General features: G+C 37.8%; 3 protein-coding genes across 4 annotated transcripts; 1 reads left to right on the top strand and 2 right to left on the bottom strand.

Moving 5' to 3' along the window:
- Nucleotides 1-2,141: 2,141 nt before the first annotated feature.
- LOC137955868 (secreted RxLR effector protein 161-like) lies at nucleotides 2,142-2,801 on the bottom strand (the record flags this gene model as incomplete). Its single annotated transcript, XM_068803050.1, has 1 exon — nucleotides 2,142-2,801. A coding segment is annotated over one exon (660 nt), but the record flags the coding sequence as incomplete, so codon positions are not given.
- Nucleotides 2,802-13,718: 10,917 nt separating this feature from the next.
- On the top strand, nucleotides 13,719-15,477 carry LOC137956067 (transcription factor MYB1-like). Its single transcript, XM_068803378.1, has 3 exons — nucleotides 13,719-13,855; nucleotides 14,091-14,220; nucleotides 14,317-15,477. Exons 1-3 carry the CDS (start codon nucleotides 13,723-13,725, stop codon nucleotides 14,930-14,932), a joined length of 879 nt encoding a protein of 292 aa, XP_068659479.1. The 5' UTR covers nucleotides 13,719-13,722; the 3' UTR covers nucleotides 14,933-15,477.
- Nucleotides 15,478-35,808: 20,331 nt separating this feature from the next.
- LOC137955983 (mechanosensitive ion channel protein 10-like) lies at nucleotides 35,809-61,023 on the bottom strand. Of its 2 annotated transcripts, none has more exons than XM_068803248.1 (6): nucleotides 60,744-61,023; nucleotides 58,875-60,317; nucleotides 57,912-58,035; nucleotides 54,729-55,022; nucleotides 36,659-36,861; nucleotides 35,809-36,215 (listed from the first exon to the last, which is right to left on the bottom strand). In XM_068803248.1, exons 2-6 carry the CDS (start codon nucleotides 60,278-60,280, stop codon nucleotides 35,951-35,953), a joined length of 2,292 nt encoding a protein of 763 aa, XP_068659349.1. In that variant the 5' UTR covers nucleotides 60,281-60,317; nucleotides 60,744-61,023; the 3' UTR covers nucleotides 35,809-35,950. The 2 variants fall into 2 exon arrangements, with proteins under 2 accessions (XP_068659349.1, XP_068659347.1); XM_068803246.1 differs by having other exon boundaries at nucleotides 58,875-60,309.
- Between the last annotated feature and the right edge of the window lie 11,066 nt (nucleotides 61,024-72,089).

Here is a 72,089-nt window from a genome sequence, read left to right as displayed (position 1 = left end):
TTATCTTCATAACTTGTACTAGCTTGGGTGAGGACTTCTTGGCATCCCACGTCCTCATGGTGGGTCCCCCCAACTCGTGCACCATGGTGGGTCCCACATTGTAATAGAGATAATAGGAGAAAGATGGAAACTTTTGGATCTGGTTATCATGGAGTATGAGTTAAATGAAAGAATGGGTATAAAAAGTAAATGTATTTCCAAACATCCTTCTTGAGGAGGTCGTGGAATAAGAGGGATATGTGATGGAGATAAAGAAGGATGAGATGGTTCATACTTTTAGAGTAGGTTGGGGTGACAAGGAAGGAGTGTGAATAGATTCATAGGTTTTTGGAATGAAGATATCATTTGGTTCATGAAGAGGAGTTTGTGAAAGAGAGTTGGTAGAGAGAGGAGATGTGATGCAGGAGAAGCGTGAGGCGGATACGTAATCGGATCCGTAGTTGGATCCATTTTCTGAACCCGGTTTGGGTTTGTTTGTTTTGAGTTGTAGCCCGGGCTTGTCGGGGGCTTTGCATTTTGGTTAAAACTCATTCTATGTACAGGGGAGAGGGAATTATTAATTGTGAGTGATATTGAATAGAAACATGAGGGTTTTCTCTCTGTTTTAGGGTGACCTATTGCCATTTCCCCCACAAATTACCGGTGGAATTTCCAGCAGGATAATCAATATCCTGTGTCCGACGTCAGTTGGTATCAGAGCTTCTGGCTGGGGAAGAAGCTTGGGTCTTGCCAAATACGCTACGGTGACAAGCAGCTAGGGCAGAATCGACGTCGTCACCGTCGCCGTGGCAGGAACTACCGTTGCCGTCGCCGTAGAGAGGGTTCAAAACTTACCAAAAACAGGGGCGCCAAACCTGACGTTTTGTGGTGCCAAAACAGGGGTCGTCTGAGAGAGGAGACCTTGCGCGAGAAGGGAGAATCTAGGGCTGTTGGAGACAACGGCTAGAGAGGGCCGCTGAAGCAGCGCGATTTCGGGATAGGGGCTCTGAACTTCCGATTTTGGGAGATTTCAATAGCATCCAAATTGTTTTGTCTTGGGGGAAGCGCAGTCGGTTTCGGGAAATTTTGTGAGTTAAAAAAAAAAAGTATGGTTGGTGGTCATCACGAGCAGCATCCGAATGAGGAAGCTCCACACCGTGGCCGTAATCTTCAAAATGTGATGATTAAAGATTTACAGTGGCAAGTCGTGAAATTGACTCAACTTCTGGTAGCGTAGGATTTCAGTGATCATGAGATGGGAAGCCACGATTCCGATATCAACTTCAAAATCCATATCGCGATCATGCTCAATTCAGGAAGCACCGCGGTCAGGGAGATCGACCTATAGACCTCAGTTTCAGAGTGACTCTACCCGAGTTTTCTGGTATGTTACAGGTCGAGGGATTCATCGACTGGTTGCAAGAGATAGAGCGTCTCTTTGAGTATAAGGAAGTCCCAGATAGTGTCAAGGTGAAACTGGTTGCCATCAAACTCAAGGGCAAAACATCTGCGTGGTGGGATCAGTTGAGGCGATCAAGAGACCAACAAGGCAAGGCCAAGATCACTGATTGTGAGAAGATGAAGATGAAGATGAAGGGTCAATTCCTTCCTTTCTGTAGAATTTAGGATCTCATGAAAGGAACTTTAGATCAACAAGAAAGAAGAAGAAGAAGAAGAGAGAAGGAGAAGAGAAGAAGAAGAACGTGGAAGAAGAGAGTTTGGATTAAGGGAGAAGAGGGTTGCGTCAAAAAGAAATATGAGGGCTGGACAAATTTGTGGAAAGAGAAGAGAGTGCTTCAATGCCCTACCTCTTAGCCAATGCCTTTATTTATAGTTTTACAATACCCTTAGGGCTACAACTTGATAAAACAAAAGACATAAAAGGAACACATATTTACACTTCTATGCCATCTTTATGGAAAGTACCATATTTTACACATATGCCACTCCTTTGACGTGTGGGCTTCTTGTCTTGAGCTTGTGGGCTTGAGCCCATCTTCCAACACTCCCCCTCAAGCTGAAGGAGAAAAGACATCATAAATACCCAGCTTGCCACATATAAACAATAGGATTTTAGATGTAACGGGTTTAGTGAGAATATCAGCCACTTGCTCTTGAGATGACACATGTTTGAGAGAGATTATTCCTGCTTGAAACTTCTCCCGTATAAAATGACAATCCACCTCAATGTGTTTAGTTCTTTCATGAAAAACTGGATTTGAAGTGATATGAATGGCTGCTTGATTATCACAATGAAGATTCATGGACCCCTTTTTATAAAAACCTAGTTCGGTAAGAAGGGTCCTAATCCATAAAATTTCACTAACGGTATGGGCCATAGCTCTATATTCTGCTTCAGCACTAGATCTTGCAACCACATTTTGCTTCTTACTTTTCCATGTAACCAAGTTTCCCCCAACCAAAGTACAATATCCTGATGTAGATTTTCTATCATCAGGAGATCCAGCCCAATCTGCATCTGAGAAGCCTTCTATGTTGAAGTGCCCATGTTTTTTATACAGCAATCCTCTTCCTGGAGCTCCTTTTAGATAACGTAATATTCTCTCTAAAGACTGCCAGTGGGTAATTTGTGGTTTGTGCATGAATTGACTCACCACACTTACAGCATATGATATGTCTGGCCTAGTTACTGTGAGATAAATCAGTTTTCCCACGAGTCTTTGGTATTTGCCAATATCAATATCTTCTTCATTTGTGGCACATAATTTTACATTTGTATCCATAGGTGTGTCAACTGGTCTACAACCCTTCATTCCTGTTTCTTCAAGGAGATCCAAGACATATTTCCTTTGAGACAATATTATCCCATGTTTGGATTGAAGAACTTCTATACCCAAAAAATATTTAAGCATACCAAGGTCTTTAGTCTTGAATTCCTGACATATCATCTGTTTCACCTCTTGTATGCTCAAAGCATCATCACCGGTTAAGATAATATCATCCACATATACGGCCAATAATATTTTCCCTTTGACCGTATCTTTATAATATACGGAATGATCAACCGAGCACCGATGAAAACCAAACCGTAAGAGTGTTTGACTAAATTTATCAAACCATGCCCGAGGGGACTGCTTAAGCCCATATAAAGACTTTTTTAACCGGCATACTGACTCCCCCTCAACCACATAACCAGGTGGTTGAACCATATAAATTTCCTCACTGATATCACCATTTAAAAAAGCATTTTTAACATCCAACTGATAGACGGGCCATGAGGAGTTAGCAGCAATAGATAAGATGATGCGTACCGAATTCAATTTTGCAACAGGAGAGAAGGTCTCCTCATAATCTATCCCATAGCACTGCGTATAGCCCTTAGCAACCAATCGAGCTTTAAGACGAGCAACCGATCCATTCGGATTATGTTTCACTGAAAAAACCCATCGACAACCAACAGGTCTTTTACCTTTCGGGAGTGATGTTAAGTACCAGGTTTGGTTTTTGTATAAGGCGTGCATTTCTTCATCCATAGCCGCCTTCCATCCTGGATGTCTCAAGGCCTCTTGATACGACTGCGGAATGGAAGTAGAAGAAAGGGATGCAAGAAACTGAAAACACTCAGAAGACAAGCGATGGTGAGACATAAAATTTGAGATAGGATGCGAAGTAGTACAGGAGTGACGTTCTTTTCTTAAAGCAATAGGCCGAGTATCAAATTCAGGCCCATACATAGGAGGAGAAGGACTTACCTCGGGTGGATCCGACAACTCCACAGGTGAGGTACGGCCGGTGTATCAGGGGATGGATCCACTTCAAGATTGAACGGCACAAGCGGACAAGGAGTAGAAGAAGGACAAGTCCATCCTGGAGGAGCATCATGGGAGGAGTAGAAGGGAGTGTCCTCAAAGAAAGTCACATCCCTAGAGATAAACATCCTCCAAAGGGTAGGATTGTAACAGACATAACCTTTCTGGGTGCGAGAGTATCCCAAAAAAATGTACTTCATAGACCGAGGATCAAGTTTATTTTTATGTGGAGATGTAACATGAACAAAACATGTACATCCAAACACTTTCAAAGGAAGAGAAAAAGAATCTTCACCACTAAATAACACAGAGTAAGGAGTTTTATGATGAAGGACTGATGAAGGTAACCTATTAATGAGAAAGCATGTTGTAAGTATAGCATGAGGCCAATAGAAATAGGGTACCTACATGGAGTAGAGGAGGCCCCGAGCAACTTCAAGAAGATGACGATTCTTCCTTTCAGCAACACCATTTTGTTGAGGAGTATAGGCACATGATGTTTGATGAATAAGCCCATTACTCTCACAAAATGATTTGAAGTCATGAGACATGTATTCCTTAGCATTATCAGATCTAAGGGTTTGAATTTTCTTCCCAAATTGTGTCAAGACCATAGCATGAAAAATTTTAAACAAAGGAAGAATTTCGGAACGCTCTTTAAATAGATATAACCAAGTCAGTCGAGTAAAATCATCAACAAAAATGACAAAATATTTAACTTGGGAAATATTTGAGACACATAAAGGGCCCCATACATCAAAATGTATTAGCTCAAATGGAGCAGTACTTGTAGTTGTAAGACGAGGAGAATATGTACTCCTGACATGTTTACTTAATTGACAAACCTCACAACTGATATTAGAAAGTCCTTTTAAAGATGGAACCAATGAACGAAGTGAAGGGGTAGACGGATGACCAAGTCGGTTGTACCAAAGTTGGGCCTCGGATGTAGTGGAAGATAATGCAGCTAATGGTGGAAGAGTGAAGTAGTACAAACCCCCCTTTTCATGGCCGCCACCAATCACCCGATTCGTAGTGAGATCCTGAAAGACACAAGAAGACGGTGAGAAGGTGATAGAGCAATTTAATTGTTTGGTCAATTGGCTAACCGAGAGCAAATTTAAAGGAAACTGAGGAACAAACAAAACATCTTGAAGGGGAATAGATGAAGTAAGAGAGGAGGAACCTTTGCCAAGGACCTTGGTTTGGGTACCATCAGCAATAGTAACGAATTTATGAGGGTAACAAGGAGATAAGGACTGCAACAAGTGTTTGTTACCTGATAGATGTTCGGAGGCCCCGGAGTCGATGATCCAAGAGGAAGAGGAAGATGAGGAAGAAAGCATACCTGAGGCAATAGTAGTGGCAGCAGTAGATGATGAGGGAATAGATTATTCCATGAAGGACTTCATTTTCTGAAATGCAGCATAGTCCTCAGCCGTAAGAGTCACATTTCCGGATGATGATTCAGCCTTATCTTCATTTTTCTCAACGTTAATTGAGACTGGGTTAGCTGTGGCCTAATCAGGCTTGCCATGAAGTTTCCAGCATGATGCCACAAGGTGGTTCTGACGGCCACAATAAGTGCAAAGTTGAGGCTCAGTACGGAAAGAATTTTGACCCGTTCTACCACCTCTATTTTCAACCCCTCTCATAGTTCGACCCCCTCTCATATTTCTGCCCCGTCCTCGGAATGAGGAAGATGTTCCCCGATTGCCAGAGAACATCGCCGATGGAGAATCAATAGGAGAAGGAGGGGATGGATCTGGTATCCTAAGTAATGTAGCACTAATATCATCAAATGATAGAAGAGCAGAAGAACTTAGAAGTTGAGTTTTGGCCACCTCAAGGTATGGTTTAATATTCGATAAGCAAATGGCTGCTACCAAAGCTTCTCTTTGTCGTTCTTGGACAGCAATATAAGTGGAATATGGCTGAGCTAGTTTCCATTCTTGAAGAAGATCGCGAAACCGTGCCAAAAATTCATGAATATTATCTCCATGTTTCATATGCAGCATGTTTTGTAAGACATCATATATTTTTTGTAATGAAACAGTGCCTGAGTAAAGCTTGGCACAAGTGTCCCATATGTTCTTGGCGGTTTCCAAGTGGACCACATTGTTAGCCACCTGCTCTTCCATGCTATTAATGAGCCAACTTATCACCATGTTATCATCCTTAACCCACTTGTGGTAGGACACATCTCCTTCATCAATCGGAGAAAAGTTAACAATGTGGCTCAAGAGGTCACGAGTAATAAGAACCCTCCGAACCGATTGTGACCAGCTCATGTAATTGGAGATACCTCTAAGTGGAATTGTAGTCATACGGAGTATATCACTCTTATTACTATTGTATCCAATCTCCATAATGAGGCAAGTAAAATATGGAGGTCAAGTGAAAAAGGCCTTCTTCAAAGAACAATTACTCTATGTAATTTGAAGAACCTGTAGACCAAATCAATCACCAACAAAAGAGAACAAGAACCAATTTCTTTCACACGGGAAAGCACCAAATTATCAACAAATTTGTGCCTTTAGAAAGTGATAATAACATCCAACCATCACTCAACTTCTCTTGTATTCATAAGAACAAAGAGAAGAAAATAGATGCAACCGATTAGGCCTTAATCCAAACTCCAACACAAACGAGCAATAGAAAAAAATTTAGAAAAGATTTAACGACAAACCAAGACACTTGGAAGAGATTTATCTTCAGCTCATGGGAGACTTCAACGTAAGAAAAAATTCAATTGTTGAAGTTAAAAAAAAATGGAACTACAAAGGGTAAATGGCTGTTGGCATTTCATCAAACATATAATGGGCATCCAACAACATAACACAAACCCATGGGCAACCTTAAGTAGGAGAAGATACAGAAACATGTGCTAGAATTCTACCTCAAATGAGATGGATCCAAATTACATAAAGGTAATTGAATTTCACCCATCAATCTTAATAAGAAGCAAACAGCAAATGATCTTGATCACTCTTGTAATTGATTTACAAGGAGTCAAGATTATAACATCAATTTAGTCATAGAAATAAATCTTTACAATATATAAAGATTTATCTTGACTTGATGTGACTCAAAATTCAAGAAGTAAAGAAAAACAGTAAAAGGAGTATGTAAATAAGAAAAGGAAACAAAAAAAAACGTAAGTAAGAAGATGATGAACTTATCTCTTTATGACTGAACTCCTTTTACAACTTCTTGAACAGATTTCATAATAACTCCATGAAGAGATCCTAAACTCCTTGCTCTGATACCATGTAGAATTTAGGATCTCATGAAAGGAACTTTAGATCAACAAGAAAGAAGAAGAAGAAGAAGAGAGAAGGAGAAGAGAAGAAGAACGTGGAAGAAGAGAGTTTGGATTAAGGGAGAAGAGGGTTGCGTCAAAAAGAAATATGAGGGCTGGACGAATTTGTGGAAAGAGAGGAGAGTGCTTCAACGCCCTACCTCTTAGCCAATGCCTTTATTTATAGTTTTAAAATACCCTTAGGGCTACAACTTGATAAAACAAAAGACATAAAAGGAACACATATTTACACTTCTATGCCATCTTTATGGAAAGTACCATATTTTACACATATGCCACTCCTTTGACGTGTGGGCTTCTTGTCTTGAGCTTGTGGGCTTGAGCCCATCTTCCAACACTTTCAGCTACACACAAACCTTGTTTCAGCGACTTCATTTGTTGCAGCAAGACCCAAGATCAGTGGATGATTACACAGAGGAGTTCTATCAGTTGATCGCCCGAAATGACTTATCTGAGACAGAAGACCAGATGGTGGCACAGTATTTGGGGGGGTTACGACAGCCCCTACAGGATGTCCTCAATCTTCACTCACTGTGGACCATTTTGGAAGCAAACCAGCGTGCATTGGCTATGGAAAAATAGCAGAACAGAAGGCCAATGGTCAGAAGCGATCACAATAGCCGACCAGTTCACCCCCAAGAATTTCGTGCTGCCCAGCAGCCTCCCCTAGGTACTTCTAACTTAAATATTTGATGTTTTCATTGTGGTGAGTCGGGACATAAAGCTACTGAGTGTAGGAAACCTGCTAGTCAGAAGGGCAAAAATCTTCTGATTGAGGAAGATGTGGTAGATTAGCATGAGGAACTTGGTGAACCTGTGTATGATGATGATGAGGATGGAGAGGTATTGTACGGTGATGGCCATGAGACTCTAGTTGTTTGTAAGAGTCTATTGACTCTCAAGGGGGATTCAGGGGATGATTGGTTGCGAACCAATGTTTTTCACACCACCTGCACAGTAGCAGATAAATTCTGCAAGATGATCATTGACAGTGGCAGTTGTGAGAATGTAGTGTCTGAAGAGGCTGTCCAAAAATTACAGTTGTAGACAGATCTTCATCCCAAATCGTACAAATTGACGTGGCTAACTAAAGGCAGTGAGGTAGTAGTAAATAGGCGATGCCTCGTTTCTTTTTCCATCGGCATGAAATATTTTGATAATGCTTGGTGTGATGTGGTATCTATGGATGCTTGTCATGTATTGTTAGGCCGCCCTTGGCAGTATGATCGCAGTGTTATTCATGGCGGTCAGAAAAATACCTATTCCCTTAGCATCAAAGGGAAGAAGATTGTGTTAGCCCCTCATCGGGAAGGCCCCACTCCTACCCCAATAGACGATCCTCCTAACCTGCTTTCAATGTCTAGGTTTCTCATAGAGATAGAGTAGTAAGATTTAGTCTATGCTATACTGCCTTGCAGGAAGAGTGTCACAGATGTGACTCCTGATTTACCAGCAGAGGTGCATCAGCTCCTAGCAGAGTTTTTTGACCTAATGCCAGATGACCTTCCTCCTGGACTACCGCCTATGAGGGATATTCAGCATTAGATTGACCTTGTTCGAGGGTCCAGTTTGCCTAATCGGCCGGCGTATCTCCTCAACCCCAAGGAGTCTGAAGAGTTGCAGCGACAGGTGGTAGAGTTGTTGGATAGGGGTTACATCCGTGAGAGTATGAGCCCATGTGCAGTTTCTGCCTTACTGGTGCCGAAGAAAGATGGCTCGTGGCGTATGTGTGTTGATAGTCGAGCAATCAACAAGATTACAGTGAAGTACAGATTTTCCATTCCTCGCCTAGATGATATGTTAGACCAGTTGTCCAATTCTAAGGTCTTCTCCCAAATTGACCTTAAGAGTGGATACCACCAGATCAGAATAAGCTTGGAGATGAGTGGAAGACAGCGTTTAAGACACAACATGGGTTGTATGAGTGGATGGTCCTACTGTTTGGGTTGTCCAATGCACCCAACACCTTTATGAGGTTTATGCATCAGATTCTACGGCCATTTATGGGAAAATTCGTTGTTGTGTACTTTGACGATATCCTCATTTATGGTCCGACGTGGGCATCCCATTTTGATCACCTCCGTGTTGTTTTTGCGATGTTGCGGACGGAGCGCCTGGTCGTGACTCGACTGAAGTGTTCTTTCTTCACTACCTCAGTAACTTTTCTTGGTTTTGTTGTGTCTACTAATGGTGTTCATACAAATCAGTCGAAGATAGATGTGGGCTTGGAGTGGCCCACACCAAAGACCTTGCACGATGTCCACAGTTTTCATGGCTTGGCGTCCTTCTACCATCGGTTCATTCGACACTTCAGCACTCTAATTTGTCCTCTCACAGAGTGCCTCAAAGGATGTGAGTTCTGGTGGTCCGAGGAGGCTGAGGCCAGTCTTCAACTGGTCAAGCAACAGATGACAAAGACCCTAGTTTTGGCACTTCCTAATTTTGAGAAGGTTTTTAAGGCGAACTATGATGCATCCGGGGTTGGCATTGGTGGTGTTCTGAGTCAGAAAGGGTGGCCCATAGCTTTTTTCAGTGAGAAGCTATTTGGTTCCAAGAAGAATTATTCCACATATGATCTGGAGTTTTATGTCATAGTTTAGTCCCTGAAGCATTGGCATCACTACCTCGTACAGAAGGAGTTCATTCTATCCACAGATCATGAGGCCTTGAAGTACATCAATGGCCAACACAAACTAAGTCAACGGCATGCCAAGTGGGTGGCGTACTTGTAGGAGTTCACATTTGCACTGACACCAAGGAGGGAGTCTGAATCGTGTCGCAGATGCCTTGCGCCGTCGTACATTACTCCTCACCACCATGAGCGCCAGAGTTGCAGGATTTGAGGCTTTCTCTACTATGTATGTTGCAGATCCTTCATTCAGGAGGATACTTCGCGAGGTAACTGAGGGTCAACGCCATGATTTTCTTTTGCATCATGGTTATTTATTTCGTGGATTACAGTTGTGCATTCCAATTGTTCACTACGACAATTAATTATTAGTGAACTTCATAACGAGGGTCACTTTGGGCGAGATAAGACATTGGCTTTGATATCTTCTCGCTATTACTGGCCCAAACTGCCTAGTGACGTGGCTCATTACGTGGAGCATTGTTATGTGTGTCAACGGTCCTAGGGAGTTTTCACTAATGCAGGCCTGTACACCCCTTTACCAGTACCTGAAGCCCCATGGATTGATGTCAGTATGGACTTCGTGTTGGGCTTACCCCGTACCCAGAGGACCTTGGATTCTATTTTGGTTGTGGTTGACAGGTTTTCCAAAATGGCCCATTTTGTAGCTTGCAGGAAAACAATAGATGTTGCCTGGATCGCCCATCTTTACTTCCGAGAGATTGTGTGTTTACATGGTGTTCCTCGCTCCATTACTTCTGATCATGACACCAAGTTTATGAGTCATTTTTGGAGGAGTTTATGGGAGAAACTGGGGAAGAAGTTGAACTTTAGCAGCGCCTACCACCCCCAGACGAATGGTCAGACTCAGGTGGTGAACCGGAGTTTGGGCAACATTTTGAGAAGTTTGGCAAGAACTAAACCGAAGCAGTGGGATTTGGCATTACCTGAAGCAGAATTTGCCTATAACATGTCGAAACACAAAACCACCGGTATGAGCCCATTTGAGGTTGTCTATGGTCAGAATCCGTTCGGGGTGTATGACTTGGCCCCTATTCCACGTGTGGGTCGTCTGAGTCACCAGGCAGATGAGATGGCAGCATATCTTCTAGATGTCCATGAGCAAGTGAAGAAGGCCATTCACAAGAGTAATGCCAAGTACAAGGTTCAGGCAGACGGTCGTCGTCATCAGGTACTTTTTGACGTTGGTGATTTTGTTTCGGGAGTTTTAACTCGTGATCGTTTTCCTGTTGGAGAGTATACTAAGCTTAAGGAGCGAAAGATTGGCCCATGAGAGGTCTTGTAGAAGATCAATGATAATGCCTACAGATTGCGCCTCCCCAATTATTTGCGGACTTCTGATGTCTTTAATGTTAAACACCTAAGTCCTTGTTTTATGGATTCCGATGCTGCTATTGTGAACTCGAGGATGAGTTCTTTCAAACCCGAGGCGACTGATGCAGGAGAAGCGTGAGGCAGATAAGTAATCGGATCCATAGTCGGATCCGTCTTTTCTGAACCTGGTTTGGGTTTGTTTGTTTTGAGTTGTAGCCCGGGCTTGTCGAGGGCTTTGCATTTTTGGTTAAAACTCGTTCTGTGTACAGGGGGGAGGGCATTATTGATTGTGAGTGATATTTAATAGAAACATGAGGGTTTCTCTCTGTTTTAGGGCGACGTATTGCCATTTTCCCCCGCAGATTACCAGTGGAATTGTCGGCAGGATAATCACTATCTTGCGTCCAGCGTCAAGATGAAACATGTAAAAATTTATCATACATAGGGGGTGGAGTGCTAAGAATGTGTGGCATTGAAACAATAATCACCTCTTTAAAGGATAAATTCTTCTCATTGAACACAACATTCTTGATATAAAAACTTCTTGAGTGGAAGGTCATTAATAAAAAAATTCTTTGTGGATGTCACTATAACCAAGGAATGCACAAGGTAAAGAATTTGGACAAAACTTCTTGTGTTTGTAAGATGTAAGGCATAAAAAGCAAAGACATCCGAATGTATCAATTAGTTATCATGATGTTTAAAATGAATTAAAAAATAAGGAGTTTGCCATCAAGAACTTTAGTAGGTAACGTATTACTAAATAAATGACTACTAAAAACACTTTAATCCGTAAATTAAACAGAGCATGGCTTTGATAAATAAGTGTCAATCCTATTAAGTCGCATGCTTGTGCTTCCTCTCAAAAACATCTTTTTTGTTGCGATGTATGAGAACAATAGACTGATCTAGTGATGCCATGCTTGAGAAGAAAATTGTTGAAATTGATGGAAATGTATTTTTCGACACCCCATCACTTTGTAAATGCTGGAGTCATAATAAAACTCTATAATAGTATTGAAACGAATCTAATTCAGATTTAAAAGTAGGATAAAACCAACAGAACCTTGTAAAGTCATTAATAAACAATGCGTAATACCAAAATCTTGAAAGAGAATAGATGACTCATCCTTTGATGCCCAACTATACTAGAATCAACTTTCTTTGTAAGGAAAGCTAAATCATGCAGAGAAAATGAATAAAATCCTTTAACATTTTGTTGCCTTGCTCGGATCTTCCCATAAACCTGATCTTTCACAAAAAGAATAGTCAACAAAGAAACTCAATGGAACAATTGCTATAACAAGCAAATTTATACTCTGAAATCATTTTTTTTTTGTCATGGAGGGTACTAGTAGAGTGTCGTGGAGAGTATAGGTATAAGAGAACAATTTCCTACATGAGTTTACTAGAACCATATGGATAACAGGAAGTTAACTGACCTGGATTGCTTGTGACATGAGAGATAGCTCTAATATTTGGACCTACCATTCGTTTTGAGTCTCATCAAGTGTGAGAGCAATCAGCTCACTTCAAATATTATTGGATTGGTATGCATGATCAAAACGATACCAACATTGAAGAACTGCAAGTTTTGGGTCTTTGTATATCTAGGAGTTGCACTACAAGCATGGGAAATCGAAGAGGGTATATGCATACTATAGGAGTTTGGATTTGGGTCATTCTTATTGGATCTATTCTGAAATATTTTATTTATTTATTTTTGGATCCTCCTTTAAAAGAAGTATTTAGTGGTGGCATTTTTGCCACTAAACCAATGCCTAAAAAACCTTTATAATAATAAAAAAAAAGACACCGACAAATTCCGTTGATCCATCAACATTGGCCAAGCTTTTGCAATGAATTCAATATGCTACTGAGAAGTATTAAACCATTCTTAAAGAAAAAAGAATTGCACAAACATAAATTAAAGTTTTACCAGCAGATTTTTCCATCTGAAAATATTTATTTTTAAAAATTATTGGCGTATTTTTCATTGTATAAAATATAATGTTTTACAAAATTGTTCTTGGTGTTTTCTCCCCCAGGTTTATGCCTTAGGAATCCAACATCGAACATTACGAAGGATCGACTATTATTTACCTTCTCAATTTTTAGCTATAAATAAAGTATATGACATTGTAGTGTAGTCGTATCCTCTCTAAGTACAGATGATAAAAACTGCTGCATATATATATATATGTAGGGTGTGCTTGAGCTTTGGTTGCTGTGGAATGAAAATTACAAGGTATCAAAAGCATTGACCAGAGCTCATCCACTTATTATCCACCAAGAAATGCAGTAAATATTTTATTTAATAGTATCTTCGCCGCCTCAACAAACTTTCAAAATCTTTTGAGAAAGTTAGTTTTAAAAGATTGATTATGAAGGGCAGATGAAAACAGGGATGATTAATATCAAATTAAGTAGATTTTCTCATTATAGCATTTCCAGGTGCTAAACTCAGTGTCATCGTTCCTCTGAACCGATTGTGCAGTCTCTCCTCATTCACTTCTGCTTACGAGATAACACAATATATGACGAATTAAGTTTCCTAATTTTCTACTAAAAAAGACGATACGCCATGGGATCCGTACAGGATATAAAAGTCAGGCTGCAAAGGAACCCTCGATAGTTTAAGGAGAGTAAAGAGGAGAGGAATTGACAGTTTTGAGACCTCTGTGGCAATGGGTAGAAGTCCTTGCTGCTCTAAAGAGGGTCTTAACAGAGGCGCTTGGACTGCTGCAGAAGATAAAATCCTCACGGAGTACATCAAAGTCCATGGGGAGGGGAGTTGGCGAAACCTTCCGAAGAGAGCAGGTGATAGGAGATGGCCGAATTTGAGTTCTCTTGATCCAATGCTGCATGCTCAAAGATATCTGTAGTATCATAGTGTATCTTTCGTCATTGCCGATCATGGATTGATTTCGACATTCATTGTTTTGATCGCTTGCCTATCAATGATACGTTTTTAAGGTTTCTTGTGATCATTTTGGTTATTTCTCATCAATTCTTAGAGAGGAAAGCATAAGAAAAGAATGATGCGTATCTGCAGGATTGAAACGATGCGGGAAGAGTTGCAGGCTCCGGTGGTTAAATTATCTGAGGCCAGACATCAAGAGGGGCAACATAACCCAAGATGAAGAAGAGCTAATCATTAGACTGCACAAACTGCTTGGAAACAGGTCTAATCTGATTATGTTTTGTTATTCTCTTTTCATTCTTTCGATTAATGTTAGTGCAAAGGAAGCTGCATCCTATGCCAACTGACATTTCTATAGATGGTCTTTGATAGCTGGAAGGCTTCCAGGGCGAACAGACAATGAAATAAAGAACTACTGGAATACGAATTTGGGGAAGAGAGTGCGTGCAAAATCAGCTCAAGCCAGTATAGTGGAGCACATGGGAAAGAAACCAGCAAACGATATCTCAGTTAGTGTGCCACCGACTATTCGAACCAAAGCATCCCGGTGCACTAAGGTCATCGTTGTTCCACCCCAACAAGGTTCCTCAATGTCGCCGCAACCTCTGCTCCAAGATGGTTACATCACTTCAGACAAGGAACATGCGGCACCAGAATCCATCGAAGTCGGTGCGATATTAAATCCTAAAGATGGCAGTATCTCGAGCTCCTTGATGGATTTTGACATGAAAGACCTTGGCTTGTCGGATCTTCTCGATTTCAACTTCCCCAATTTTTGTAACATTCCGGCCTCAAACGACAAGAACGACTTAACTGATAACAGCATCTCGTCAACTTCGCATCATCAATTGATGTTCGACGACGAAACTTTGGAGGAATGGACTGGGAATGGTTGCATCCAACCTGATGACAGTTCTGAGACGCAAACGTTGGCTGCATTCCTTCAGTCTGAAGAAGATTGGTTTGGGGAATAATCGAAGTCAGAAATTCTTAAACCTGGTTTTGCTTTTTGCATTCAAAGCCGTACCCACCTTCACGAGTAGAAATGTTTATTCATGTACGAGCTTGGTTTTCTAAGCAGCTTTTCGTTGTGGTTTGGAATAAATTTCCTTCCAACTGGCTTCCTCTTATGGGGAATTCAGAGTCTACATCTTTCTGTGTTTCCATATCCGACCCTCTTTGCAGCACCAGATGTCCAAGCTGTCCTCCATTCCTTCCATAAGAATGCTTTACCTCCTTAGGGAAACACCGAGGAGACTTTTCATTAGTTTCACTCAGTAGGAGCGGTGAGAGTTCACTGTTTAGCTGATTTGCCTATGGAGAAGAAGATGATAAAGGAAATCTCATCACGTGAAGGTACATGAGCTCCAATCCATTTAAAAACAACCATATGCGGTCTTTTTCTTACTTCTTTCGGTTAAAAGAAGCAGTGATTGGTAGCAGGCAAGATTAGGTTTACCAGTTTTTGCCACTTTCGTAGTCTTTACTCTGGTTAGATTTGTCTTCTACAGAGGAGTCCCATTTGAGACAATGAATGAATACCCAGCACCCAGCTGCAATTTTCTAGAAGAACATCGCCTGTGAAGCTAATTTTTTAACGTTAGTCTGCATTACGGACTTCTCGCCCTTTAAATAATTTCTCTATTCCAGTAGTAATGGTATGAAAATATGTCCTCGTTACCCTAACAGAAAGCCACCACATCTGAACTGTTCTGTATCTCTTGATTAAAACCTCCAACGAAGAGAATGAAGGAAACATCACTGAAAGCACTCCACACAAAGTTAAATCTATATCCCTTAGGCATGAGGCAGAATGAGAGCCGTCTATGCAGACGGATCCCAAATGAATGGCAACTCCTGGTTCTGTTTCAGACTGAGACACTGCTCAAGAAACTCCGAGATGAAAAAGGAGGCAAGGAATAAAAGTGGCAGAGACTGACCAGCTTCCCCTCCAAAATATGAACAATAGGGGTGTTGACGGTGAGTCCGATCTATAATTTGATGGAACTAGTAAACTGTCAACTTGGTGAGGATAAAATTAGAAAAGATGTTTCTATAGGACTAAATGCTCAAGAAGGAGCGCCCCAGGATTCAATTTTGTCAGAGAACTTTCTTACTACGTTAGTATAAGAATATGAAATGCTGTCCTCTGAATTAATGATGGCCTATCTAATTCTTGTTTGGCAGACGCGAAAAAGGGTTTGTGAAGAGAAACGAATCCGTCTTCTGCTTGCTTCCTTTTGTTTTTTTCATTTCAAAGTCCATTCTCTTCCCTTCTGCTTCCATTTCTTCTACTACGACCTCATCTTCTTAGGAATTCCGAAATTAAAGTTAATTAACCTACTAAATGAAAGAAAATCATTTATGTTGAACCATTATAAAATCAAATTAATAATATGATTAAGTTCTAACAACCTAGCGGCCATCAGGACGAGATAAATTTTGTTAGGAAGTGTATCATATTATAATTTATTGACAACAATGGATTTCATGTTAACAATTGTCAAAGGTTCATAAGCGTTAGATAAATGGTGAAATGCAAGATTTTCATTATTCAATATAATTTCATGCATGATTTGGTTTAAGTAATTAGATCTTGTTAAGTTAGGAAGAAATTTTATTGAAATTTGAAATTTTTGTGTGCTTAACAACAAACTAATCTTCTAAGTTAAAATCTTTATGGTGGGCTAGTGGTGTTTGCCTAAGTGACTTCTCAAGAGGGGGTAAATTTAGGTTTTCAAATTTAAACTTAAAGTGTGTGGGAAATAAAGTAAACAAAAGATATAAATAAAGAGACAAAATCACACATCACAAATGAACACCAAATATTTTGTTATTGATGTTATCGTATTAGTATTCACCGACCAAGAGTTTGTGCCAGGGAAATTCCACTAACAAACACTCTATTAGCTTGGAATTACAAGAAAAATAGCTCTCCTTCAAGCCACATGTAAGCTAAAATAAACGACTAAAAAATAATCTCTCCAAGAGATTCACTAGATTCTAGCTCTAGTAGGCCTTTTTATCTAGATTAAGCAAGGTTTTAAATGAACCTACCAAGAAAAAAAATTACAAAGGTAAAACTTACACCCTTTAAACCGTAGAGAGATAGCCTTCTCTTTGAGATATCCAAGCTTCCAGCCGTTGATGCACAATGGAAAAGATAGGATCTTGTCTAAGATGTATGCAGGGAGTTGGAATTAAGAAAGGAATGAAAGAAATATGCCAAATATGGTTTTTCTTTCTCAAAAGCGACTTAGGAAGAAATTTCAAGAGAATACTAATGAGTTACAGTAGGTATGTCAATAAAAGCTCATTAACTTCTCAATGGAAAGTTTTGTGGGGTATTTATAAGTTCCCCAAAATAAACTAATAATTTTTTGTCCATTTGAAAAAGTTGACATTACATTGATCAATCGGTGTAAAGTGATTGATTGATCAATCGTGTGTAATAGCTATATTTATGAATGAAAATTACTTATTGGGCGATGGTATGATCAATCAATATCTTCTCCTTGGGTTTAACATTTTAAGTTGATCAATCAATAAATAAATTATAATCGAAAAGTTAGAATTCCTACTAATAGTACATAACAAGAATGATTGATCAATGACTTTGTTATGATCGATCATGTTTTACGTCCCTGGTTGGCAAAGTTTTGTATGATCAATCAGTTTTTTGAGGTTAATTGATCAATCAACATGATTTTACTTTCTTGGACAATATTGATCGATCATTCTTTATAACACAATTTGGCTATGTTCTGGATGATTGATCAATCATGCTTTATTTTTTTGGCATGCGCACTTCTGGTTGATTGATCATTGGCAAATGTTGATTGATCAATCCATTGTCAATTCACTATGTGAATTTTTAAAGCATGAATTTTTGTGTTCCTAAGTCATTCTAACATGTATGAAATGTATATATGCTTTAGTAAAAATATGTTTGAATACAAACATATCCTAAAGCTCCAAAATTTACATTGTACCTCAAGTTTTGGAAGCATTTGTGCTGCTATCTTACTTAGACTGAGTTTTGTCATTTTTCAAGATTTCCTAAAGTCTTGTCTTCAATTTTTTGCTTCTTCTTTCTAAGGGTGCTTCTTCATGAACACTTTGATATTCCATGGAGCTTGGGGTCTTTGAGAAGCTTGTGCCAGATCATTCCTTAGACCTTTGAGTTTTGTATCTCTTGAAGGAAATGCATCTGAAAGGCTTGGGTTACAATTGTTAGATCAGTTAAGTTTGGTTATCATCAAAATCAACAAGGAAGTTAGCACTCAATTAACAAGTGATCCCAACTCTTACCTTGGAGACATTCCATTCCCTGTCTAATTTGCATGTGTGAATTGAATGAAATGTTTTTAATACTATAGATTCATGTGAAATTTCAAGTTAGAGGGAGAACCTTGTATTTTTTTCAATTTTGTTTGTACCCATAACCTGCTTATGGATTGAGTTAGTGCAAGCTAGTCGATCTAACTCTTGATTTGAGGATTATTTTATTTATTTGATTTGTATACTTGATTTAGGTTTCAAAATTTTATGTATTGTAAGATTGTGAAAGATTCGTTAAATTTTGTGGGAATCTCTATAACTACTTACTATTATATTCTTTGTGCATGTCTACTAGTCAATTTTAATTTAACTTTTGCAAGCTTTAAATTGCTTTAAATTGCTTTTGTATGGTCTGATGTAAATTCCAATTTGGTATTGTTTAGACTTGGGGGATTGCTGAGATGTGAGTATACAAATCCTTATAGTTTGAAAATATTGCTCTCTTGATTTGCATAAATTATTTCTTTAGGACAGAATTGCATGCTTATTTGTAATTTGTGGGTATATTCAGGGTTTCTGAGAATTAGTAGGATATCATATTTTTGCTATACATTTTCATAAAATAGGTAAAGGTTCTTTATAATGGTTGTGGGATATAGCAGATAATCATTTCTAGAATTGATGAAGGATTAATTCCAAAGAAGTAATGGAAGGGAGTCTATAAAAATATAATTGTTGTCATTCATTTTTATCCTACAATTGAATGAATTTCTTGGATTGAATATAGCACGAAAGTTGTAGCCTACTTCAGTAGGGGGTTGCATCTTGTTTGTAGGAGATTATAATTCTAGAGCATATACTTTTAGTGTTACAAAATGCAAAGAAGATAATTAGATAGTTTTCTTATTGGTTCTATCCAGTAAGGTACTATTTTTTGAATAAAAGAGTATAATGACATGGTTGTGGATAATTGATAAGCATATAGGATTAAACCTGAAAGGTAAATATATTTTGTATGGCAATGCGGATTAGTGCTACCCTTTAAAATTTCATCTCCATGATAATCCTAGAATACTGAAAAACTATACATGCAATGACTAGGGTATGTGTTGATATGATGCTGAAATTTCCAATGAATGGAATTGGTTGTGGGAGTCATTATGGAATTAAGGCTTGTTTTAGTTTACCTTTTAAAGGTGAAAGAAATGCATAATTGTATAATTGTCTATTTGTAGTATATAAACTACATGAGTATAGAGTTTATTCATTTTAACATCTTAATCATTCATGTATGGAATTAAATGTATAGTTATATATTGATTGTCTTTCATTATAAATTATTTTAGGTTACTTAACATGGACATTACCTCATTATGTGAGTGCTATGTCAACCTATATCCCCATGCCAAATGTTCATGTGGGAAATTAAAAAAAATTGTCTTGAGAGAATATGTGAAATTATCTTTGTGAGTGTGAGTTGAATGCTGTGTAGAAGGATCTTTGGACTTGGAATTAAGAATTGATGTGGGATTTGGGCGAGAAGTCTTTGTCATCTAAACTCATTTAGAAGGTTCAAATTGTGGACTCAATTAAATGGACAATTGTGTGAACCTTGTCAAAGCCTAGAGAATTAAAGCCATGGTGAGACTAAATAAAAAAAATCTCATGCAAGCTATTGGTGATGCCTTGTAGGGTAACGAGTTGGAGAACTCATCAAAAGCATTGTGAAAACTTGATGTAAGGCCAAGGCAGCTTGCTCCAAAGCAGGGCTGCCTTCTTGTGAGATAGTATTTTTTTTCTTGGAATGAGTCCATAAATTTCATTGACTTAGGTAGTGTGTAATAGTGTGCCAAGGGGACCATTCCAGTTTTAGAACCTTCCAAGGGAGTTTATCGCTTAATATTGATGTGTCAACCGCAATGATAGTCGATTCAGCTCCTATTGTAGACTTTTTTATGACAACCAGAAAATGGACCATCCTAATCCTATAAACCGAGCAAAGGCCAAGCTGATGCTAAAAAATATTAGAGTGATTTTTTTTATAAAAATACTAAGTGCAAGATTGTGGGATTGTGTAAACAAGTCTAGAATGAGTAATTGAAAGTTTCTTGTTTTTCTCATTTTAACATCATGCTCTTCTCTTTCTTTGGGATACTATCTTTATTTATATGTAAGCATATTAGATAGTTGTTTGTTCTAATGTGTCAAGTTTTTATCTGTGCACAATTTGTAAATCTAAGTATTCAGTTATTTATTGGTGATTACTAAAGATTCATCTTACAAGAGAGAATTGGGAATGGGGATGGTGAGCGTTTAACTCATCAGATGATTGAATATGATTATGTTACACATATTAAGGGTATATAGTTACTATATTCTGCTAATTTGCCTTGTATTAATGTGGGAAAACATGAAAAACCAACTTACATCCCAATTGACCCTTCTCTCTAGTTTCCTTGCAACAATATTCAAAGGCATTTATGACATTTTTCCTTGTTGAGAAATTTTGACAAAAGTCTAGAGAAAAAAAGCATTCTTTCAGTGATTATGTGTGTAGTCCTAGGGAATCAGCTTTAATACTTTTTAAATTGAATGAGACCTTGCCTCGTAGCATAATACTGAAAGGGGGGGAGGGGGGCGGGCTGGCCATTGGTTGCGTGGATCTCAATGTGATTATAGCTAAAAACCTAAATTTATTAGCTTGTTATGATAAACCATTGAAAATTTCACACATCAGCCTACTGGATGTTTCTATTAGATTATTGTTCATATGAGTCAACAAAAAGATGGCGTGAGTAATGTTGGTTGATAGATAAATTTTTGGAGATTGCCTATGGCATACGCTATTAGAAGGTCTTGCAATGGAGATGAAAAATAGGTCTAATGCACACAACTTGTTTGTTGAATCATGTGATATATGTGATTTAAATCCTATCATTAGTTTCATATGCATGCTATGAAAATGGAGAAGATATTGCTATAGGACTTAAGTGGATGATGTTGTTCTAATTTACTTTGTTGAGTTAGAGATTACTTTGGAATTGATAAAATAATTTATTTTGTGTTGTTGAAGTTTTGTTATGTACAAGCCTTATATAGTAGAACACTCCTACAGAGAGGGTTAAATGTGACATAGTAAAGCTAGTAATCTTACTCTTAGATTCTTGTATTTATGATAGCCATTTAAATTAGTTGGTGCAATCTATGTTAAATGTATGTGTAGTTACATGGCCAAATTGATGAGTTGCCATCATTGAGGTCATCCACATGTGCTATAATTACTATTGTAGGTTCCTTCTTTAGTAGGTGTAGAATTTAGGACTCTGTCATATTGATCCCGAGCCAAGGATGGAGATAAGAAAAAGAGGACAAAGACGAAGAAGGAAAGAAGAGAGAAAGGAGAGAGGGTTTAGAGGTCAGCTACCAAGAGAAGGGAGAGGAGAACTTTGGACAAACTTGAGAAAAGAGGAGAAGACTTAATATTCTACCTCTTAGCCAAGGGTCTCTATTTATAGTTTTAGAGAGTATGTTACAATGACTACAATGTCCTTAGGGCTACAATCTTTAAAAGAAAAAAGGCATAAATAAACATGTAATTACATCCTCATGTCATTTTTATGAGAAGTCTTCTTATTTACCAAAATATCACCTCTTGGATGTGCGGGCATTCTTCCTTAGACGTGTGGGTTTGAGCCCATCTTCTAACACTCCCCCTCAAGGTGGAGGAGATAAAACATCATAAATACCTAGCTAGCCAAGTATAAAAGATAGAATCTTCGACATAATAGATTTTGTAAGAATATTTGCTACTTGCTCTTGTGATTGAACATGTTTGAGAGAGATTATGCCCACTTGAAATTTCTCCCGTATAAAATAGCAGTCAACCTCAATGTGTTTTGTCCTTTCATGGAAGACCAGATTCAAAGTGATATGAATTGTTGCTTTGTTATCACAATATAGATCCATAAAACTTTTTTTTATAGAATCCCAATTTTGTAAGAAGGGACTTAATCCATAGGAGTTCACTGATTGTGTTTGCCATAGCCATGTATTCTGCTTCTACACTAGACCTTGCAACCACATTCTGCTTCTTGCTTCTCCATGTAACCAGGTTTCCTCCAACAAGAGTGCAATATCCAAAGCTAGATTTCCTGTCATTAGGTGATCCAGCCTAAACTGCATCCAACAAATCTTCTATGTTGAAGTGGCCATTCTTCTTGTAGAGTAGCCCTCTTCCTGGGGCTCCTTTTAAATATTGTAATATTCTCCCCAAGGCTTGCCAATGGGTAATTTGTCGTTTATGCATCTACTAACTCACCACACTTACAGCATATGAGTGTCTGGTCTAGTTATGGTCAGGTAGATAAGTTTGGCCACAAGTCTTTGATATTTACCAATATCAATATCTTCTCCAAAACTTGCACATAGTTTAGTATTAACATCCATAAGTGTGTCCATTGGGCGACACCCTATCATTCATGTTTCTTCATGAATATCACCATTTAAGAAAGCATTTTTTACATCGAGTTGATATATGGGCCATGAAGAGTTAGAGGCAAGAGAACAAAATACATACCAAATGTAACTTGAGAACAGGAGAAAAGGTCTCCTCATAATCCACTCCATAACACTGAGTGTACCCTTTAACAATGAGGCATGTCTTAAGGCTAGAAATAGACCCATCCAGATTGTATGATGGTAAAAACCCATTTACAACCCATAGGTTTCTTACCTATCAAAAGAGGTGCTTATGTTCATGTCTGATTCTCATATAAGGTTTGCATTTACTCATCCATAGACGCCTTCCATTCTGGATGTTTCAGGGCCTCTAGATGGGACTGCGAAATAAAGATAGAAGAAAAAGATAAAAGGAAATGATAACATGTAAAAGACAACCAATGGTGAGACATAAAATAGAAGATAGAGTGAGAAGTAGTGCAACTGCGAGGTTCTTTTCAGAGAGAAAGGGGTCGAGTATCAAACTATGGACCAAATGGAATATGGGAAGATGGACTTACCTCGGTAGGATCCGAAAAGTCCATAGGTATGGTATCGACCGATGCTTTGGGGACCTGAGTGATATTAGCATTAAATGGCACAAATGGACGAGTGGCTAGAAGGAATGAAGGACCTAGAGAAGCATCAATCGAGGAATAGAATAAGATGTTCTAAAAAAGGTCACATCCCTAAATACAAGTAATCATCGAACAGTAGGATTGTAATAGATAATAACCCTTCCAGGTCCAAGAGTAACCCAGGAAAATGCACTTCATAGAGCGAGGAGAAAGTTTACTTTTCTTGGGAGATGTGAGATGAAAAAAACAAGTGCACCCAAAGACCTTCACAGGAAGAGAAAATGGGTCTTCACTAGGAAATAGTATGGAATATGGAGTCTTATGATCAAGTACGGATGAAGGTAGCCTGTTTATAAGAAAGCAAGTTGTAAGTATGGCATGAAGCTAATAAAAGTAGGGTAGCGTCATGGAGTAGATGAGGCCTCGACCAACCTTAAGAAGATTATGGTTCTTTCTTTAAACAACACCATTCTGTTGAGGTGTGTAAGCACAGGATGTTTGATAAACAAGGCCATTATCTTGGCAAAAGAACTGAAATTCACTAGACAGATACTCTTTAGAATTATCAGACCTAAATACTTGAATTTTCTTGCCAAACTAGGTTAACACCATAGCATGAAAATCCTTAAATGAAGAAAATATTTCAGATCAGTTCAAGTTCAAAAGGAGGAGAAGAATGGAAGAAGGTGCTTCATCATCCATTAACCGGCTCTCTATTCTAGAAGATGTTGTAGAAGATGTTTGGGCTACGCTGGTAGCAGTTATGTCCACTCTAGACAAGGTGAAGGGACACCAGTAGAGGATCGAGCAGCTACTCGACACCATCCTCACCCGACTTTCGCCTCCAGCTTAGTTGACCTTAGGATCCGTCCATCTATTTTTTACTCCCAGTGTACATGCTTTTAATGACTTACTTGTATGTATTAAATTTTATACTTGTACACACTACTTTTTAATCATTTGAAGATCTTTATGATATAGCCTTTTGTGTCACTTTTTGTTCTATTCTATGCGTTTAATTTCAATATCTTTTTTTAGTATGATAAAAGGGCGAGAAGAAAAAATAGGGAACTTGGATCAAAAAGACTTTGGCAATTACAAAATTGTGCTTAAAAGGATTAAAACAACCTATGCACAAATTAAGATGCTTATGATAAAATTGCACATTTACTTAACTCCTACCCTTAGGAAAGTGTAATTTTTTTTTTTCAAGTTAGGTGATAAAAAAGGGGAGATTGTTGACTATAGGTTGACTTCCACATTGCTTTTGATGATAACAAAACATAATTGAACTAATAACTTGAAAATCTAAAGTATTTTAAATACTTCACCTTCAAGAGCATCTCAAGATCTAAAGCATCAAAGCCAAAATCAATACCTTAAGCACAATTGAAGAGCGTCTCTTGAAGAAGTACCCACAAGGAAGAAGACAACAAGAAGACTAGAGTTCAAACATCTAAACTCAGTCAATTTTTGTTAGAGAATATTCTAACTCCTATTGTTGAAGTACTTGTGAAATCGGAGCTTTAGAATATAAATTACATATAGAATTTTTTATAATCATCATACATATCACTTAGAAACATGTTAAAGCACTTAAAGAGAAATTATCATGCTTTATAAAATCTACACTTTTAATCTTGCATTGGACTGATCGATCATCCAAAACTGTGCAGGAAAGAAATATAAAGCATGATCGATCATCTAGGACATGGCCATTTCATGCTATATTGCATGATCGATCATCCCTTAGAGATTGATTGATCATAGTTGTCCAAGCAAGCAGAATTTTCATGGAATGATCAATCATCCCTCCAGGTTGATTAATTAGTCAAAACCTTGCCATTATGGGACTTCGAGCATGATCGATCATAGAAAAATACACAAATTGATCATACTTGTATTGAACATCCAAAGGGAATTTTGATTTATCGATCAGCCATTGGCAATGATCAGCCAACTTAACTTTTTTTTTACCAACAGTAACATATTGAACAATCAGCCCATCGATCAATAAGTTACTATCTGATAGAAAAGTAGTCGCTATGATCAAATGATAGATCAATCACTTACACATTATTGATCATTCACTTACCAATTATCGATCAATCAACAATCTGATTTTTGCAAATGGGTAAATAATAGTTTGAGTCAGGGAAGCTTAACCCACCAATAAAGGAGTAAATGAGCATTTATTTGCATATCTTCAAGCCAAAAGTGCTTTAGAGAGAAAGAGAGAGTTTTACTTTTGAAAAAACTCCAATCTCTTTCAATCATCATAGTGCAAACGAAGAGAGAGCTTTACTTTTGAAAAAACTCCAATCTCTTTCAATCATCATAGTGCAAACTTCTTGATCTATTCACAACGTGCTACAAAGGATGAGACAACTTGAATCTTTCAAGGAGAAGCATCTCTCCAAATAAGGGTGTAATTTTTCCCTTTCTTTTTTATTAAATTGTGAAAGGTTCATCTAGAATCTGTTAATCTACATAAAAAAGCCTAGCTAGAGCTATAATCTCGCAGCAATCTCTTGGAGAGATTGGCCTGTGTAAAATCGTATATTGAGCTACACGTGGCTAAAGAGAGTCAAAATCTCTTTTGTAATTTTCCAACTATTAGAGCGTAATAGAGGAATTTTTCCAAGCAAGGGTTCTTGGGCAATGACGACCACTAGGTCTACATCATTAACAAAAAACATTATTTGTCCATGTGGTATGTACTTGTTATTCCTTGCTTTAAATTGCTTTTACGCGTGCCTATTTAATCACACGCACAAGCTATTTTTAATTTGAATATCTCAAAATCCCTCCCCCCCCCCCCCCCCCCCCCTCTTAAAAAGCTACCTAGGCCAATAGTCATATCATCCCTACACACGTGGCTGTCTTTTAAACTTTTTGACTCCAAGAAACCAAGAACACACGAGTTGTTGCCAAATTAATCCAACTTTATGGGTCAAATTTGGTTAACACGACAAGTACCAATGGATGGAGGAGAAATCCACCAAGGGCTCGATACAGATGTATATTGCTCTCGTTATGCTATTGACATATGTTGAATTTATGGAAAAGAGAAATACTTCATTACCTTCATTAACTTATTATAATCAGAGTACATAAACCTTTATTTATAATAGAGGAAGGTAATAGAGTCCAATTACAATAAAACTACCTTTGTCCCAATTACACCCAAACTTTAACTCTTAAAGATAAGTCTTAGAATAATTAAATAACTCAATATAGAATAAAGACAAACATAACTCAAATTAGAACTCTTCTAGGGCATGACCATAAGATAAAGATGTCTTTGTGAGTCCTTGATCTTCCAACTTATGTGATAAGGATGCCAACTTGTCGTAATCATGGTGGGTTCTACTTCTTATGTGTGTGGGATGCTATTGACATATGTTAAATTTATGAAAAAGAGAAATACTTCATTGCCTTCATTAATTTATTATAATCAGAGGACATGAACCTCTATTTATAATAGAGGAAGGTAGTAGAGTTCAATTACAATAAAACTACCTTTGTCCCAATTACACCCAAACTTTAACTCTTAAAGATAAGTCTTAATATAATTAAATAACTCAATATAGATAAAAGACAAACATAACTTGAACTAGAACTCTTCTAGGACATGACCATAAGATAAAGATGTATTTGTGAGTCTTTGATCTTCCAACTTATGTGATAAGGATACCAACTTGTCGTAATCATGGTGGGTTCTACTTCTTATGTGTGTGGGATGCTATTGACATATGTTGAATTTATGGAAAAGAAAAATACTTCATTGCCTTCATTAACTTATTGTAATCAGATAACATGAACCTCTATTTATAATAGAGGAAGGTAGTAGAGTCCAATTACAATAAAACTACCTTTGTCCCAATTACACCCAAACTTTAACTCTTAAAGATAAGTCTTAGTATAATTAAATAACTCAATATAGATAAAAGACAAACATAACTCGAACTAGAAATCTTCTAGGACATAATCATAAGATAAAGATGTCTTTGTGAGTCCTTGATCTTCCAACTTATGTGATAAGGATGCCAACTTGTCATAATCATGGTGGGTTCTACTTCTTATGTGTGTGGGCCCATCTTGTGGGCCTTCCTTGGTCGTGTGGCCCATCTTATAATAATCTTAGATATGTTGGTTTTCCTTGATCGTGTGGGCTTGGGCCTATCTTCCAACACCCCCCCCCCCCCCCCCCCCCCCCCCCTCAAGCTTGGGGTGAGAGAACAACATGAACTCCAAGCTTCCAACAAATTATGTATAAAATCTTTTTGTATAAAATGGTTCATTTGCCAACACTCCCCCTCACGCTGTTGTGTCCTTCCATGAGGTCATGCTGGCATAATATAAGTGAAAGTAAAAATCACTCCTATTCAGAAAGACACTGCTCCATACTCCTGTCCTTATGTTGGATGTAGGGCACACTCCCGTCTTTTGTAGGTAGTGTGTCTATCGGCATTGCTCTAAAGTGTCCACCACTATGTCCATCCACAGGACAACGACTCTCAAGTGGTTGGAGTAATAAAAGCCATTACAGAGGGGATAGATAGGGTCCCAACCCGGACACTGACTCTCATAGTATCCCAACCGTAAAAAATTTTAGAGTTAAATTTATCATGGTGTCCCAATCCGGGCACCGACTCTCATGGTGTCCCAACCGTGATATTTTTTAGAGTCAAATAAATTATGGTATGAGAAAAGGTACTAAGTCCACCTATTCTTCAATAATAATGTCTCATTCAAAGAGACATAATAACATCAACTGTAATGTAACACAATCATCTTCCAACACATATAACATGAACCAAAATAATTAACCTTGTAGAAGGACCCATAAAATAATCATAACCTGATATAAATATTTTTTCTTAGATGCATAAGATTCATATTTTGTGCTCCCCCTTTCTTGAATATTTTGGTCACATAAACTTATCCACAACATATGGAATAAAATACCTCTTTTTTGTACTTCTTCTACTTCTCCCCCTCAAGCTAGGAAGTAATGGCAGTGAGCCCAGCTTGAACCAAATATCATAGATATAAAAATAAACTCAAATAACATAGATGTAGTAATAACCCCTTAAACCAAGGAGAAATGAGATATTTTCTTGATATAGTAACTCAAACAGTGACTCAAAACAAAGGACATAAATTCAGATTTTTCAATACAACAGAATACCAGCATGACTTTGATTCTTCCAATGCGAATAAATCTTTAAATATAGATTAGATTGACATAAAATTTTCTCCTTCAAAAACTATACTTAAATACCTTTCCTCCAAGTATAACTTCTCTTCATAAAATATAATTATCAGAAGATAAATAATCTGATAGATTTCTGTCTCTGTCATCTGGTCGTACTAAGCACTATTTCTCCATTTTTTCCAGCATGACCATTGACTCTTCAAAGATCAATTTCTCCTTATAAAAAAATCAGATCGAGAATTGTTTGAATAGGTAAAAAAATTAGACTTACAGATGTTTCTTTTTATATATATTTCTTCATATAATGTCTCGTTCTTGATAGCATACAATACCTCAGACGTTGAAGCTTTTTGCAACTGCTCGAACCTTTTTTCAATCTGACCTTCGCTGTTTCAAATATCGATTTCTCTTTGTAGATAAATCCAATTGAAAATTGGTTGAATATGTAAGAGAATAGACTTACAAAATTTTATTTTGATATATATATAAAGTCTCATTCTTGATCGCATAAAATACCTCAGAAGTTGAAGCTTTCTGCTGCTGCTCGAACCTCTTTCACAATCTGACCTTTGCTCATTCAAATATCTATTTCTCTTTGTAGATAACTCCGATTGGAAAAAAAATCATTTTTCTTTCGAAATTAGACTCAAATATATTTTCATCAATATATAATTTTCAATATGAAATTTGCAGTATAGAGGTGAAAAATGCAAAGCAAACTGCGGGTGTGGGGATTGAAAAAAATAACTACGAACCTAGACTTTGGGTTTAGGGTTTAGAGAAAAGGATCTCAATATCTTTGTGGGTTGACCAAGTCAACTCATAGAACTTAGCTCAGATACCATGTTGAATATATGAAAAAGAGAAATACTTCATTGCCTTCATTAACTTATTATAATCAGAATACATGAATCTCTATTTATAATTGTGGAAAGTAGTAGAGTCCAATTACAATAAACTATCTTTGTCCCAATTACACCCAAACTCTAACACTTAAAGATAAGTTCGAGCATAATTAAATAACTCAATATAGATAAAAGACAAACAAAACTCGAACTAGAACTCTTTAGGACGTGACTGTAAGATAAAGATGTCTTTGTGAGTCCTTGATCTTCCAACTTATGTGATAAAGATGGCAACTTTTGGTAATCATGGCGGGTCCTACTTCTTATGTAGGTCATCTAAGAGATTCTAGGATTCTTGATTCGACATGCTCTTATCACATTACACCCAATAAAGATTGGTTTCATACCTACAGTTTAGTAAACTTTGGTTTTGTTCAGATGGGTAATGATGCTTTATGCAAAGTTTTTGGAATAGGGAGTATAAAAATTAAAATGTTTGATGGTGTGGTTAGAACGTTATGTGATGATAGACATATACCAGATTTATGAAAGAATCTGATTTCATTGGGCACTTTAGATTGTAATGGATATAGTTACAAGTTTGCAATTGGAATAATGAAAGTGAGTAAAGGTGTCTTAACAGTGATGAAGGGGCAGAAACAATCTGGAAATATCTATACACTGCAAGGTACCACAGTTGTAGGTGGAGTTGCAGTTGTAGAGTCTGAAACTGACTGTACAGTCTAGTGGCATATGCGGTTAGGTCATATGGGTGTGTGGGGGATGATGGAGCTTCATAAGAGAAATTTATTTAAGGGTGTCAAAACATGCAAGCTTGATTTCTGTAAGTTTTGTGTTCTTGGGAAATAGAATCAGGTGCAGTTCAAGGCAGCCACACACGAGATGGAGGGTATTCTTGACTATGTTCATTCAGATGTTTGGGGGCCAGTAAGAGTTTCATCACGAGGAGGACACATGTATTTCGTGACCTTTATTGATAACTACTCACGAAAGGTTTGGGTGTACTTCATGCAGCACACATCAGAAAAGTTTGCCAAGTTCAAGTTGTGAAATGCTGAAGTAGAAAACCAGATAGGGAGGAAGATTAAATGCCTCAGGTCAGACAATGGTACTGAGTACACAAATTCAAAGTTCAAGGAGTTGTGTGAGCAACAAGGGATAAAGAGACACTTCACAATACACAAGACACCACAACGGAACGGTGTGGCGAAAACGATAAACAAAACTATAGCCGAAAAAGCTCGATGTCTCAAGTTGAATGCAAGGCTTGCAAAGAACTTCTAGGCAGAAGCAGAGAATATGGCATGTTTCTTAATTAACAGATCACCTGGAGAAACACTAGATGGGAAAGTATCAGAGGAGGTGTGGATAGGCAGTAAGGTAGACTACTCTGGCTTGAGAGTGTTTGGTTGTTCAGCCTATGTACATGTTTCTAGTGATGAGAGATTGAAGCTTGATGCGAAGTCTAGACAGTATGTCTTGCTAGGCTATTAGAAAAGGGTGAAAAGCTTCAAGCTTTGGGATCCGAAGGCAAACAATATGGTGATCAGTAGAGATGTGATTTTTTTATGAAAAAATCATGTTGCAGCGTACTCAGGAAGAAGAGAAACAGGTGTCAGAAAATTGCAGCACCAATGAACATGTGGTGTAGGTGGAGTTAGAGAACCATGGTAGACAAAAGGATGCTTAGTATGCAGAGAGTTCTAGCTCAGGTGATCAGCAGCATCACCGTATATCCACAGACAGACCCAAACACACTATCAAGCCACCTACCAGGTATGGTTTTGAAGATTTGGTTTCTTATACGCTTATTACTAGTAGTGAGGATCCTACTACTTTTCAGGAGGCAGTACAAAGCTAAGAGAAAAGTAGATGGATGGGTGCTATGAAGGAGGAGATAGAGTCTCTGCATGAAAACCAGACATGGGAGTTGGTGGAGCTTCCCAAGGGGAAGAGAGCTATAGGGTGCAAATGGGTGTATAAGAATAAAGAAGCAGTATCAGAAAAAGATGGGGAAAAACTCAAGGCTTATCTAATAGCAAAGGGTTACTCACAGAGGAAAGGGGTTGACTATGATGAGGTTTTCTCTCCTGTGGTCAGACACAACTCCATCAGGGTAATGTTGGCTTCAATTGCACATTCAGACATGCAGTTGGAGCAAATGGATGTAAAGACAGTTTTCCTTCAAGGTGACTTGGAGGAATAGATTTACATGGTGCAGCCAAAAGGGTTTAGTCACCCTGGACAGGAACATTTGGTCTATAATTTGAAGAAATTACTTTATGGGTTGAAGCAGTCTACGAGACATTGGTACGAACGATTTTACTCTTACATGATCCAGATTGGCTACAAAAGGTGTGAGTATGATTATTGTGTTTATGTGAAAAGCCTTGATGATGATTCTTTTATTTTTCTGTAACATTATGTGGATGATATGTTGATTGCTACAAAAAATATGAGTGAGGTCAACAAATTGAAGACTCTGTTGAGGAGATAATTTGACACGAAGGATTTGGGTGCGGCCAAGAAGATTTTTGGGATGGAGATTTGTAGGGATAGAGCTTCCAGGAGATTATGGCTATTTCAACATAGCTATGTTGAGGATGTGTTGGACAGGTTCAGTATGAGTAATGCAAAACCAATAAGTACACCTTTGGTGAATCATTTTAGATTGTTTACCGCTAAGTGCCCGACGACAGATGATGAAGTTCATGACAAGTCAAATGTCCCATATGCCAGTGCAGTGGGGTGTTTGATATATGTTATGGTTTGTACGAGACCAGATTTGGCACAAGTTGTCAGCGTGGTTAGCAAGTTTCTTTCAAATCTGTGTTGACAACATTGGGATGCAATCAAGTGGATTTTCAGATACCTGAGGGGTACTATAGACTATGACTCATCACAGATTCAACCCATCCAAGTGGACACGTTTTGCCTTCCCTCTTGCTAAGATTTTATGAGCCTTCCTCTCAAGCCATTCTCCCCGTTTCACCTCTGTGGGACTAATAAACTTTAGTGAATAAAAGAATGAATAAAAAAAAGGAAAATAAAGGGAATAAAGAAAAAACGAGGGAAGAAAAAAGAAAAAATGGGAGAATAAGGAAAAAAAGGAAAATGAAAAAAATGGAGAAGAAAGAAGGAAAAAATAAAAAATAAAAATATATATTTTAAAAAATTTAATGAATTAAAATTATAATTAATGTGAAAATGAGAAAATAAATATAAAATATTTTATAAAAATATAAAAAAAAATAAAAAAAGAAAAAAGAAAAATGAAAAAATGGATGAGAAGAGTGAAGGAAAAAATAAAATATAAATATATTTAAAAAAATTTAATGAATTAAAGTTATAATTAATTTGAAAAATGAGGAAATAAATATGAACTATTTTATAAAAATATAAATAAAAAATAAGGGAAGAAAAAAATTAAAAAAGGAAAATGAAAAAAAATGGAGGAAAAATAAAAAATAAAAAAATATTTAAAATTTTAAAATGAATTAAAATTATAATTAATGTGAAAATGAGGAAATAAATATAAATTATTTTTATAAAAATATAAAAAATAAGGGAAGATAAAAAGGAAAAAAGGAAAATTAAAAAAAGGATGAGAGAGAAAAAGGAAAATAAAAATAAATAAGAGTTGAAAGACAAAAGGAAAAAAGAAACAAATAGATGGAAGAGGAGAAGAGCGAAGGAAAAATTAAAAAGTAAAATATATATTTAAATTTTAAAATTGAATTAAAATTATAATTAAAGTGAAAATGAGGAAAATAGATATAAAATATTTTATAAAAATATAAAGAAAAGAAGGGGAAAAACAGAAAAACGGGATAATAAGGAAAAAAAAGGAAAATGGAAAAAATGGAGGAGAGGGAAAAAGGAAAAGAAAAATAAATAAGAGTTGAATGACAAAATGAAAAGGAAACAAATAGCAAGAAGAGGAGAAGAGTGAAGGAAAAAATTAAAATATATATTTAATATTTTAAAATAAATTAAAAATATAATAAATGTGAAAATTGAGGAAAATAAATATAAACTATTTTATAAAAAAATATTTTTATACATGAGAAATATTTTGTTAATATTTTCTTGAAAAATTGAGCCAACGTTCTTAAATCATTATACTTAAATCTTGTTCTTAGTTTAAAAATTTATCTTGTTCATAACTTAGTATATATCAAGTCTTTGTGACTTGTGAGGGCCGAAAAGTCGAAACCAGATAAAAGTAGGGAGTAGTAGGTAAAGGAGATGAACTTGATCCTATTAATTGAGATTCAGTTATTAATATGGATTTTTAAGTAAATAATACTCATCTAGAATACCCTTTCAATTTAATTGACCCATCACAAAGATAAATTTCATGACATACAAAATAATTTGTAGTATTGGTCATAAAAAATTATTAAAAATGAAGTCATATTAGTGGTATTTTCAAGAAATGTTGAAAAGACATTTTTAGTAGAAATATGTTTCTAGGGACTATTAGTGCCTCATGGTTTTTGGAAACATTTTTCTAATTGGAAATTCTTATGAAAAAAATCATATAATTTTCTAAGTAAGATTTTCCTACCAAGATGAACTAAAAAACCGTATATAAATTTTTTTAATAATTATTTGATAGTTTATGTTGTAAAACTTCTAGCATGAGGCAATTTTCATAGCAATTTTGTGTTTGACATTTTATTTGATTAAAAATTTATTGATAAGTATAGTAATATATTAGATTAATTATTATTTTTTATTTATTTCCCTAGAAGAGGCAATAAGAGGTCCATTTAACTTTCTTAAGAAAAAATTAAAATACTTTTTTGTAATTTTCTAGTAAGTCACTAATAGTAATAGGATTTTAATTAAAGGTTTTTTTGGAAATATGTATCCTAGGAAAAATATTTATAGTTTTTCTAGAATATAAATTTTCAACCAGGGGCAATAAGGAGGTCATAGCAAATTTATGGTCAGATTTAATAATAAAAAAATAAGTTAGACAATATTTGCATTATAATCCATTATCGAGATTCAATCCCGAATTTTCCTTATCATTATTTTTTAAAAATGTATGCATAATTTTATATGAAATTTATTTGACGTATATTTTATGCAGAGTATTAAATGTAAGTTGAAGCTCGAACCCGGTTAAAATTATTAGGCTCAAGCTCGATTACAATTTTAGGCTTGAGCTCAAGTTCGAAATATTTAAATCAAACTCAGCTCGAACATAGGAAGATTCAAGTTCGGCTCGATTAGATGTCACCCTTATGCCCAATTTTATGTAAAATGTATGCATAATTTTATATATAATTTATTTGATATGTATTTTTTGAAAAGTTTTAAATTAATGTTAGAACTCGAACTCTAGACATATTTTTTGAAAAGTTTTAAATGAATGTTGAAGCTCAAGCTCGGCTCGAACTCGGTTAAAATTATTGGGTTCAAGCTCGATAACAATTTTAGGCTCGAGGTTGGGCTCGGTTCGAGCTCGAGTTCGAAATATTTAAATCAAGTTCAGCTCAAACATAAGCAGGTTCGGGCTCGGTTCGGCTCGATGCCATCCCTACACACACACACACACACACACACAACACACACACACACATATATATATATATATATGAAAACAAAAAAAGTATAAATTTAATTCCAAATAGGCTTAGATGCACCCAATTTTTTATCAGTATAATACTTCAAAGATGATTCATTTTTATTCTAAATTTATTTATTATCTAATGTATTTATATTGATGCTATTTGATTTTTTTTCTTTTTATGAAGATCTCTCTCTCTCTCTCTCTCTCTCTCTCTCTCTCTCTCTCTCTCTCTCTCATGTGAGGATCTTAGTACTTTTCTCCTAGGAATATAAATATTTTGTAATTTTTTTTCCAAATTAAAGCTTCAAATTTCCACTCATTTTTTTCTCAAAAGTGGGAAATGAAAAGGTGCATTTAACTGTATATTCCCTTCAAGGAGCCAAAGGGGGGACAAGTAGCCAATCATATTCTTCTTGAATTTGAGCATCAAATGAATTTCGTATTGGACAAACGTTTAAGCCAAATGTTGCAGGCAATTCTAAATGTAGAAGTTCCACAAACCCATCCATTCTCAGTTATGTTTAAGCCTCGTACACCCATAACGCAACTTTGGATGTAATCAACCAGAATCAGTGTGATACAAGTTCTTTTTTGTTCCATTGTTTTCAGTTTTAGTAGGGGAAATTTGTTCTTCAATTTGTAAAACTAGTTGCTGAGACCATTTTTTTTTTTTTTGGTCTTTATCTTGGACTAAAATTAGGAGAACCTGGTTTTTAGATGACTGCGAGACCTAGAACACTCACGAACAAAAACTAAATAACTCTTAAAACCAATACACAAAACATAAGAATTTATCTACTAATAAACTCAACGCTCACCTGTTTTCTAGAAATAAGCTTCTTGTTGAAGAATAATAGTTCTTCTAAAAATCTCATACGACAACAGGTGAATACATCCCTTTCATTATAATAAGGTAAATCAAGAAGGTAAGAACAGCATCTATTCGGTCATTCAGAAAAAAAACATCACCGGCCCAAGTTTGTTGGCATCCCACTGGCATAGGTGAGTTGGACTTCTTGAGGCAGCAGATGATACTTTATTCCAAGTTCTTCGAAAATTTTCTTCAGCTCAAGGAGAAGCTCGGATCTCCTGACGGTCTTCTCCCTCATATTTTGATAGTTCAATGTGTGGAGAACAAATAGACCCATCTTCATCTTGTTCATGTTTTCAATCTCTAATACAACCAAATCGTGGTTACAATGCCAATACTCAGGCTTGTTTTCCAAGAACCTGAGGTGCCAACATGAGCTTCTTCAATGATATTCAAGAAAAGAGAATAAAAAAACACTGAGTCTGACAACGAAAAATATAGCTATGCTAGAACTAAGGAAAGATATGCTGTGTGCATTTTGTAAGCATCTAAATAATCTGAAGCCTGTAAACACTACATTGATCTAGTTTATGTCATCAGAAAATAATGTTTCGTGAGCTACAATAGAAAGGAATCGGAAAACATATCTTGAATTTCTCCATCAGATATTTAGCCAGAGACCATCCACAATAGTTCATTCTAGTGGACCTCGGGCTTGGGAGAGTGCCATAGGCCCATTGCAGGAGTCTGCAATTTTGGGCTTAGATAACAACACTAATATTCTATAAATAGGAATGCTAACTACAGCATTAGTGTGGCTTGCTAAATATTTGTGTTGAACAAGAGGGTCAGAATAACATACATCTTTATCTTTTCTCGGAGAGCTTTGATGCTATCCACTGAGGTTGAAACATCAACAGAGAACTCTACCAAATCGGTCATATCTGGGCTTCTGTAGAAGTTGCTAATGTGTTTTGTTGCCAGTACTGAATTTGGATAATATATTTTCTCATTGTCGTACCTCAGGAACACAGTTGTCAAAATATTCATCTCTTCAACAACCATCTGCAAAAGGTTAAGGTGACCAAACAGCAGTTATTTAAGGATTGAAATTCAGAAATAGTGTCAAATACATAAAATGGCACCACCAGTTCCACTCATGTATACATTTCAATATGGTTGCAAAACGTTTAGCCAATCACAGAGTTAAGTTATTTCTGTCAACAGCAATCATCTATAGTCCTATCACTTGTCCACCACATATCCTGCATGGCAATATATCAAAACACTCAATTCTCAATCAAACTGTAACCGTACTCTCCATATAATTTTCTTGCATTATTTCTTTCTTCTCTTCACAAAAGTAGCAGCTGCCAAACTTTCCCTCTCATCTTCATCTATTTCTTCCAATTCCTCACCCCACCTCCACTCTTCTTTTTCATTCTTTTCATTTTTTTCTCAAAGTCATGCATGTCCCGTAAGTAATCAATGAAAGAGATTAAGAGTCGATTATTTTCCCTAATCAAGATTTCTACCCAGAAAAGTAGACAACCCCCAGCTTCTTCCTCCACTCCTTTGTTTCCATCTTATTACTGGTTGGTTTCAGATTTTACAACTCTCTTTATTTTCTTCCTCCTTGATAACAATCTTATGTACTTCCTTTGTTGTATCATGGCAGCACGCACTCCAAGCTGCTAATAATATTTCGAAGCAACACTAAGATGCTAATAATATTTCGGATGTTCTCGCCAAGGAAGGCGTCTCCTGACCCTCTTTGTCATTCCCCATTGTAGCTTGAGCTTCATTCTTCTGTATTTGTGCTAAGTTTTATCAGTAGTAAAAGTTTTCCACCATTTGAAAAAAAATAATAACTGCCTTTCCCTGTGTTAAGAACCAAAGTGGAAGATTTTCTGGTTAACTAATTCTCAACCAAGAACGCAATAAAAAAATCAGGGCTTGAGGGCGTGTCTTCTTCCTTGCCCAACCTTCTCTATTTATGGATACTAATAGTTACGTAATTTGAATGAAAGAGAAACTCCTAACGTAAGCCTAATCAAACTAGGAACTCTCCAAACTACAGAACTACTAGGATGCTACTAAGACAGCAACTTCCTACTTCTAAGCGACTCCTGTTAAAATATGGGCTCAAGCTTACAAGTACAAGGCAAAGTAAACCCACACGTCTAAGTGGTGGCATATGGGTAAAATAGGATGCTTCTAATAAAGAGGACATGAAGGTGTAAATATTTGCCCTTTTTATGTCTCGTCTGTTATAAAGTTGTAGCCCTAAGGGCATTGTAAAAGTTATAAATAAAAGCATTGGCTAAGAGGTAGAACATTGAAGTTCTCTCCTCCTTTCTCCAAAGTTCGTCCAGCCTCCCTCCTTCCCTTGGTTGGCGCACCTCTTCTTCCACCTAGTCCAAGCTCTCTCCCTTTGTGGTTGATCTCTTCTCCTTCTCTTCTTTTTCCTCTTCTTCTTCTTAGTTGATCTAAGTCCTCTACATGGGATCCTAAATTCTACATAGTATCAGAGGAAGGAAATTAGGATCCCCCTTGATGAAGTATACAAGCAAATATTTATGAAGATCTGTCCAAGAATTTGTTCATGAAAGGAGTCCAGCCATGAAGAGATAAGTCAATTTTGGTTATTATTTACATATTCTCCTTCTATAAGTTGAGGTCTTGACTTCTGAATTACATTAAGATAAGATGATCTTCATATGAGAAGTTGTGAAGATTAATCTCTTGTGATTAAGATGTTATAATCTTGATCTTCTTGTAGCTAAATTGCAAGCTTGATCAAGATTGGTTGTTGCTAGTGTTTTATCAAGATTGATGTATTGATGGAAATGATTTGCGATTCACTTGGATCAATTTTCTATGAGTTGGAATTTCAGCACATGTTGCTGTAAGTTCTCTCACACTTGGCGTTGTTCATGGGGTCTTGTTATTTTGCTGGATGATCGTCATATGGTTAAAATTCCAACGTCTACTTATCTCTATTATTCTCCTACCCCTCCTACTTTCTTGAACTCCAACACTTGGCTTTTTGGAAGTTGGATTGTTCCCATGAGTTGAGGAGTTATAAGAGACCTGACTTGCTACTAAGGATCTCAAAAGAAGATTGTGATTCTTAAGTGTTTGGCCTCGATTCTTTTTGGAGTTTGGATTAAGGCATTAGGGTTTAAATCTATCCTCTTTCTTTTTTAAAAGATATCAGAGGAATTGATTACTTTCTGGATGATTTCACCATTTGACATAAGCACATATTCTTTTATGATTTAGTGCATGCACTTGTGGAGAAAATTCTATATTTGCCTTTGTAAGTGCCTGATTTGGTCCATTGATCTTCCAAGTTGCATTAGTGGATTTTTTTAGACGTTAAAATTGATCTTGGTGTGGTTTAAACATTTGATTTGCTTCATAATGGAGATTGGACATACAAGTAGTAAGAGTGACATACTCAGAATTACTACTATCCCTTTGAGGAGTCTCTCCAATTATCTTAGCTGGTCACAATCGGTACGACAGGTTCTCATTACTCGTGATCTTCTCGGGCACTTAAACAAACCCTCTCCTCCGATTGATGAAGAAAATGTAGCCTACCTCAAGTGGGTTAAAAATGATAATTTGGTTATTAGTTGGCTCATAAATAGCATGAAAAAGCATGTAGCCAACAATATGGTTCACTTGGAAACAGCCAAGGATATTTGAGACACGTGCTAAGTTATACTCTAACATGGCCTCTTTGCAAAAATTGTTTGATGTCATAGAAAATATGTTAAATACTAAGCAAGGGGATAATATTCATGAGTTCTTGACCCGGTTTCAGGGACTTCTTCAAGAATGGAAGCTCGCTCAACCGTATTCAACAGATATCAAGGTTCAAAAAAGGCAACAGGAGGCCTTGGCAGCCGCCATTTGTTTGACGAATATCAAGCCATATCTTGAGGTTGCTAAGACCCAACTTCTTAGCTCATCCGAACTTCCATCCTTTGATGAAATCAGTGCTACATTGCTACAGATCCTTAATCCATCTCCTACCTCCCCTATTGATGCTCCATCAGCTATGTATTTCGGTAATAGGGGTACATCATCCTCCAACCAAGGACGCGACAGAAATTTTAGAGGGGGCCTCACAAGAGGTGGTAGAACAGGTCCTACCCATTCACGCACTGAGCCTCACATATGCCCCTACGATGGTGGTCAGAACCACCTTGTGAAAAATTGTTGGAAGCTTCATGGCAAGCTTGATTGGGCCACGGCTAACCCAGCCTCCTTTAATGCTGATAAACGGGAAAAAAAGGCTAACTCCCAATCTAGAAAAATGACTCTAACTGCTGATGACTATGCCACATTTCAGAAGATGAAGTCCCTTATAGAGTCTTCCCTTCCACCGTTACCCACTGCTGCTCCCACCAGTGCCTCAGGTATGCTTTCTTCCTCTTCCTCTTCCTCATGGATCATAGACTCTGGGGCCTTCGAACACTTGTCAGGTAACAAACACATGCTTCATTCTTTATCTCCATATCTTCCCAATAAATTTGTTACTATTGCTAATGGTACCCAAACCAAAGTACTTGGCAAGGGTTCTGTTACGGTCCCAGATCCACACATTGCGATTTGTAGGGAAGAAGAAGAGAAGAGAAGAATCAAGCCAAAGGGAAGCTTGAAAACCCTAGGTTCGTTAAGGAGAACGCACACCCCTGAGCTCGTTTATGAGAACTCAAAACCATTTGTTTAACCTAAATTCAGACTTGTTTCTTTTCCATTCTTTACACCCCTAAATAGGGATCACGTCAACAAGGTTCAAGAGGAAATTATAGATTTGCCCCTCCACGACATTTAAAGTAAATAAACTTAATGACTAAGTAATTGACTTAACTTACTGACTCAGTAACTTAACAACTAAGTAATTTAATGACTAAGTAACTGACTCAGCCAAAGTAATTGACTCAGCCACGGCGTCTCTGCATGACTCGGCCTACTATTGAGTTCATAACATTACAACCCTCCTGAAGAAAGAGCTTGTCCTCAAGCTCGAAGGTAGGGATGCGTGCCAAAACATCGCCACATCTCCCCCAAGTAACATCTGTGGCATCTACGTCAACCCACTAGACAACACAAGCGGTGTAAGTGCAGCAATGTAACACCCCAGACGGAGAGATTGCAGTATCCGAAACCCTCCACTGGTTCCCCATATATTCTCCACCTCGAAGTGCATTTGCTGCTCCTTTCCTTTCTTCTTCAGCCTCCTTTTCACGCTCTTTCCAGCTCTTATATGCATGATCATCTGTTTTTAGCTCATGCCTGCAGATCAGGCACGAATTATGCTCATCCAGCCATGGCTTGAGGCAATTTGGGTGAAATAAATGCTTGCAAGGCAACTCCTGCATCTTGTCATCTATAACCAAGTTCTCCCTGAAAACTGCACATTTTGTCTCTCTCCCTAACTTCACCAAGATTTCATGAGTGACTGTGATGACTGGAAGCCTTGCAACCACCTCTTTTGAGCTGGAGGTGGCTTCTTTGCTCCAGCATCAATTTCCTGTAGTGAAGCTTCAATGACAGAATCAAGGTCTTGCAAACCACTGATTTCTTGCATAGTATTTACCAACTTTTCCAGCATTGCAGAAGTAGCATCAAGACCAAAATTGTTTGTTCTATTACTCTCCCCATGGGATTGAGAAGACTCAGCAGCATTAACCTGCTCTTGTGTGGTAGCAAGAGTTGCAAGTAAATTCTGTGCCACAAGCCATGCAAGAGTTGTAGTATTTACCAACTCCTATATCTGATGCCATGCTGATAAAAGGAGTGGGCCATGCCGAAAATGTCGTCTCTGATGAAGGGCCAGCAAGGGCGATAAAATTCCCCGTTGAATCCATCCAAGCCCAGAGCGCGATCCAGAGGAAGACCAAGGGCTGCAATTTCAATTTCCAGACTAGAGAAGGGGAGCTCGATGAGGCTAGCTGCAACTGATGGAATAACCTAGAGGTTAACCCATTGGAAGAAGGGGCGGACTAACTGGTGATCAAAGTATAAATCTGTAAAAAAAAATCACCAGTGAGTCAGAAATAAGGGTTAGGTCCGAGGTGGTCTCACTGTTGACGCTGAGCATGGCGATGCGGTTAGCCCTTCTTGGTGTAGAGGTGACTACATGGAAGAATTTAGTATTAGCATCCCCATCGGAGAGCCATTTGAATCTTGCATATTGCTTCCAGTGCACTAACTCGCTGTAGGCAAAAGGCTACAATTGCTCTTGAAGGGCATACCTCTGAGAGACTTCCAAAGAAGAGAGACCTCTAGATTCCTCCTCAGAGTCAAGAGCGGCTATCTGAGCAAGGGCATTGGCTCTCACAGCCGAGGAAGAGATCTTCTTTTCGGAGGCCCAGGACCTCAACAACAGCTTCAACATCTTGAGTTTGATTGGGAAGGTCCACCCGCTCGGGCCAGCAACAATCATATTATCCCAAAAGGATTGTAGAGATAGATCAAACGAGGGGTCCACCATCCAATTATTGTTGAACCTCAAAGGAAGGAAGGGGGGGGGGGAGCAAATGTCAAAATGGGTATCAACCATACTCGGCCAATGATCAGAGACGACTGGATTGAGCCCTTTGCCAAAGACATTACGATAGAACTGAAGCCAATCATTAATGGCTAAGAATCGGTCCAACTTTGAGAGGACAGGGGGCTGCCTGCCATTTGACCAAGTGAAGGTCTTCCCATATAGGGTAATCTCATCCATGTCCCAACTGACAATAAAGTCAGCAAATAACCTCATGGAGGTTGTGATTCTCCGAGACAGCGGGGATTTCTCATGGCAAAAGCAAGTAACATTGAAGTCGCCCCCAAGCATAAGAGGTCACATCTGACAAGTCCTCAATAGATCCTCCCAAAAGCGGTGGCACCCATGGTGTCTGGTAGGACCGTAGACACCAACTAGGCACCAAATGTTCCCCGAACCTTTGTCTCGCAGCTTAATGCCAAGGGAGTAAGAGCCACAACAACGATCAAGCACTTCAATAGTACTAGTGTCCCACGTCAGTAGGATACCGCCAACCGATCCCATTGAATCCACTGAAGCCCAACCGAACTCCTTTAGGTGCCACAACTCATGGATGTAAGGAAGAGAAGCCGCATTGGTTTCTTGGACAGCAACAACATTTGCCTTGGTAGAGGCAAGGAGGTCCCGAATGGAGGTGCGGCAGCGCATGGACCCAATTCCACGAACATTCCAGGAGAGAATAATCATTGATCATTATTCATCTTCTATGACGTCTCAGATGGGTGGTTATCTCTCGGGAGAAGCTCCATGAAGACGGTGCCCATCACCTTAGCAAGTTCCACTATCTGGGCCCAAGTTTATAGGTCGTATTTGTGCTATTCTAACTGGAGAGCTGCCACAAACTTTTGAGCTCATTCACCCGGCTCTGGAATGATGAAATCTCCCATCGCTGGGTTGCAGGGGTATCAAGTGGTAACACTGGGTCATCCCTGTAGAAGCTGACTCTACTGACCTCTAGCTCAGCATTGGTACCTGACAACGGGAGGGGGAGAATTGTTTTGCCTGTGAGCACGGGGAGCGTGCTCACTAGTTCCGGACTCTGCATCGGAGAGGTAATCTTCGGGAGGTGAGCGAGGGGGGGATTCCATTATCCGGGGGGAAGCTTGTGGACGATTTACAGGGGGGGGGGGGGGGGGGGGGGGGGGGGGGGGGTGGTGTGAGGGGGTGAATGTGAGGGTAAGGTTATTTCTGGAGTTAAGATGGAGGGGTGGACGGCATCTGGATCTGGGCCAAGGGTATTTTTTGTGGGGGACTGGGGTGAGTGATGTGTTGGATAAGTGGGAGGGAAAATTGGTCGAGGGTTAGCGAGAATAGGTCTCATGCCAGCTATAAAGCTGCTTGGGGGGGGATCACATCCGCTTGAGGGGGGGGAGGAGGGCATGGGGCAGAGTCTAGAGGTGCAATTCCCAGAGCATTGACTGGTTGTGTGATTTCCCGAGGCTTGATTGTGCTTTCGGGGACGACATCTCTAAAATCATCCATCACAACGATGCTGATACGGATTCAGTATCGCGCTTTATCCACCATAACACATCTAAAATATTGCCCTTCGCATGGGTGAAGAAGATTGATGAGGATCCGGGCCTCATCCAAATGGTGCCAATGCTCCGTGAGTGGGTACAAAGCAATGATGAAACCAAACTCAGACACGACTCTCGAGAAGACTGCGTTCTGCCATAGCTAGGCAGGAAGCCCTGTAACAGCGACCCATTGGCCGTACTGGCTGGAGGGTGCCGAGGGGTGTGAGGGCAAGAGCCGTAGAAGACTCCTGTTGGGTTCTGAAATGAACAAACCAAGTTCAGGGACTGAGATAAGAGATTCTGGGAGTGTAAGGGAGGTGAAATTCGTCAATCAGCCAGTGAAGAATGTTGGATTTGATGATGCCAAGGGATGTTTGGACGAGAATGGAGAGTCAAAATTCTGCACCCGTCATGGAGAAGGTTTGGTGGGATTTGGATGATTTTGGATGTTTCTGTGGGAGGGGGGGATTGGCGCTTTTGCTAGATCTAGCGTCGGGGAGAGGCTCTGGAGTGCAGCGGCTAGCTCATTCCAACCAAAACCTGAGTTTGTGGCCTCAGGGATGAACAATCTGGCCAAAACAAAGGTTTCTTCTATGGGTGACCTGACATTCCCGGTGACCTTGAAAGGTAGTCACCGAGAAGAGGAAGATCGAGTCTCGTGACCAGAGTTCACGGGATTTCTCAGTTTCCATGGTAGCTCTTTGGAACTGAAACCTGAAGTTGTGGATTGTTTCTACTGGGATGCAGATGAATGAAAATTTTGATCCGTCAGCTGAGGAGATACGGATCATCGGACAAGATTTCCGGACGACTCTCTCGACGGTAACTCCGTATTTTCCGTAGCTAAAGTGGAAAAAATTTATTCGCGGTTCTTTCGTCGGGAGACCGTCGTCCAGCAAGCTTCGTAGTCCTCCGTCGGAGCAACAGAAAGCTCGCCGGAGCAATGGCTGGACGGGTCCGACCGTCTGTTGGTTTTTCTTCCTTGTCGTGGAGAGATATTTCTTCCATTTCTTCTTATTGCAACATCGTCACGTCTTCTACTAGTGTTGGAAATGTTTTTGATGGCCCTGCCAGAGAGGCAATGGCCATCGGGAGTGGTCCAGTAACCGGCCGTGGGGACGATGACCGTCGGGGGAGCTCTCTCGCACTTTGGTCTTCAACGTACACTAGCAATTTCAAAATGCTCGGTGCACAATATGATCGATCACAGCCCACGTTATGCGAAAGCACATTCGACACACATTACACAAAAAAAAATCACCTAAATCGCCTCGCTCTCATCAAAGAAAAGTAATTACTTCTCTCTTCTTTTTAATAGTCTATACACACATTTTCAAAAAAAAATGTGGCAAGTTGGGTATCTATGATGGTTTTTCACCTCTAGCTTAAGGGGGAGTGTTAAAAGATGGGCTCAAGCCCACAAGTCCAAGGCAAGTAAGCACACACGTCTAAGTGGTGGCATATGGGTAAAATAGGATGCTTCTCATAAAGATGGCATTAAAGTGTAAATACTTGTCCTTTTTATGTCTCTTCTTTTATAAAGTTGTAGCCTTAAGGATATTGTAAAAGTTATAAATAAAGGCATTGGCTAAGAGGTAGAGCATTGAAGCTCTCCTCCTTTCTCCAAAGTTTGTTCAGCCTCCCTCTTTCCCTTGGTCGGCGCAGCTCTCTCCTTTTGTGGTTGATCTCTTCTCCCTCTCTTCTTCTCCCTCTCTTCTTCTTCTTAGTTGATCTCAGTCCTCTACATGGGATCCTAAATTCTACAACTCCTACTCTTCCTATTCTGCCATTCAAGTTTGACAATAATTAAAAATATGTCCCACTAGAGCTCCCTTTCTATTTTCCTAATCTACCCTTCTATGTCATTATTATTCGTGTGCTATCATTTCAGCCCCTTATAAGAACCTCACCCTCGAGGTTCAGCGTGGACTATTGGTTTGTGCCATTCATTGTCTAATGTCTTGGGCTTCGATAGATGTCTACTCCCAATAGAGTATATGTTGAGTAGGAAAAAGTCCCACTTTGAAAAATGAGAAGAAAAGTTAACGAGTTATAAGGTTGAGCAATATGCCTCCTAAGTGGCTAGTCATTTGAAGATGAAATTGGACTCAACCCAATAAGCTCAACATGTTATCAGAGCAAGTTGTGTGTGTGAGCAAAAGCCTTGTTTGTGCTCCCCAAGGTGGTTGTGTTATGGAATCCATGAGATAGGAATCTGTATGGTGGGCTCCATGGAGTCTGTGTGCCCCATTAGAGGGTTTTTACCCGCGTTCAGACCTGTTATGTGTAAGCCTGGACATGAAGGGTAGTGTTGAGTGATAAAAAGTTCCACATTGAAACAAGAGAAGAAAAGTTAATGGGTTAATTGGACCGGCTAACTCCATCATCTACTACTCCTTTTTGACTGTTGAGACTCATCCTTATCTTCAACAAGTGCCACAATGGCTAGTACAGATATGACTGCATTGAATGGGTCCCATTCTCCTTCATGGGCCATTGATTTAGGAGCCCCTACACATATGTCATATATGTTTTCCTTATTTCAATCCATTAATCCATCTCATTCATATCGTCGAGTTACTTTAGCTAATAGATCCACCTCTCCTATTCAAGGGGAAGGTACCGTTCACACTACCCCACAAATGTCCTTCGATTCCGTTCTGTTTGTTGCAATTTGTCTATAAGTCCTATTACTAAATCCTTAAACTATTCAGTAACTTTTTATCCCACTTGTGTTTTTCAAGACTTGCAAACGAAGAGGACAATTGGTTCAAGACATGGAAAGAAGGGTTCTATATGTTAGATGATGTATTTGTTTCTCGAGTTGTGGCATTCACTACGGTAGATTCTTCCTACTTGTAGCATCTAACACTTGGAACATCCATCACTAGTTAAGTTGCATCAATCTTTCCCTTATTGGTCAACAGATGTTTCGTTTGATTGCGAGTCTTGTCAATTGGGAAAGCATCATCGATCCAGTTTCCCTATTAGCTTTAGCCAAAGCACCAGATTATTTGAATTAGTTCTCTGATGTATGGGGCCCATGTCGGATTCCTAGTTCCTTTGGTTTTAAGTATTTTATGTCGTTTATTGAAGATTTCAATACAGTAACTCGGATGTATCTTCTACAAAAAAGTCATAAATTTTTTATATATTCCTCAATTTTTTCCATGAAATAAAAAATCAATTTGGTTTTTGTGTTCATGTGCTTCATACTGACAATGGGTTAGAATATTTTAATCATAAATTTTAAGTGTTTTGTGTTTCACATAGTATTACCCATCAAACATCTCGTCCTTCTATGCCACAACAAAATGCGGTGACTAAACGTAAAAACAAACATCTTCTTGAGGTTACTAGAAAACTATACTGCACAAGAATGTTCTTAAGTCTTTTGCGGGGGATGCAATTTTGGCTTCATGTTACTTAATTAATAGCATGCCCTCCTCTGTTTTGGATGGTCAAGTTCCTTTTCAGGTTTTAAAATTGAATTATAAATTGTTTGATGTAATTCCTCGCATTTTTAGATGTATTTGTTTTGTTCACATGTTTGGAACTTCAGTTAATAAGTTGTCACCTCAATTTGTTAAATGTGTCTGTTTAGGCTACTATCATAGACAAAAAGGATACAAATATTATGATCCTATTCAATGAAAGGAATTTGTCAACTGATGTGACTTTTTTTAAGATGCTCTGTGTTTTTCGTCATCTAGTGAGCTTCCTATTTCTTTTGAGTCTTCTCCAGACAGTTCAATTCTTGTCGTAGTTTAGTATGTACCAGCTCCATCGGTTTCCTCTCCGCCTCTTCATATTTACAGCCACAGTCCTCATACTCCTCGAGTGCCTCCAACAACTACATCTACAAAGCTCTCTTCTCATGCTCAACCATCTTCCTCTTTGCCTAAAAGTCTTGTTGTATTTAATTTGGACTTGCCTATTAGTCTAAGGAAAGGTAAACGGTCTTGTACTTCTCGTCCAATCTCAAAATATGTCTCCCGAATTTTTGTCCTCATCCTTTAAATCCTTTGCCATGTCATTGTTACTTCCTCTATACCTTGTTCAGTGTAGGATGTTTGGTGTTCTCTAGAGTAAAAACAAGTTTTCGATGATGAAATGAGTGCTTTGATGTCTTGGGGAACTTAACATCTATGTGATCCACACAAGAGCAGCTATTGTGGGGTATTGTTGGGTTTATACCATAAAATATAATGTTGATGGCTTTATTGAATGATACAACACACAACTGGTGGCAAAGAGATATATACAAACCTTCACTGTTGATGTGTTTGAAATATTCTCTCCTATGGCCCAACTCACTTCGGTACGTATCTTAATCTCTACAGTTGTTAATAAGGGTTGGCCTCTCTTTCAACTTGATGTGAACTTTTTGTATGGTGATTTACATAAGTTTATATGGAGCAACCTCCTGGGTATGTTACTCAGAGGAAACAGGAAAGGTAAGTAAGTTATAAAAGGTCATTTATAGATTTAAACAGAGTCCACAGACATGATTTATTTAGCATTGTAGTACTACAGTTTGGGTTCTACAGGAGCCATTGTGATCATTTCATGTTCCTACTTAAGAGGAAGACTGGTATGGTGGTTTTGGTTGTCTATGTAGATGACATTATACTATTTGGAGATTATCTTAATGGCATTATAGAAGTCAAACAATATCTAGCCACACATTTTCAAACGAAAGATTTAGGCTCTTTTAAGTACTTCCTTGGCATCGAACTTGCTCGTAGTAAGCGAGCTATTGTTCTCTCTCAGAGAAAAAATATATTAGATATACTACAAGAGTATAGGTTATTGGATACTAAACCAGTAGATACTACCATAGAAGTCAACCATAATCTGCATAACACCCAGGGTCCTACTCTCAAGGAATAAAACTCAATACCGACAGTTGGTAGGTAAATTGACTTATGCTACAGTTATCAGGCCAGATATTTCATTTGTTGTAGGAGTTGTGAGTCAGTTCATGGAAAATCCTTATAAAGTGTATTTAGAAGTTGCTTAGTGGATTTTGAAGTATTTGAAGGGTGTACATGGAAAAGGTTTGTTGTATACTCAAAATGGAAAGGTTGATGTACTTGGGTATTCTGATGAAGATTATGCTAGGTGTAAGATGGATAGATGTCCTACGTTAGACTATTGTTGTTTTGTTTGAAATAACTTGGTTAGTTATTAAGTGTGATAATCAAGCGGCCATTTTCATTGCAAACAACCATGTATTCCACGAGAGAACTAAACATATAGAGGTTGATTGTCACTTTATTAGAGATGCGATTATGCAAGGAAGCTGATAACTCTTTATGTGAAATCTTCGGACCAATTAGCAAATGTATTTACCAAGCCTTTGAGAAGACGTGAACATATTATTATCTGAGACAAGTTGAGTTTGTTTGATATCTACTCTCTAGCTTGAGGGGGAGTATTAAAATACCAATTTAGGGGTATTTTAGTCATTTCTTATATTACATTTTCTCTTATATTATATATGTTAGATAGACAATGCCTTAGTATGTCTATGGTTCAATTTTCATTCAATAGAGACATGTATTTTAGGAGATATATAATTTTGTGTATTGAGAAACAATTTTGTCCTTTTGTAAAGTATCACTTAAAACCCTGATTTAAAGAAAGGAGATGTGCTTTTTCCAGCACACACTCCAAGGCAGCAAGACTCTTGTTCCCCAAAATCTCATCTTCCTCATTTTTCTTCTCCAAATTTTATATTTTTCACAGACTGTATTGGAAGGCAAAAAAGATTGTTTTCTTCCTCCTTCAGACTACGGTGCTTCCCTAGATAATACAATTGACAATCAAATGAAGTGTCTAAAGGCAACTAAAAGTATCTAAAGGTAAGAGTAGGAATGAATTAACATAGTTTGACTATTGACGGATGTCCCAAGACCAGAAGTCACAGGTAAGGGGAGGACACAGCCTTCAATGCAATGAATTGGTTTTCAGGAACAATGTCAAAGTAGTATAATCCATCACTTTCATGCCTCAAACCAATAGTCTACATGTCTTGAAACACACAATGAGATGGAAAAATACGATTGAGCAATTAAGTAATTGAGTAAGTTTACTAACAAACAAGAAGTTCACAGGGAATTTTGGGGCATACATTATAGAAGTTAATGAAAGGTCAAATGAAGGGTAAACATCCGCTTCACCACAAATAAATGAAGTAAAACCATTAGGAAATGTGGCCAATTTATGTGATGAGGATCGTGACACATTGGAGAAAATAGAAGACAAACTTGACATATGATTGGAGGTTCCAAAATCTATCACACAAGAAGAAGGAAATGAGACATGAAGAGCAAACACACCTAAGCTTGCCAATGTGGTATTAGCCGTAGGAAGAGTGGAGGATGCCTAAGAAACTGGAGTAGTAGTCAATGCTAGCTGACCCAATTGTTGAAGTATCCTCTAAAGTATCTCCTGGGTGCTACCAGAAGACCCGGTCTCACTATTAACCACTTCTCTACCTTCTACTGAAACATTGGAATTAGCCCAAGCAAGCTTCCCAAATTTATCCTAATATTTACCTAAGAAGTTATTAGACCTGCCACGATGTACACATTTTCTATCTCCACGACCTTTACCTCTTCCACCACTATCACTGTCTCATTCCCTACCTCCAAGTCCTCCCCGTCTACCTCTAGAAAATTCAAATCGAGAAGTATAAGAAGAGGTATTAAGAGCAACATCAGAACCAATAGTAGCTTTACCATTTCTCACTGCCCCTTCAACATGAAGAACTCTATTATAAACTCTCCCCAATGTATGGTCACCATTAAAGTAACTGAGTAAGTTTACTAACAAACAACAAGTTCACAGGGAATTTTGGGGCATACATTATAGAAGTTAATGAAAGGTCAAATGAAGGGTAAACATCCGCTTCACCACAAATAAATGAAGTAAAACCATTAGGTAATGTGGCCAATTTATGTGAAGAGGATCGTGACACATTGGAGAAAATAGAAGACAAACTTGACATATGATTGGAGGTTCCAAAATTTATCACTCAAGAAGAAGGAAATGAGACATGAAGAGCAAACATACCTAAGCTTGCCAGTGTGGTATTAGCCGTAGGAAGAGTGGAGGGTGCCTAAGAAACTGGAGTAGTAGTCAATGCTAGCTGACCCAATTGTTGAAGTATCCTCTAAAGTATCTCTTGGGTGCTACCAGAAGACCCGGTCTCACTATTAACCACTTCTCTACCTTCTACTGAAACATTGGAATTAGCCCAAGCAAACTTCCCAAATTTATCCTAACATTTACCTGAGAAATTATTAGACCTGCCACGATGTACACATTTTCTATGTCCACGACCTTTACCTCTTCCACCACTATCACTGTCTCATTCCCTACCTCCAAGTCCTCCCCGTCTACCTCTAGAAAATTCAAATCGAGAAGTATAAGAAGAGGTATTAAGAGCAACATCGGAACCAATAGTAGCTTTACCATTTCTCACTGCCCCTTCAACACGAAGAACTCTATTATAAACTCTCCCCAATGTATGGTCACCATTATCAGCCAGAATTTGTGCCCGAATACCATCATACTCCTGTCCCAACCCATCTAAAAACTAAATAACCTGAATCTGATTTTTCGCCCTTCAAAGCTCAGTAGTATCCATAATAAAAGGATGAAATATATTAATCTCTTGCCAAACACCTTTCATCTCAATAAAATATTGTGTCATTGTTCTATCACCTCTTAACATACCAATGAACTTGGCATATAACTCATAAATTCTGAGCAGATTATTTTCTTGGGAAAAATTAGATTTCAGTGTGCCCCAGATCTCCTTGATGTGTTATAACTCATAAGCTGATCACTTAGACTTGCCTTCATACAATTTATAAGCCCAGTCATAACCTAACAGTCTTCAACTTCCAATCATCATTAGGAGGAGGAATTTCACTTTGAAATTTCAGCTTCTTTTTTGCCTTGAGAAACATTTGAACATACTTGGGCCAATTAATGTAATTCCGTGCAGTCAGCTTAATAGATATTATTTGAATAGTATGAGGTACCTTGGAATTTGAATTTCCCAAGCTCTTGGAGGGTGTAACAACTTCACTAACGTCAGCCATTGAACAACCCTCAATAAATTTTCACCAACACATGCTGGAATACAATATTAAAACCACCAGCGCCAAAGAATTCACAAAAAAGACTCTACATATGCCTATGCATATGAGGTGGGCCCACACAGCACAGTAAATTAGGGCACTCATACTCCAATGAATATGATTGCATTGACACAATCCAGTAGTCTAAGAAAAAGAATGTAAGAAGAAGGTAATTAGGGTGCCATCAGCCCTAATGATGATGATACAGGCAGTATTGTCTCTAAAACTTGTGCAGGCACAGAATTGGGATAGAAGATCCAAACAATAGAGGCACAAAAATCTTATAAAGTTATTTAATTGATAGCACAACCTATCAATCCTATGGTTATGGCACAAAGTAACAGAAAAAAGATCTAACCTTCACTTCAATCAGTAATAATTCTAGAGAATCCCTCTTCCTGGAGAGTTTGCAGGCTTGACGAGAAGAAAATTCTTAAACACCCATCACAAGTAGATCGATTACTTTGATACCATGTAAACTAAGAGAAAGGAAGAATTAAAAAGTAAGAAAGTGGAGAAGGAGAAGAGAGTAAGAGGGAAAGACTGCTTTTAGAGAGCAGTCACATTAGGGAGTTTGGTCGACCCCAAACTTCTTTATTAAACAACTTAAAGTGATTTACAAGGAAAATGTCCATATTAACCCTATTACACTATCCCTTACAGCCATAAAACAATAACAAAAAAGGGTAAAATTATATCATTTTTTAAATGTGTAAAAATTACAAAATTGGAGATGTCTAATTGACACATTTCTGACTAGAACCTCATAATACAATATACCACAATAAAATTACCAAAATACCCCTAAACTTTAACAGTCTAAAAAATAAAAACTTTCTACCGTCCAACCTTTGATACTTCAGATTTCGATTTCTCCTTGTAGAAAAAATCAAATTATCAAAAAAAATTTTGCGCTAGAAACTAGACTCCAAAATATTTTTGGCAATATATAATTCATAATACAAAAATTGTGGAATGATGGTGATAAATCTGCAGAAAGAACAGCTCCGCTACCACTTGATAAGAACTAGAAGATTTTAGGGCCAACTAATTCTACAACTGACAAAGCAATAAAGTTGTAAAGTTGGGTCCAAGGCCCATCCCAAAATGACTAGCCAACTTAGGAAACCTCTTTCCTAACTAATAAACTCAATATCTTTGTACTCATTAATCCATGTGGGACTATTCTTAACAAAAGCAAAAATAAATTAGGGCTTGACAACTTGTTTCCCCCTTTGCCCAGCCTTCTCGATTTACAAATGCTACATAATTTGAATGAAAGAGAAACTCCTAATCTAAGCCTAATCAAACTAGGAACTCCCCAAACAAGAAAACCACTAGGCCTAACCAAACTATGTAGCTACTAAAAAGCTACTAGCAAAGCAACTTCCTACTTTTAAGAGAGTTCCTACTTCTAAACAACTTCTACTCTTCCTATCTATCCTTCAAGCTGGACAATGATTATAAATATGTCCCGTAGCTGGAGCTCCCTTTCCATTTTCCCTAATCTACCCTTTTACTTATAAAATTAATTACAAGTATACCCTTTGTTTCGTGTGCTATCATAATGAAACAAAGAAATGAAAAAAAATAAATGATGACTCCTAAATGATTAGTGGCCTCAAACAATAAGAGACCATGTTATGAAAGTGAAGACAAGCAGCAAAATTAATCAATAGCCCAGAAATAATAGCATAACTACAAATGCTCTTCCAGATAACTGAATTTAGTAATAAGAAAATCTGTCATTTTTCACATGAGAAAAGAAACTGACATTTCAAGTGGCATGTTTATAATGGTATATTAAGCTCACAGGTTTCATATATGAGCAGGGTATATGCAAGCAAGATAGATCAGAGCCACAATGCTCTTTGATTGGAGGGATTGTGTGCAGACCAAAAATTTTCTCTTTTTGGAGAGCTTGTCATTCCACTTAATCTAGTTTAGCTTTAAGTTCCTTAGAACAGTCTGCATTGAATAATGTCATGTCTTACATACTACACATGAAAAAAATAATTAGTATGTTCATACAGCACAAAAGGCAGAACTTGGACATGTTTTTCCTTTTCCCTTTTGCTATTGTTCCCATCTTAGGACAAAAGCTGTCAAGAGAAAAAAATGTGGAATAGTGCCCCAGAAAACTCCCAACAGTAACGTCCTAAAATAGTTAAACTCAGACCGAATCAAAATTTTAAAAGCTACCAAGTCCATTCCAGGGAATAGATGATCCACAGTTGGTAAGTCAGCTTTTGGCCCTATCACATTTCTGGGCTTGCTATCAGTTTCTTAGACTTTTGATATGTGAGCCACAATAAGCCCCAATCATTTGAACAAACGTACTAGTTTCAAAAGTTCCCTGCCAAGGATGAGATGAGGATCTAACTGGCCTACCTGTAGTCTCAGGCACTAGCTATGATGAATAGTACTACAAGAATCAATAAGTAAGGGAAAGCGGCTTCCTAATTGAGTTACTCATTTTGGGAAAGACCTGGACCCATTATCAAATCATGATGGGACGTGTAGTGGTTTGAGCAATTAATAGAAGATACGGTCCATGACCATGCTACCAGTCACTCACCCACCTCTAGGATGTAATACAAGGCTCACTTGTGGAAGAAGAAAAACATAAAAAACAAGTGAAGATGTATAAAACAAGGAAGAAGAAAAAGAAATTTTAAGGAGACTTACCTGTATTCCGTCTATGACACAACGATCTCCTACGTCAAATGGGTGCATAATAAAAACAAATATTATCGCTTCAAATATGGTTTTGCAGGTGTTTCCGAAGATGAAAACTACTAATAGCATTTGGGAAGATATAACAAGAAGCAATTTGGTAGTCGCCACTCCCATCAAGAGCAGCCAAATGACGACAATAACAGCAATCACAATCCCGGACACCAGTTTATTCAACTGTTTTACTGCTGTTTTGGTGTCGTTTAGAGAATGTGCAAGCGATTTGCGCTCCAGGTAGATCTTCACCTGAAAACAACAACCAAAAAAAAAGCAAAGCTCCTTAGACACGTGATTGGTAAGGATGGGTTTTAAAGATGAGCAGAAGATGTGCAGATAATAGATTTGAGAATATCGTAAAATAACACTTTTGTTAAATGTCCTTTCATTTCATTTAATTTATGCTCTCTAATCAGTATTAAATCGATATCCAACCACATAAGGCATCAGTAATAACTTTCTCACCCTCTTGTCAATGCATAAATTAACTAAGTTTTCATCTGCAACAGTAAAATTCGTATAACAAAAAGGAGAAAGCCATTGGGCAGTGGTAAACCTGCCTAAGAAAACAAACAAAACAAAATTATGGAAGGAAATGCAAAATAATTAGTCCACATGATTTCATACATTTTACAATAGTAGACTTTTTCTTTACCACTATCAGAAAAAGCTATGATGGCACAAAATAGAGAAAATAATACAAAAAGTACAGGGTCATCCATAACAAAAACCAGAAGAAACGGCAGCAAAAAAAAGCAGGAATAAACAACTGTAATAACCACTAATCTAATGGGAAGGTCCTGCCCACAACAAGATGTTGTTAAGGGGCAGCTGTCCTAGCTAAAGAATGAGTAATGCTGTTAGTGGATCTGAGGGTGCCTCAATGGATGGTAAACTGATCAGAGATATCTTAACTTTATTGAGCAAATAGAAAATCGTCTAGGCAGCACTTTCCAGAGGCCAAGCCAATAAAGATCAAGGAACCCCCTTTCAAAAGAAACAGCTAACAGTAGATCTCTACCAGAAGAATCAACATATTTCTCCCAGTACACAAGGCACACATGTTGCCAGTTCCTATCTGAAGGGTCATGATCCAAGTCACAACATAGAGAAGTCCACGATCATCCCATCAATGTCAATATATGCTTATCATAAAACTATTCAATCCAAAGTCAGTTGGTTTTAATTGCAAAATTATGCAATTTAAAAGAACTTAGAACTACCTGTTACCATAACATCTGTCACCTGCATGCTTGAAGTATATTTTAGCTCTAATAACACATCGACATCGGAGGACCATTTCGAACTTTTTGATTGAGAATAAACAAATTTATAGCTTATAACAGCAGGGAAGGGGGGAAATTGTATATGGAAGGACTAAAAAAGATTTATTTTTTAAAATAACAAGATTTAATTTCAAGGACAGATACTAGAGAATGCAAACAGGAGAAAGGGATCATCAGAAAATCACAAACTAGAGAACCTCTAATTGGTCTCCAAAGGGATGTTCCTACAACAAGATTTAGCCAGTGACCACCATCTGTATCAAGGGAAAGATTAAACGACAGTTTGCTGACTGGGAGTAGCCTTATGTACTTTCAGAGCCCAAAGATTTCTTGTATTTCATCATACCATCAACGGGGCCTCCAAGGAGGATATCAGCAGCCTGTGGACCAGCTTATGACATGAAAGTCTTTCCTGTACAATCAAAAAGACATCAACCAGACCATGAGGAGAGTGCTGATTGCTACTTCTGTGGAGTTTGCTGATCCAAGGTATCCTACATCTGTACAAATCTAAAATAAAGCCACTGTTCTTAGGTACTTCTTATGACTCAATTGCGGGTATATTCCTCAGGTTCAAAATAGTGCTTGCATGCCTTTATAATATGTTCAAGAATATCAACACACCCTCAAGCAAATTTTTCTAAATTTAGAAGGTAAAAAGATTATAATTACCCTTCAGAAATAAAAAAGCATACATGAAATATGTAAGTCCTACATGTGGGAGTCACCACAACAATAGCCCAAGAATCGCAAGCTGGTGCGTGGCAGAACTTTTCCCTCTTAGGCCTAGCAGTAAGCCCCACATTTGGGACCCACTCCATGTATTATTATTTTTTTCTGATGAGAAATTACGTCTTTTTATCTTCCAAAACTAGTAGATGTTTGCTGAGGCATACATTGGTGTATAAGGGCATGTAAGTGACTAGGCTCATGACTTAAACTGGAACATTACTAAAGACAAATTAGGTAAAGACTGAGTAGGGCCCTCACCCCTTAGGGCAGGATGAGATGAGGGTAAAAACTCGTACAGGCTCGAAGCGGGATGGGATGAGGGTTAAAACCCTGTCACAAGTTCCCCTACCCCGATGGGGTAGTCCCTTACTATGATCCATGGAAAGTTATTAAGAAAGCACCCTCAGTCATTTTATAAAGACAACAATATCTTTTAAAAGGAGACTTTTGGAGGGTCTTTAGTGCGATGTCTTGGGGTCAAGTATCACCACGAGTAAAAGGGGTATGTGAATGTGTAATCAACATTATAAAAAGAGACTGTTTAGTTCAACATGGGCATTTAGCAAAGATAAAAATTTAATCATACAACTGTATACATTTAATCTATTTATTCTTTTTTTTATTTTTTACAATTTTTTATAATGCAGGGATGCAGGATAGAGTTAGATATCCAACCCCCTCATGATCATTTGTGGGGAGAGATTTTGAGGAGAGGACATGGGACAGGTTTAGGTTTTCAAAAACCTGAAACCTAAACCTGCACCAAACCCAAACCTGCAACCACCCGTTATTTTAACCCATCGCTGTAGGTATTTATACCATATTCCAGGCCTAAATGGGCAATTAGATATTGTTTAAAACACTTTTTATTTTAACTCCCAAGATTGTGCCGCTTGGGCCAATGGTTCATTTGCCAGCACATCTGGCACTTGTATGCTTAAAGAATCTTTTCCAGAGTTTTTAGTATTCGAAGATAAAAACTATTTGCCACCCCTCAAACTTCTTCTAAGAAAAAAGTATCGGGCACTTGCTACAGATGACTTTTTTAATGTTTGGAAGAGTGAATCCATGAAAAAGTATATAGAATAACACTTGGAGAAGAGAGAGAGAAAAATCTCACCACCCAATTTTTCAGTATTGCTTTTTTTATCTTTCTCGTTTCCACTGCACCTTCAAACTGTGGAAGCACGCTCTCCAGCTCCTCCTTACTCAAAAATCGTAGAAGGTCCTCCTCATCAATATGCCTAATTCTCATTCCATAGATAGTGTGAGAAATATTCAAGAGGTCCAGTTTGACAGATAGCTAAGACAATTAATCTCATCAATAAGATTAGCATCATACAATATAATTCAACTAATAATAAAATGGGTTAATTTCCAAATGCAACAATTAGTTTTGGTCTAATTCCAAATCTGGCCGCTTAACATGTCCTATTTCCAAATATGATCCAATAAAAAATGCCTACTGAAAGCCCAAATCATATCATTAGGGTATAATCATTTGTTTTTACTCAGCATGTCCTATTTCCAAATATGATCCAAAAGTGACACACATCTCCTTGTAATCGAAGTTATAATCCACTATTTGTCTCAGCAAAGCCATGCTCACCAGGGAGAAACCTGCATTTGTTCCTAGAGAAGAGAGGAGGGTGAGTGAGCCTTCCCCTATAGAAAAATGGAGAGAGAAGACTGCAACTTTCCTCTAAAAATAATTCATTTAAATAACAAAATACTATAGATGGTAATATGGTCATGTCTTCAATTTTTTTCCGTATAGGATATTATAGTAAAGGTGACGCTGCATTTATTTATGAGATTTCAAATAAATAAAGGTTAGAAATACAGCATATAAGTGCCCAAGAATAGGACCAAATTTAGGGTTGCATCTGGAACTAACCCTAAATATAATGTTTGTATCTGGAACTATCCTAAATATAATGTCTGTATCCGGAACTACCCTGAAAGTAATATTCAAAACCAAATCAACAAAAGAAAAAGGAAAACATGAAGTAGAAGAAGAATATCATCAAGAATAAGAATGAAATAACTGAATAAATCATAAGATAAATAAAAAAAATCTTACTTTGTACCAGGCTTGGCAACATTCCTAAATATCTGATAAGCAGCTGCTTTTGCATCCCACTCACTAGTAATTTTCATGTCTTTTCGTCCATTGTTATCCTCATAAACACTCTCATCAAGAGTATTGGCTATCGTCCATAGGGGTGAACTTGTTATCGTGTTAACCAACCTCTTCATGGTTAGAGCAGAAACCTTCTCTTGCTTCATCTTATGAAGTGCTTTTATATCTATCACCTCCTGCTCCTCCCCTCCCTTGACTTTCTTGGTACTCCTGAAACTCGGCTGTACAGAACTTCTTGTACTTGCTGTAGCCACTACGTTCTCTGTCATCTCCATCAAGGGAGACCCAGAAAGAGCCTGAAGAATATACTGATGAAATATTGATTCTTGAATCCTATCAAAGAATGCAGTAACATGGAAAGAAGAAGCCAAGATCTTCATCGACATCGTCTTCACTAACCAAAGAAAGGTCCCAATCACCACCGAAGCAAGCGTTCGTGAAACATAGTCTAAAAATCTGCTCACCTTGTGTGATCGCTCAACCCCACGATCAAACACAAGCAACCACATAAGAAGAATCAAAACGGACCAAAAAAATACCTGAACAATTCTCTTCAATCTATAAGCAAAATAAAGAACCTTTTTTCTTTGCACAAAATTCAGTTCAACCAAAAATACCAGAACTGTGATTAACCACTCCGTTACTAATCTACCACAGAAGATCACCATCACCATCATGCACCATTTCCAAATCTCCAAACCCCATATCTCAAAGTTATGTAATCTGTGAACACTTACGCTAGCACCTAGCAACCCTGTGGCAGAAATTAAAGTGACCCACTCAAACAAAACCCAAAATTTAAGCCTCTGACACCATTTCTGGTGAGGAGGAATGTATTTCTTTATGATATCTTCCTCGTCTTCGTCAGCAGGAGTATATGGTGTTTTAGGAGTACCTACAATTTTGGGAGTAATGGTAGGAGCTTTATAAGGAGAACTTGGGGGCCTATTATTTACTGTTGAATGGCTACTATCCTCTAGAACCACAGAATAAGGATTAGGTTCTTCCACAAACCTTGACTTGGGTTTGGAGAATGATGACCTTGAGAGAGAACGGCATCTGATTAAACTTTCCAACGGAGGTTTATTGAATTTGGCGTTTTCAGGTGAAGGACTGCTTCTATAAGTGGAGAAGTGTCCATGGGATTTGCGGCGATCCAACTGTGAAAATTCAGCGGTGGAGACGTTTGATTCCTTAGTTGGCCTATTAGCAGGAGACCCCGTAACTTTGGAGAATGAGCTGGACCCTTCATCGGCAGAACACTCCTTTAGGCCTTCCTCTGGTGATATAACTACAACAACTTCTCCTTTCTCACCCACGGGCAGAGTTTTTAGGGTGGAATCCATGTCAAAGTCCGAGTTCGACACCTCGAAGACTGTTGAACTAATAAAAGTATTTCAGGACAGTGCAAGCTTTCGATATTATGAAGATAACAGATGATTCATGGCATTAACAGGAGAAATATAAGATTTTTAGCGGAGAAGTGAACTGGTAAAGGCAGGAAAAGGATTAAAAGTAGCAAGCCAGATAAACATTCTGAAAGATTCAAAGCTTTTCCGGAAATAAAAGAATTAAAAAAAAAAAAAAGCTAAACAAAATCCCTGGCTTTTGAGCGTAAATCCAAGCCTGGAGCTAGCATATCCTCTGTTAAAACTGACGACTAGACGAAGTATTCGGCAAAATTTTCTGAGATCAATGGTTTAGAAAAGGGGAAAAGACTCAAGCTTGAGCCTCTGGTCTGCTGCAGTTTTCCACAAAACAAGAGTTTTTGAGAAAATTGCTTCCAAAAAAGCATGATCAGAGATGCACCTCTCAGTCCTGCCGTCTTCCTTCTTGTGGTCGTGCGGTAGCCGGGAAGCACTGCTATATTTTCATAATGTTTCCTGAGAGCTCGCGAAGTTTTTAAGCGATTGAGTCTAGGCAGAAGTGGTTTCCAGATCAACCACTCAGTATGTGGAATCCCACCGAAGAGCAACCACTAAGTATGTGGAATTCCACCGCAGAGCAACCACTCAGTATGTGGAATTCCACCCAAATTATCCACGTACGTCATGAGGGCCTCCACCCAAATTATCCACCTTGGACCCAATTTAACACTCGCCACTCCTTTCTTGTCTGGTGCCGCCGGATGAGGCAGTTTCCAGGTCTGGAATCAAAGAGCTCGTTCGCGAAGTTTTTAAGCGATTGACAGTGATAAATAAGACGAGGGTTGCACCGCTTTTGCTCCTCCCAGACGCAGAGAGTTCGAAATGATAATTAGCAAGATCAAACTAGTGCTAAATGCTAATATTTCCAATGGAATTTGGACTTTTCCATAATAAAAATACTAGCTCGCAAACTGAGTGATCTCACTCCACCTGCTGCATGTCTCTGACGCATTCTTCTTTGAAGATAGCCGAATCATGTGTTCAACGATTATAAAATGCTAAAAGACAGAAAACCGTCTGAGACTGGTGGGCAGGATGAATCTAACGAATTAATTAAGAAAGGCCGCATTGTAAAATTATTCGAACCCAAGAACTTCAACAAAGCGACGCTGAGACTTGAGAGTTGAAAACGGATTTTCTTGGCGAAAACGGCCAAAAGTCACCAGAAAGTGGTGGCAACGGCGATCAAAAAAAGGCAGGACATGGCAACGAAGGGCGGGAAGGGTGAAGGCGGGAAAAAACTCTCGTTGGGCTTTCAAAGTCACGTTTTTCAAAAGAAAAAAATTTGCGGGAAATGAGCAGTGTCCCTTTGATGCCCTCGCCCGCCACCTCGATAGTGATTAAAAGAAAAAGCAAACCGAACCAAATAATTTGGCCCCGGTTCATCCAGGCACCAAGGCCGTGCATTTTGGATACTCTAAGTAAACCATGAGTTGGGACCCCCGGGCGAGCCAGAAAGACTCGTTAGTCGCTTCATAGGACGATTGCCTCTCCCACCAAGTCTCCCAACACATGAACCGTCTATAGCCGGTAGCAAAGAGGATGAGGTTTTATTTTTCACACCTAATAGCCTCATGTGATCCACTAGCTGATATTTTCTTATGTGGTCTTTGTTGATTTATTGTTGCCATCTTGCTCCCTTATTATGTTTTGGAGATGGATAATTAAACCAAGTGGTACTATTGACATGAATTGGGACCATTATTGAAAAGAAAGTACAACTCTAGTGTCTCTTTGCCTTTTATGCTTTTACTTACTACAATGTCTTATTTTCTTTTTTGTTATTGGACTAACGAAAACCCAAAATAAGCTTAATGCTATTTGTTATGGGGGTGGATCAAACTTGCCCCTTCTATTTGGGGCGAGTCCCTTCCAACTCATCGCAAATCCAATGTTGCTTGGTCAACCCAGTTTTTAAATATATGGGTTAAGTTAGTAATTTTGGGTGAAAAAATGTTTACCCCATTTGCTTCTCAAGAGAGGATGAATTGAAAAATAAAAGTTAAATTAAGTATCTAATTATGCAAATAAAGTTGAGATATATCGGCAAAAATGCATACACCACAAAGAGGTCAATATTTATTTACTTCGATGTCTCCCTAATGTTAATTAGCACTTAAGAACCTTTGCCTGTGAATTTTTTTTTTTTTTACTTATAAGCTATATTACTTGGAATTACAAAAGAGATTTTGACTCTTTTTAAGCCACATGTAATACCCAATTATACTATTCTAATCTATCCCAAAGAGATTCAATACAATTATATTTTATCTCTAGTTGGACAATTTCCTTTTAAACTTAAAAGGGTCTACACAAATAAAAATAAATAAAACTTGCACCTTCTTTAGAGAGATAACCACTCTCAAAGTATCTTCAAGCTTCGAGCACTTTAGGCAAAATTTTAAAAATTATTTGAGCCTTGGAAAAACTAAGGATGCCAAGAAAAATGCAACAGTTTGAATGATTTGGTTGAAAAGTAAAGTTTACTCTTGCAAAAGAAACATTTTAGAAATATGCACTTAAAAATATTTTTTGAGTGAGTAGATTTATCGACAAATGCTCAATAACTGTTGAGAGACAAGTTTAGATCCTTATTTTATAAGCTTATTGGTAAAACTAGCTATTTTAGATTGTTGTGCAAAAATCTAATCTAAAGGTTGACCGACCAACCCTTTTCATTGATCAATCAATTGACCCCCAATAGCTAATTTTTTGGACTTTTGATCGATCATCCATTGATCAAGGTTATTTTTTGTGCTTCTATAGTATGTTGATCGATAAATCTTTATATGGGTTGATTAGTCAAGCTTCATACTCTAGTTTGGTAAGATTTCGGTTAATTGATCATCACATATGGGTTGATTGATAATTTATTTTTGACATTTGCTTTCAACATTCTGTATGATCGATCATGCCTACAAAAGTTGGTCGATCATGTTTTATAATCCTATTTGTCAGCCTATTGGATGATCAAGGTTGATTGATCAAGATTTATATTAAATGTTTGATGCCTTTTATATGATTGATCTTATAAAGATTAATTGATCATGTTGTTTTGTAGTTTGTACAATTAAGTCAAAAACATGACTAAAGAAAAAAAATTGATTTAAATATTCCAAAACATTTAAATGGGCTTTAAAAACATGGTTATGAAATCGTATTCATATCCTATGTCCAATACAAATTTACACCAAAGGGTTGGAAACCTGATGACTATCCTCTTTACAAAGTTAAAGTTTTTGAGATTGTTCAAATCTTGCTTAGACTCTAATTCTTTAGTTATTCCTTCTTCTCCAAAGTTTTTCTTCAATGTAACTTGAGTCTTCATTTTATCTTAAGGTCGTGTAATGGATTTGGCGGTTCTTTATCATAAACCTTGTAATTAAGCCACTCGAAGGAAACACATATGAAATATTATAAATTACAAATTTATCAGCTTACTTAGTTTGAGTTTTATTATCATCAAAATATGATAATGAACAACAGAGGTTAACAAAAAGATTGTAATCTTTAAGTGGGATGATACTCATGAATTAACAGGTAAAGGGAAATATAAGCGAGTGGATAGAAAAATGAGTAGTTTAATTAATTATAAAAATGGGATAATTAAACGAAAATAATTGATCAAATACTCTCTATAACAATATTTTATTTACCATGATAGATTATAAATAACATATAATAAATAAATAAATATATTATTTTATTAATAAACTAGGATAGATTATTAATAACATATACATATAATTAAAACTTAAAAAATATGCTTGAAAATGAACCGAGTTACTTGTACTAGTCCACAATTTACAACATAAAAGCAAACATTTATGCCTTGGAATATAACAACGAGTTCGTGCATTTAATATTAAAATCATCAACTTACTAGTTTAGTACATATGAATGACAAAATACATGTTCAAAAACAATAAGATACAACCATCAATGATCATTCCACATGCTAGTCGCTATGGCATATCAAAATTGTGATGTTGTTGTGGAGTCTAATGCACACAACCTCCGCATGTTTGTTGATAGGTTATCTTCATCCACAAGACCATCGCTATCCTCACTATCTTCATCTTCATTTACATTTCCTAGTTTGACTTACTGTCCCATGGCTATGGAGTTTCGGACTACCAAAGCCAATTTATCGTAAAACGGGCACCTTTCACGTTTATACTTCTCAGCATCTTTATGCTTCTACAAGATAGAAACATCTTTTAGAACTGCCGATATAGAGTTCTAGTAATACAAAAAACATACAAAATATTTTGTAGTTCAATATGATTTACTGACCTTGATGTAGTTTTGCCATACAGAATAACATGCAGTAATTCGCTGTGTGATTGCATCCCAACCGAACCCACTAGTGTTGAGACAACTCATTACTTTTTGGTAAGTTTTCTTCCATGATCTTGTTCTATTCTTGAGCTGCTCAATAGTTTTTTTATTAATTGCGTCTTCATTGAACTTATTGACATAGTCCATATACACCTAATGCTTCCAAACCCCATTGGACAACTTGTTCCCCATATTGACCTGCTCAACCAAGAGATCGAGCATTTTACTGTCATCCTCGAACGTCCAAATGTCATATGATCGAGGAGTTTGTTATCTTCTTTCAACCATTTATAATCTAAATCCAAGATGATCCTCATGGAAATTTTTTTATCAAACAACCTTTACCCATCATAGTAAATAGGGACACATGCAAACACAAATAAGAACTTAAAAAAAATCACGTGGTGGATATTTATAAGTCATCCGAATCTCCTCACCACATGGCAAAATCATTCCATAGCACTTCAAAATTATTCAACAATATTTACAAATTAATCAAACTAATTTCATTGCAGATAACTAGAACAATACAAAAACACACTCATCAAGTCCAAATTCATCGAACACCCCTGGTAGAGCTCCATATGACTTCGTAGTCACTACGAACCGTACCTTGTCAATGATGGGGGTCTGGTTTCGTCAGCTAGTGGATACCTATGTAGGCGACTCAGCCTAGTTTGAACTGGACTCAACCCACCCATTAGCCCCATAAACCCTAAACCCACCCTCCATTAGCCCCTAAACTTTAAACCCTAAACCCTAACTTCTATTAATCCTACCTTGACCGCACTTTTTTAAAAAAAAAAAAAAAAAAAAACTCTAACCCTAAATACCCTAAACTCTACCTTAACCATACTCTAAATACCCTAAACCCTAACCCTATATCCCGAAATTATGCAGAAACTAAACAATAAATACAAATACTGCATACAAAAATTAAGATTAAATCAAATACAACAATAAATTAATAATAAAAAAATCAGGGTTTACGGTTATCTTTTGAAATTTGGGGAAAACCAAAACCCAATGTGGAAATCGAAGACAAATGGGGAAATGAAGGGATATCGAAGTAGAATCAAAGAAATTGACGCTGAAATTGGGAAATAGAAACTGAAAAGGGTTAAATCAAAGGAAATCGGGAGGATTTTTAGGGGCAAAGAGAAGAGCAAGAGGAAGAAGGGAGAGGGAGGCCGAGGGGGAGAAGAGAGCGCAAATAAGCACACATGAAGGGAGAAAAGATGCAAAGACGATGAGAAGAGAGAAGAGATATGAAGATGACGAAGGGAGAAGAGGCCGAGAGGAGTGCGAAGATGAAAGGAAGAAGTGAGTAGGATAAAAAATATTTTCGGGAGAGGAAGGCTGAGGGGGAGAAGAGAGTGCAAATGAGAGAAAAAAAGTTCATAAGGGGAGAGAACGACGCATCCCGAGCGACACTTCAAGTGGATGATTCGCAAAATTGGGCTGAATCACGATTCCACAATTTTAGCCTGAGACAATTACCTGTGTTTTTTAAATGATGCTGACACTCATTCACCACTAACGGCCTAATTGAATGAACTATGTAATGCGTGTGAACTTCATTGTTAACTAACACCCCCTCCCCCCCCCCTTAGAGCAGTTGGATGTAAAAACAATATTTCTTCATGGTGATTTGGAAGAAGAAATTTACATGATCCAGTCACAATATTTCAAAATATAGGAAGAGAAAAAAATGGTGTGCAATCTTCAAAAGAGTTTATCTGGTCTTAAATAAGCTCCAATACAGTGGTATAAGAAGTTTAACACCTTTATGAGTAGTAATGATTTCTTGAGGTGTTGGACAATAGGGCTCAAACCCACACGACCAAGGAAGACCCACATATCTAAGAGTATTATAAGATGGGCCAAACGACCAAAGAAGGCCCACAAGATGGGCCTAAGCCCATAAGAAGTAGGACCCACAATGATTACCATGAGCTGGTGTCCTTATCACATCGGTTGGAAGATCAAGAAGGACTCAAGAAAGTATCTTTATCTAATGGTCACATCCTAGAAGAGTTTTAGTTTGAGTTAGGTTTGTCTTTTATCTTTATTGAGTTATTTAATTATGTTAGGACTTATCTTTAAGTGTTAGAGTTTGGGTGTAATTAGGACAAAGGTAGTTTTATTGTAATTGGACTCTACTATCTTCCTCTATTAGAAATAGAGGTTCATGTACACTGATTATAACATGTCAATGAAGTTTTTCTCTTTCCCATAAATTCAACACGAGGTATCAGGCAGATCATTGTTGTTATGTGAAGAAGCTTGATGACTCCTATATCATTCTACTGCTATATGTTGATGACATGTTGATAGCAAGTGCTTGCAAATAGGAAATAGAAAAGTTAAAAAGGGAGTTGTCCAAGAAGTTTGAAATGAAGGATTTGGGTACTGCTTAGAAAATCCTTGGGATGAGGATTACGAGGGACATTGATGTCTTGAAACTGTCACAAGAAGAATATATTCACCATGGATGATGCGAAGACCGGTAATTACTCCTTTGGCTAGTCACTTTAGGCTATCAAAGGAGCAATCATCTTCTACAGAGCAAGAGCGAGCCAACATGGCCAATGTGCCTATGTTTCAGCTATTGGCAGTCTCATGTTTGCCATTGTGTGCACTAGACTAGATATAACTCATGCAGTGGGAGTTGTGAGCAGATATATGAGTAATCCAGGTAAGCAGTTGGAAAGGAGCAAAAAACAGTAAAATTGGAGTTGGTTCACATAGATGTGTGGGGGCCTTCAACTGTTACCTCTCTTAGTGATTCTTATTACTATGTGGCATTTATTAACGAAACAAGCAGAAAGGTATGGGTTTACTTCCTGAAAAAGAAATTTGATGTCTTTGATACATTCAAGAGATGGAGAGCAATGGTTGAGAATGAGACAGATTTGAAGGTCTTCTTGTAGCAATCAAATAATGGGTGAGAATACATAGATGATGATTTCAAGCGGTAATGTGCTGATAATGGAATCAAGATGAAGAAAACCATTCCTTGAAAACCTCAACATAATGGTGTAGCTGAGAGGATGAACAAGACCTTGAACGAGCATGCTTAGAGCATGAGATTACATACGAGATTGCCAAAGATGTTCTTGTTTGAGGCCATTAGCACCATTGACTATTTGATAATCTAAGGTCCCTCAACACCATTGGATTGCAAAATAGCAGAAGAGGTCTAGAGCGGCAAAGAAGTAAATCTTTCTTTCCTGAAAGTTTTTTGTTATGTTTTTTATATTCACATTGATTCTGCTATTAGAAGTAAACACAATGCTAAATCTAATATATGTTTCTTTATTGGCTATGGTGGTACCGAGTTTGGTTACCGCTTCTGGGATGACCAAAGTCGCAAGGTTATTAGGAGCAAGGATGTGATATTGAATGAAGGTACCCTAAAAAAGACAGATTGAGAATAGAGTCTGAAAGCATAAGTGATGAAGCGAAGAAGTTTGAAGTGATTCATTTGAGAGATCTTCCAGTTATTGAGATGGAGAAAATTGCTCAGGAAGACCCAGAAAAGATACCACCAAAAGTAAATCAGGACATTCCTATGATTGAACTCAGAAGATTTGCTAGAACTAGCAGACCAACACAAAAGTACTCCCTTGCACTAAATTATATTTTGTTGACTGATAAAGATGAACCAGAGACTTATGAGCAAGCCGTACAAGTTGATGAATTAACCAAGTGGGAGTTAGCCATGAAGGATTAGATGGATTCATTGTTATCCAATCAGTCATGGTAGTTGACCAAGCTATGAAAAGGGAAGAAGACCTTGCAGAATAAATGGGAGCACCGAATAAAAGACGAATATGATGGCAACAAGCGGTACAAGGCAAGACTGGTGGTAAAGGGATTTCAACAAAAAGAAGACATTGACTACACTGAGATTTTCTCTCCTGTAGTGAAATTGACTACTATTAGAATATTTCTTGGACTAGTAGCAAATGAAGACTTGCACTTAGAGCAGTTGGATGTAAAAGCAACCTTTCTTCATGGTGATTTGGAGGAAGAAATTTACATGATGGAGAAAATGGTGTGGAAACTTCAAAAGAGCTTGTATGGTCTTAAACAGGCTCCAAGAAAACGGTATAAGAAGTTTGACACCTTTATGAGTAGTCCTAGTTTCTTGAGGTGCCAGGCGGATCATTGTTATTATGTGAAGAAGCTTGATAACTCCTACATTAATCTACTGCTATATTATGATGACACGTCGATAGCAGGTGGTTGTAAACAGGAAATAGATAAGTTTAAAAGGGATTTGTCCAAGAGGTTTGCAATGAAGGATTTGGGTGCTACAAAAAAAATCATTGGGATGAGGATTACTAGGGACATTGATGTCTTGAAAATATACAAAAATAATATGTGAAGAAGGTGTTGAGCAGGTTTAACATGAATGATGCAAAACTTGTGATTACTCTGGCTAATCATTTTAGGCTATCTAAGGACCAGTCACCTTCTATAGAGTAGGAGCAAGCCTATATGACCAATGTGCCTTATGCTTCTGCTATTGGCAGTCTCATGTATGTCATGATGTGCACTAGACCAGATATATCTCATGTAGTGGGAGTTGTGAGCAGATATATGAGTAATCCAGGGAAACAACATTGGGAAGCAGTGAAGTGGATCCTTAAGTATTTGAGAGGCACTCCAGACTCAACCTTATGTTTTAGAAAGTCAGACTTGGGATTACAGAGTTATTTAGATGCTGACATGGCTGGAGACATTGATGGTAGGAAGAGTACCACTGGATATGTATACACATTGGGTGGTACTGCAGTTAGCTAGGTCTCTAAGTTGTAGAAGATTGTTGCTCTTTCCACCATTGGGTGGAATATGTTGTTGTGACCGAAGCGAACAAAGATATGGTATGGTTGCAGTCTTTCTGGGAAGATATAGGTCTCAATCATGAAAAGAATGTGTTGTATTGTGCTTTTCATTTAGCAAAGAAGTCTGTTTATCTTATTAGAACAAAGCATTTACAAGTGCGTTACCTCTTCATTAGACCGACTCTTATGGATGGAGTATTAGCACTTGAGAAGATTCAAAGGAGTCATAAGATGGTTTCAAATACTATGTCAATTTATTTGATCACTATACCAAATACATATAGTCACTCAAACGAAATTTGAAGTTCATTAAGTTATTCATTGTTATGAAGCCATTGTGGAAAATTACTTCAAAAGAAAAATTATCACACTCTATTTAGACAATGGAGGAGAATATATGGAGTAAAAAATTACCTTTCTTTAAATGGTATCTCTCACCTAACCACTCCACCCCATACACTCGAACACAATGGCTATTCAAAAAGACGACATCGTCATATTGTTGAAATTAGTCTCACCTTACTTTCTCATACTTTCCTTCCAATTACCTTTTGGTCTCATGCCTTTGCCACTATTGTCTATTTAATAAACAGGATGCCAACCCCTACTCTCAATCTATCATCTCCCTATGAGTTAATTTTTCACCAAACGCCAAATTATTCTAAACTAAAGATTGTTGGTTGTTTATGTTATCCTTGAATTTGTCCATACACATCTCACAAACTAGATGAAAGGCCTAAACCATGTGTATTTCTTGGTTACTCTTTATCTCAAAGCGCTTACTTGTGTTTTGACCCATCTACTTTAAAAATATTTGTTTCTCATCATGTCAAGTTTGTAGAGTCAGTCTTCCCATACACCTCCTTCAATAATCACCTACCATGTCCCACCTCCACTACCATAGATACTCGGATTCCCCTTGTGCTTACTATTTCATCAACTTCATCACCATAATCGACTTCAAACACTCCATCTCAAGGGTGCCATCAAGCCATGCTTTCTTTTGAAGATAATCCACAAACCTCTGAGATACCCACACTTCAAATAGAAATAGAGCAACATCCATGACCTATTCAACCATCACCAAATGCTACCCATCCATCCATTGAAACACAATCTACCACCCAACAACTCACCCATTATCGCATGACCATTCGGGCCAAAAACAATATCAGTAAACCAATTCAAAAACTCATCCTTCATACCCATCTACCATCCCAAACTAACCTTGAACCTACTTCTATGACTATGATGCTCTTGCTCGTATTGGGAGATAGGAGCTAGTTCCTCCTCATGGAATCACTTATCTTGTTGGTTGTAAGTGGATTTTTCGAAGCAAATGGTACTCTAATGGATCTATTGACAGATTCAAAGCACATCTTATGACCAAATGATTTCATCAACGACTAGGTGTAGATTTTCATGAGACTTTTAGCCCGGTTGTTAAGCCCTTCGTGAGACTTGCACTTAGTATTAAAGTTAGCAACGGTTGGTCCCTTCGTCAAATCGATATCAACAATGCCTTCCTCCAAGGCCGGCTTTTAGAAAATAATTATATGGCACAACCTTCAGACTTTGTTGATTCAGAACATCACAACTATGTCTACAAACTTCATAAAGCTATCTATGGTCTCAAACTAGCTCCACAGGCTTGGTATCATGAGCTACGTCAATTTCTTGTGGTTTTAGGTTTCAAGATTTCTCTCTCTGATACTTCCCTATTTACTCTCAATACTGGCAAGCGTGTTTTGTTTCTACTAGTGTAGTTTGATGATATTATTATTATTGGTAATAACGATGACCATATTTCTCAATTTGTTGATTGCCTTTCTCATGATCTCTCTGAAAGATCTTGGCTCTCTTTCTTACTTCCTTTAAGTTGAGGTTGCTCCCCATTGCAATGGCATATTACTCTCTGAACGCAGATATATCCAAGACCTGCTAAAAAGGACTCATATAGAAGATGTTGAACAAATTTTCCCTCACTTGGACCTCGGGCTCTCCACTTTTTGATCCATCTCAGTTTTGTGAAGTAGTCGGCAACTTGCAATATCTCTCTCTTACTTAGCCTGATATTTCCCTTGCTGTCAATAAGATGTCCCAATTTAAGCATCAACCAACTACCGAGCACTGGGTACTTATCAAACGAATTTTAAGGTATTTATGTGGCACACTGGACAAAGGGTTTCTTCTACATCGTAAGTCTCTGTATTTGATTGATCTGGCAATAAAGATAATTATTGTTCCACTAGTCTCTACCTTATCTATCTTGGGCGTAATCTCATTTCTTGGAGTTCAAAGAAACAACAAACCGTTGTTCATTTTTCTATTGAGGCAGAGTATCTATCAGTTGTTGCTACAGTTGCTGAATTTCGGTGGGTGTACTCTTTACTTACCGAACTTGGTGTGACTTTGTAGCCTTCTTGTGTAATCTCTTGTGATAATATTGGTGTCACTCAATTAAACTCAAATCCCGTGTTCCACTTTATAATGAAACATGTAGCAGTTGATTATGACTTCATCCGTGATCAGGT

This window comes from Aristolochia californica, unplaced genomic scaffold (genome assembly GCF_029961685.1).
Source record: "Aristolochia californica isolate CCGP_79_NKW_82.1479 unplaced genomic scaffold, dmAriCali1.0.hap1 SCAF_2, whole genome shotgun sequence".
Taxonomy (NCBI): domain Eukaryota; kingdom Viridiplantae; phylum Streptophyta; class Magnoliopsida; order Piperales; family Aristolochiaceae; genus Aristolochia; species Aristolochia californica.
Note: the sequence above shows the minus strand (reverse complement) of the source record. Positions and strands in the feature narration are given on the sequence as shown.

What these genes read in the sequence shown, in the direction of transcription:
- LOC137956067 (XM_068803378.1), top strand. Translation starts at nt 13,723, where the DNA reads ATGGGTAGAAGTCCTTGCTGCTCTAAAGAGGGTCTTAACAGAGGCGCT. An exon ending in AAACCTTCCGAAGAGAGCAG is followed by an intron (nt 13,856 to 14,090) that starts GTGATAGGAGAT and finishes GCGTATCTGCAG; the next exon opens with GATTGAAACGATGCGGGAAG. An exon ending in CACAAACTGCTTGGAAACAG is followed by an intron (nt 14,221 to 14,316) that starts GTCTAATCTGAT and finishes ACATTTCTATAG; the next exon opens with ATGGTCTTTGATAGCTGGAA.
- LOC137955983 (XM_068803248.1), bottom strand. Translation starts at nt 60,280, where the DNA reads ATGGATTCCACCCTAAAAACTCTGCCCGTGGGTGAGAAAGGAGAAGTT. An exon ending in CAATACTGAAAAATTGGGTG is followed by an intron (nt 55,023 to 57,911) that starts GTGAGATTTTTC and finishes TGTTGTTTTCAG; the next exon opens with GTGAAGATCTACCTGGAGCG. An exon ending in CTCCGAGAAAAGATAAAGAT is followed by an intron (nt 36,216 to 36,658) that starts GTATGTTATTCT and finishes TTGGCACCTCAG; the next exon opens with GTTCTTGGAAAACAAGCCTG.